Source organism: Lepus europaeus, chromosome 18, assembly GCF_033115175.1.
Source record: "Lepus europaeus isolate LE1 chromosome 18, mLepTim1.pri, whole genome shotgun sequence".
Classification (NCBI taxonomy): domain Eukaryota; kingdom Metazoa; phylum Chordata; class Mammalia; order Lagomorpha; family Leporidae; genus Lepus; species Lepus europaeus.
This window is the reverse complement of record NC_084844.1, coordinates 66,488,990-66,556,771: the sequence shown is the minus strand read 5'-3', so window position 1 is coordinate 66,556,771 and position 67,782 is coordinate 66,488,990. Positions and strand designations below refer to the sequence as shown.

The window sequence follows — 67,782 nt, the reverse complement described above, 5'->3', positions numbered from 1 at the left end:
CTCTGCTTTGGACTCTGAAGAGACTTTTAGTTCTTGTAGGTAGGTAGTAAATACAGAGATATAGAATATTACAGGATAATGTATAAGATCCAATAGCTTAGAGGATTCTAATCTTAGAATAGCAAGGAATTATGACTTGTGCTTTTAAAATGTGATAATATATAAATATTACTGTGATATGTGATTATCTGCAGAAATAATGAGTAACAGAAACTGTAATATCCCAAATGCTTGTAAATGAGCTTACATCAGATATCTGTTGCTCGCCTATCCTATAGTACACTGATTACAACAAATGTACATGTAGTATTAACGTTCGTTATAATCTGCCCTTTGTTTTTCCATGTATCTTTTACAGTGTTAAGACTTCTTTCAGAGTACCTTCGAAAGGTTAAAATGTAAATGTGATTGAATTAAGTGCTGTTTGTTAATGCCCTTTTAGGGCTCTTAGCAAACAGGGCAGTTACAGCTCAAACAGTAGTTATTTGAAAGGATTCAGTAGTAAAGAAATATGTATTTTATTTATTTTTTGTTACCATTCACTTCACAACTTGTATTTTTCTTTATGTTTATTATAACATTTATAATGCTTTTATTTACTTATTTATTTATTTATTTTTTGATAGGCAGCGTTACACAGTGAGAGATAGAGACAGAGAGAAAGGTCTTCTCTTTCCATTGGTTCACCCCGCAAGTGGCTGCTACTGCCAGCGCGTTGTGGCCCTGCGCTGCGCTGATCAGAAGCCAGGAGCCAGGTGCTTCCTCCTGGTCACCCGTGTGGGTGCAGGGCCCAAGCACTTGGGCCATCCTCCACTGCACTCCCGGGCCGCAGCAGAGACCTGAACTGGAAGAGGAGCAACCCGGACAGAATCCAGCACCCTGACCAGGACTAGAACCTGGTGTGCCAGCACCACAGGCAGAGGATAAGCCTAGTGAGCCACAGTGCTGGTCATGTGATGCATTTATGATAACATAATAAACAGCAAATGTTTATTAACAGAAAACCCAGGAAGAACAAAGTATAAAGTATTTTCAGTATTCTTTGAGAATTTCTATACTGAACCAAGTTGTGTAAGATCTTGACTTTTTTCTTTTAGGAAAAGAAAGTGCGGATTCAATATTAGTACATTTTACCATTGTAGAGGACCATGTATATTTTGGAAGAAATACTTTGAGTTAATTGTCCTTAGGAAGCATTAGTTCTGCTGCTTGTCTAACAGCTCTATAAGATATATGTGAGAATCACTGTGTACCTTGAAACTCATTTCAGTATTAAACTCTATCATTTTTCTATAGTAAACATGGAGAATTTGGGTAGTTCGTGTTCTTATTTGTATCCATATTCCATCTCCCTTCCCAGGACTGTGTCATTTGTTTCCTCAGATCCCAGGCTGGCTTTATGTGTAGAATGGTGCCTTGTATACAGGAAGCACTTCAGAAGGTGGTAAATGGGAACATTGTTACAATTTGTTTATGAATTCCAGAAATGAGATGATAACTGAAATACTTGACATCTTTATTTTCTAGCACTCAGAATCAGCGTAAATAGTCGTTCAAGTGTCACAAACACTATGAAAGGCTTTATGTGCCTGTGGAATTCTGGAAGGGCAGCATCACAGCGGTGAAGCACCTATACTGTTGTGGTATTTTCACTGTGCCCTGCCAGTCCTACTTTATAAATGCTGTAGTTCTCCAAATCCTACTTGTAGTCCTAAAGGATAATATAAAGCTAGAATTTGACATCTTAAATAATAGAGAGATTCCCCTCTCTGAACCTGTCACAGCTGATCACAGCAAGCAAAAGCATGAATGTAAAAGATAGTTAAATTAATTAATTAATGATTTAGCATGTGACTGAGGAATGTTAATATGATAATAGATGTAAAATAGATGTTGGAAATACTATTAGAAAGGGTAAATATAATAAACAATCACCAAGTCAAAATGGAGGGAGAGTATGGATTTCAGAGGCAGAAAAATGTCTTCATATGTGTGTAAATTTCCCTGGTGAATTCTAGCTTATAGTTTCATTTGTAGTTTAATTATAATAAATAACAGACACAATATAAAGAGAAATGTTGTATTGTGAAGATACAATGATATTTTTAGTTTATTTTTTCTATGAATATTTGAAGATTAAAATAAATTAGTATTACTGAATTATGATTATGTTTTGAAAAATTCCTAAGGTACCTTTGCACAATAAATACTATTGTTGTTCAGTACATATTTTTAATCAATGCTTGTCACTGTTGTAATGTTAGCATATTAATTTAGTGTTGTAATAAAAAGGCAAGATAAAAAGTTCAGGTAATACAGTATACTATGTAAAAGCAGGCTTTTAATAGTTGGCAGGCCAACACTGCTGTTAAATAGTATTATAGTATGTAAAGTGTGAAATTAATGTTTTCTACCCAGTAGGCAGTAGCTCTTATAATGTAATAACTTAACTGTGAATTTGGCACTTGGGTTAAAGTAGAATTCATAGAAGCACAGAGCTGGTGTATATTTTCTTATTAATGTTAATAGACAAAACCTAGAAAAATGTAGCAGTGTCATATTAAAATAGCCACAGAATTATTAGTAAAATTTGCTTTAGAAGATGAAAATTATTTTTCTGTTGCCATTATAGCTTTTTTAAACTAACTAGTAACTCTTATTCAAAAAAACATAAATTTTCCAATGTTCAGAAGTCCTTTTGTGTAACAACTCTTTATTTAAACTGCCTCAGAAATCCTAACCTTTTCTCACAATCAGACAGCTCAGGCCTTAAGCCTACCACTGACACACTAGAGCTTATGTCCAGGGTAAAGATTTGCTTTAGTTTCTCATCTGTCAAAAGAGTATTAAATTGTCTAATCTGCTTCCCTCCCACAACTTTTTTTAAATTCTGGGGTAAAATAAGTAAAATAAGCTCTCTTGAAAATCTAAGTGCAAAGCCATCATATTATGTATTTGTTTGTGCTAACCCCATGCAAGCAGAAAGCTTTATGCCTTGGTGTTCACCCTCTAACACATGCACCCTTTTGCAGCATATGTTGAAGTTTTACTAATGTTTTAATTCTGTCTTGTTTTGGTTATGGGAATCACTGTTTTTTCATTATTTTTATAATGTAGCATTAGATTGCTAGTTTTAAGGATGTGTAGTTTGTGACTGTTTGAAAATAATATCTAAACATAATGTGTTGCTTAAAATACTTTGAAGACTTTGGACAGTCTGCCTCTGTTTCCTCACTTTTGAAGTGGGGGTAATAAAATAGAGTTGACATGAGGGGGTTTATGGGATAATGTTCACTTGGTAAATGCTAAATAATGATAAACTGCTTTTATGTTACAGTTTGTTCCGTCATCATCATCATTGTCATCATCATTAACAACTTGATATTGTAGGAAATTTTTTATGTACTAGGCTAGAAACACTAACAAGAAAAGACAAGCAGTATGACTAATAGGGAAATAGCTTTGTTACCTGAAAGACAGCTAAGAATTAGCTTAGCCTGGGGCTTTTATTAAAAGTCTAAACCTCTGATATATTATTTCAAATTTTCCTTAGATAGCAAATTTATGTACTTGATGAAAGGGGAACATGTGTTACTATTAGTGTAAGTTTAGAGGTGATATCTGGAACTATAACAAATAAATCATGAAATTTAAAATCCATGGACCCTAATTATAGCTTCATAGGCCTAACACTCACAGATTTATTTTTATGGCCTACGAGGTTTTACTATGATTTGTATTTCTTTGTGGTTTTCTTCATTGATTTAGATAGGTAGAAAACAACTGGGTTTAACTCCTGAGACATTTGTATGGGTACATGGTGCTTGAATGCTTTTAGGCCACATCTTGCTTTGGAAGGGTTGGTTTAAATTTAATTATTTGGCTTCCAACTAATTTGCAATAATGTGTTAAAATGGTAAATGTATAAGTATTGAGAATATATTATTAGTTTTATGCAATACATCTTACAGGTTTTACAGACCAATGTTACATGTTTTTTGTCAAGTTACGTGTGAGACAACACTGCCAGATGTGAAGGAAGAGAGAGAGTGTCCTGTGTGTGCTGCAGTGGATGTTTAACTTAGGGAATGGAGCACACATGGCCACATGATGGAAGGACTATGGTTTCTCCATCCTCCCCTCCTCTTCCCAAGGGCAACTGACCTTCTCCTCTCCAAAAGAGGTGAGCCCTTGCCAGCACATATCACTGCAGACTAATACATTAATCTGTCTAGCTGCAGAACCAGCTGCTTGCATGTTTTTAGTTATCTTAGTAGATGGTATAACAGTGACCTATGAAATAAATTGAAAGTGAACATTTTAAAACTTTTTTATTACCCTATGTCTCTAAAAATCTTTTTGATTAGATTATAACTTTCTACAAAATTCCTAGGAAGTCTATTTGGTTTTTGATTCATGTAATGCTTTTTTTTTAAGGTTTTTAAAGTATAATGTCATACTTCCCAATATAGAAAATAACTTAATTTTTGTCTCATTTATTGATAGATTTTAGTTCTGTTTATATAGCCAAAAAGCCATAGTTAACTTGGTGTATTAGGCGATTTAGTTAGATTGAACTCAGACCACTTATTTGGCTATTTCTGGGAAACTCAAAATATTCCTTTATTTTCACACACGAAAATCTGGGCATTGCATAAATGACATAGGATAGGATACAAATTATTGTGTCTTGCTTTAAAAAATTTTAAATTATAGTTAAGTCTTTTCTAGGTTCTTATATATGGTAGTTGATCACCAAGTTTACTCTATTTTTCTAATTAATTTCACTTGGCAGCATTGAGGAGTATATTTTCCCAAGTTGTGCTGTTAGGAAAAAATGTATTATTCTCTGGGTTTTCACAGTTGAGTACTTTTGGATAATAATCTGCATATGTGATGTTGACTTCAAGAGATACACAAAATAATAAAAACTAATGATACTCAATTATAAGTCTTAACCAACAATCTATTATAATAATTTAGCTAGAGACCCTGATGCTGAATTTTAAAAAATTAAAAAGTTCCTGAATGCAAGAAAATTACAAAATACTTCTCTGTGTCTTTAGTTAATAAATCATACAGTCTCTCTCTCTCAAATAAATTTTAAAAAATTAAAGCTTATTTTAAGATATTTCATTTTTCTATAACTGTTGCAAATAGGATTGCTCTTAATTTCTTTCTTAATGAGCTCATTATTGATGATAAAAATACTGCTGATTTGTAGGTCTCAATTTTGTTTCCTGCAGCTTTACTGAATTCATTTATCAGTTCTCATAGTCTCTTGGTGGAGTCTATGTTACTCTGTATAAAGAGCTATGTCATCAGCAAGCAGGAATACTGTGACTTCTTCCTTTTCTACTTATGTGTCTTTTATTTTGTCCTATTGGATAATGGCACTGGCTAAAACTTTCCATACTATATTGAATATGAATGGTGAAGAGTGAATGTCCTTGTCTGATTCCATATCTTAGAGGAAATACTGTTAGCGTTTCTTCCTCAAGTTGCTGTTGACTGAGGGTTTTTCATGTAACTGTATTTTTTAAAGATTTATTTTGATTAAGTTACGGAGAGAGAGGAAGAATGAGCAAGTGAGCAAGATCTTCCATCTACTGGTTCACTCCCCAGGTGGCCCTAGGTGAGGCCAAAGCCAGGAGCTTCTTCCTAGTCTCCCACATGAAACTTGTCTTCAAAGTCCAAGTTACATTTTATTGAATTTTGTATATATTTTTTGAAATTTCTTATCATTTGTTTTGGCTCTGATCTTTTTTAAGGATTGGTTTATTTGAGAGGTTGGTGTTGTGGCATAGCTGCTAAAATGACTACCTGCAATGTCAGCATCCTGCATAGGCACCAGTTCAAGTCCCAGCTGCTCCACTTCCAATCCAGCTCCCTGCTAATGCACCTGGGAGAGGAGTGGAAGATGACCAAAGTGCTTGGACCCCAGAACCCATGTGGAAGACCCAAAAGAAGATCCTGGCTCCTGACTTTGGTCTGGCCTAGCCCTAGCCCTTTGTGGTTGTTTTGGGAGTGAACCAGTGGATGAAATAAATCACTTTCTGTCCCTTCCTCCCCTCTGTATAACTCTGCTGTTCAAATACATTAAATAAATTTAAAAAAATTCAAAAGTGATTGATTTATTTGAAAGGCAGATTGACAGAGAAGGAGGGAGGGAGAGAGAGAGACCAAAGCCAGGAGCCAAGAACTCCATCCTGGTTTTACACATGGGTGGCAGAGGCTCAAGCACTTGGGTCAACATCTGCTGTTTCCAAGGTGCATTAGCATAGAGCTGGATTAAAAGTGGAATACCTAGGTGCAGCACTGTAGCATAGCAGGCTAAGCCTCTGCATGTGGCACTGGCATCCCATATGGGTGCCAGTTCATATCCAGGCTGCGCCTTCTCCAATCCAGCTCTCTGCTATGGCCTGAGAAAGCAGTAGAAAATGATCTATGTGCTTGGGCCTCTGTACCTGCATGGAAAACCCAGAAGAAACTCCTGGCTCCTGGCCTAGCACTGACCATTGTGGCCATTTGGGGAGTGAACCAGTGGATGAAAGAACTTTCTCTCTTTTTTAAAAATTTTTTATTTATTTATTTATTTTGACAGGCAGAGTGGATAGTGAGAGAGAGAGAGAGAGACAGAGAGAAAGGTCTTCCTTTTTGCTGTTGGTTCACCCTCCAATGGCCGCTGCGGCCAGTGCATCTCGCTGATCCGAAGCCAGGAGCCAGGTGTTTCTCCTGGTCTTCCATGCGGGTGCAGGGGCCCAAGCACTTGGGCCATCCTCCACTGCCTTCCCGGGCCATAGCAGAGAGCTGGCCTGGAAGAGGGGCAACCGGGATAGAATCCGGCGCCCCAACCGGGACTAGAACCGGGTGTGCCGGCGCTGCAAGGCGGAGGATTAGCCACGGCGCCAGCCAGAACTTTCTCTTTATCTCTCCCTCTAGCTGTCTGTAAGTCTACCAATCAAATAAATACATAATATCATTAAAAAAAGTGGAATATTTGGCCAGTGCTGTGGCTCACTTGGTTAATCCTCTGCCTGTGGCACTGGCATCCCATATAGGCACTGGATTCTAATCCCAGTTGCTCCTCTTCCAGTCCATCTCTCTGCTGTGGCCTGGGAGGGCAGTGGAGGATGGCCCAAGTGCTTGGGCCCTTGCACCCGCATGGGAGACCAGGAAAAAGCACCTGGCTCCTGGCTTCCGATTGGCACAGCGCTAGCCATGGGGGCAATTTGGGGAGTGAATGAATGGAAGGAAGACCTTTCTCTCTGTCTCTCTCTCTCTCACTGTCTATAACTCTACCTGTCAAAAAAAATATAGACTGCCCTTTTCCCATTGAATAGTCTTTCAAAGAAAAAAAAGTAGAATAGCAGAGACTGGAACTTGCAGTCCAATATGTGGTGCAGGCTTCCCAAGCTGGAGCTTAGCCAACTGGATCACAATAGCAACCCCAGATCTTTATCAGTTCTTTCACTGTACCAACATTTGGTTTGGTTTATTCTTATTTTTCTAGGTCCTTGAGATACATTGTTAGTATGTGTGTTTGATAACTCCTTTTTTTTCTTGCTCTTCCTTTTTGCCTTTTTTTGATTGAAAGACAGATTGACAGAGAAGGAGGGACAGAGAGAAAAAGAGATGTTCCATCTGCTGGTTCATTCCCCCAAAGAATGCAACTCCCTGGGCGGGACCAGGCTGACGCCAAGAGCCTGGGACTCCATGTGAGTCTCCCACATGAGCTGCAGGGACCCAGATACTTGGGCTGTCTCCTGCTGCTTTCATAGGCACATTAGCAGGGAGCTGGATCATAAGCAGAACAGGCAGGACTCAAACAGGTGCTCAGATATGGAACATCCATGTCATGAGAGGCAGCTTAATCCTGTGTGGCACAACACCAGGCACTGATCATTTTTTTTTTAATGTAGGGACTTACTGTTTTATATTAATCCTTAAGAATATCCAGAATTTGCATATTTATCTTAATATTGGCCTACACAGTTCAAAGGCTATCTCCATTCTATATCCTTTTTAATGGGGGGGGGGTTCCTGGTTTATTCCAAAAGATGTCTTGAATTTCAGATAATTTTTTTTTGACAGTCAGAGTGGATAGTGAGAGAGAGAGACAGAGAGAAAGGTCTTCCTTTTTGCTGTTGGTTCACCCTCCAATGGCCGCTGTGGCTGGCACATCACGCTGATCTGAAGCCAGGAGCCAAGTGCTTCTCCTGGTCTCCCATGTGGGTGCAGGGCCCAAGCACTTGGACCATCCTCCACTGCACTCCTGGGCCATAGTAGAGAGCTGGCCTGGAAGAGGGGCAACCGGGACAGAATCTGGTGCCCTGACCGGGACTAGAACCCAGTGTGCTGGTGCCACAGGCAGAGGATTAGCCTATTGAACCACAGCGCTGGCTACAGATAATATTTTTTCTTCTGCTTGGTCTAGTCTGTCGTTGAGGCTTTCGGCTGTACTTTTTATTAAACACTGGATTCTCCATTTTCAAGATTTCCGTTTGGCTCTTTTTCAAATTCTCTGTATTTTGGCTGAATTTCTCATTAAAGCCATGCATTGTTTTCTGGCTGCTGTTCATCTCAGAGTCTGTATTCTCTTATATCTCTTTGAGCATCCTAGTAATCAGTACTTTGAAGAGCAGGTTTAAAAAGCATCAGGCTGTACTTCAGGACTATAGAAGTGTGTGAATGAACCCTTTAGTATCCAGTACAGCTGTCTGACCTTTGGCTTCCTCAGCTTCAGATATTCCACCATCTGCCTGTGACTGAGTCCTGCTTAAAGTCCTTTCATCCTGCCTGGCCTTTTCTGTTTTCTCTCTACTGAAATCTCTGTGAGATGAGTGGGATTGGTTGGCTGGCTGACTTTGGAACTGTGTGATTGGCTCTGAGAGCTCCGTCTGCCACACTGTCCTCTTAGTACTGGGTTCACACAGCTAGGATCCGTCCCTGGGCTCTCTAACTTGCTGAGCTTCCCATGATGATGATCTCGTCTGTTAACCACTAATTTCATCATCAGTAGAAGCCCAGCGTCTCTCCTTAATCAAGTGTTGGAGATCTTCAGTGCTTGACTGGGTGACGTAGTCTTACACTCGTGGCCAGCATTGTAGCTTTTTGGCTTTCTTAATTTAGATCCATTGAGACATTGATTTCTGTCCAAAAGACACCCAGAATTAGGATGGAAACTATCATATAAGATACAGTATACTTTTCTATAATGTATTATAGATACATATTTGGAACCATATCATATTGGTATCATATTTGGACCAATAATTCAAATATTTTCTAGACCTGTATTTGCACATAATTTAGTCATCATTTTTTTAAAACATTAAATTTAACAATGAGTGACCACTGCGGCTGCCGCAGCAGCTGAGGCGGAGGCCCGAGGCCGTGAAGGCCAAGGTCCCTGGCTGGGCCTCAACCGCTGCTGCGGATCCTGTCCAGGAGCTCCTGAAGCATGGCCACTGTGCAGCCCCACAATGGCACAGAGCCTGCAGATGGAAATCCCCAACTTTGGCAACGGCATCTTGGAGCACCTCAGCGAACAGCGGCTGTAGGGCCTACCCTGTGAGGTATCGGTGGTGGTCAAGGGCCTTGCTGGCCGCCAGCAGCTCCTACTCCCAGGACCTGTTCAACAGCTGCCGCAGCACCATGGTGGAGCTGCCGGCAGCGGTGGAGCTGCCGGCGACCATGCAGCTGCAGTCGTTCCAGCAGACCCTGAGCTCCTGCTACACTGGCTGGCTGAGCACGAACGTGGGGGACCAGTTCCTGCTCACGGACATGGTGGGCTTCCTGCAGATCCAGGAGATCCTGGAGAAAGGCGCCGAGTTCTTCCTGAGGGTAAGCTCCCGGAGCTGTGACTCCCAGGACCTGCACGTGGAGGGGAACCCTCATCTGAGCCACAGAGCCCCGTGGTGCAGACTTCCGGCTGGCCGGCCTGCAGCTCGCTGCTGTCCCTCATGTCACGGGTCAGGACGGAGCAGCAGGAGTCAGACTCGGTGCAGTGCACGCCCAGGGCCAAGCTGCTGTGGGATGGTGGCTCCAAGGAGGCCAGGGGCTGCAGCAGCGGCGGTAGCCACAAGATGGCCAAGTTCTCCATGCTGGACCTGGTGGCCAACCGGCAGCCCCCACAGCAGGCCCCGTGGTGGTGGCTGCGCAGCCCGTGGGGGTGGCCCTGGCCACGGGGGTGGGCGGGGCAGCTGGCCAGCGGGGCAGTGGTGGCCGCGGAGGGCATGGGGAGTGGGCCCAGCACATCAGAGCTCAGGAGCCCGGGCACCTGGAGCGCCTACACCAGTGACAGCCGGCTCCTACCATGAGGAGGAGGATGCGGGGGAGGAAGGCTTGGATGAGCAGTGCCGGGGGATCTGCAACAGGTACACCCTGCACAGCGTGATGAATGTGGGCCCGACAGCTGAGAAGGTTGAGGCCTCCTGGAACCTGCAGTCCGATCCGGGTGCGGCAAGATTTGCTTCACTCCCGGCCGAGCTCATCGACCAGATCGGCACCTGTTGTCACTCCAAGCTCCAGGATGAGGGCGACCCCTCCGAGAAGCTGGAGCTGGTGGCAGGCACCAAGGTGTGCATCAGAGGGCGCAGCTCAGGAACCTGGCACCAGGTCTGGCCGCAGCCGCTCCTCGCCTCCTCCTTTGACCGGAACGCACTGGCCTGGCCCCCAGCTGTGGCACCGGCAAGCCACTGGACAGCCGCGCCCTCCACGCCCTCGAGTACCACTGCCGGAACTTCAAGGAGAGCGAGAGGAACGCCATCGCGGCTGGCGTGTGCCCCAATGTGCGCCGGGTCGTGCGCCAGAGCTGGATGCCCAAGCTGAAGCTGCTCACCTGAGGGTGCCCCTGCACTGCCTGCATCAGTGACTGGGGCAAGATGGAGCTGGAGTTGATGGGCGGGGAGCTCAGCTTCCAGCCGGCCAGGCACGAGGACAAGAGGCCCCTAGGTGAGGGAGGCCCTGCAGTAACCACACCCCACACCCAGGAGGGCTGTCACACTCCCCCACCCCACCCAGGGGGGCCGTCTCACCCCTACACCCCACCCAGGGGGTGCATCACACTCCCCCCACCCCACCTAGGGGGGCCATCACACTCCCCCACCCCACCCAGGGGGGCTGTCACACCCCTCCACCCCACCCAGGGGGCCCATCACACTCCCCCACCCCACCTGGGGGGCCATCACACTCCCCCACCCCACCCAGGGGGGCCATCACACTCCCCCACCCCCATGTCCTGTCACACACACCTTGATCAGGAGCTACAGTCGGTCCCTCCCCGGCACCCACACGCCGCTCCTCGGCTTTCCTGGGCAGTGACTTGCTGCCCGTCCTCTGGCCCTGTCCTCTGAGTGGCGCCTGCAGTGGTCATCCCTGTCCCGTATCTGCCACAGGGACAATGCTGCCCCTGGGACCCCTCCCTCCCGAGGCTGGGCAGGTGGGCCTAGGAGCGAGCCCTCAGGTCCTGGCTGCACCGTCCAGCCCTGCATGCTCGCTCCAGTGGGGGTGGGGGAGTTGTGGGGCCCGAGGCACTGACCAATGGCTGGGGCCCTGGGCAGCAGCAGGTCCTCCAGAGGCCAGGGTGGCTAGGGCTCAGGTGGGGCAGGGGCCATCCCCCAATGGCACACAGAGCACACGTGCTACACCTGGACAGTGCACATGTGTGCACGCACATACAACACTCATGTGGATGATGCAAGCAGTACACACACATTTGCAATGCACATGCATGTACAGTGCACCCAGACAGTATGTCTACCCAGCACAAACATGTGAGTCTACACACAGCCATGCACAGTGCTCGCTGCACATGCTGGAAGAGCACGCACTCGCACACCACATGTCACGTGCACACAAAGCACATGTGTGTGCACACAGCATGCATACACAGCGTGTAACTGCACCCCAGTGAGCATGCACACGGGCACACGTCCTGCTGTGGTCTCTGAGGAGTGGGCATGGCCGCTTCCCCAGGCTGGGGTGCCAGTGTCCCCAAGATCTCATCCACTTGACCTGCAAACCCCATCAAGGGCTACCCCATCCCTGCCCTGAGGGCCCCGTGCCAACCCTGGCTTGTGGGGCAGGAGGGTAGCTCCTCCGTGGATGGCGTGGCCCTGCATGGGGCCGTCTCCACCCACAACTCGGTGTTGCAGACCTGCACTTCTCTCCTGGGTGTCCTGAGGCTTCCTGTGCTGACCACAGGGTCCTGGAGCTAAGGCCCCACTGCTGTGGAGCTCCCGAGGGCAGGCTGAGGGCTACCCGGTGCTGGTCGCATGGGGCCACCACGGCGCCAGGCGAGAGGGGGTCAGGACAGCCATGCCGGCTGGAAGAGCTGAAGCCACAGACTCAGCCGCGAGGAGTCGGTGCTGGGAGGGAGAGAGGCTGCCATGACAGCGATGACTGGGGGAGGGGACGTGGACTGAGCCAGTAGCCTGGGGGCCACTCGGTCCCCTGTAGTCACAGCTGCCCTGGGAAGCTGAGCCAGGGTCTTTCTGCTGGGCTGGAGGCTGAGCTGTGATAGGGGTCAGTCACCCAGCCCTCGCTGAGGACGAGGGCGGGAGTGTGCTCACCGCATTTCCTGTGTCCCCTGTGCCCCTGAGAGTCCCCCATGCCCCCTGTGTCCCCCCTAAGCCCCCTGAGCCCCCATGTCTCCCAGTGTCCCCCATGTCCCCCTGTGTCCCTGGGAGTCACCCTGAGTCCCCCTCTGTTATCTGTGTGTCTGTGTCCCCATGAGTCCCCCATGCCCCCTGTGTCCCCTCTGAGCCCCCGTGTCCCCCAGTGTCCCTTGCATCCCCCTGTGTCCCCGTGAGTCCCCCTGAGTCCCCCTGTGTTCCCTGTGTGTCTGTTCCCATGAGTCTCCATGTCCTTCTGTGTCCCCCTTGAGCCCCTGTATCCCCCAGTGTCCCTCATGTCCCCCTGTGTTCCTGTGAGTCTCCCTGTCCCCCGTGTCCCCCATTGTCCCCTGTGTGTCTGTGTCCCTGTGAGTTCCCCTGTCCCCCAGTGTCCCCCATGTCTCCTGTGTTCCCGTGAGTCCCCGTGAGTTCTCAGGGTCCCCCATGTCCCCTGTGTCCCCATGAATACCCCATGTCCCCATGAGTCCCCATGAGTTCCCTGTGTCCCCCATGACCCCTGCGTTCCTGTGAGTCCCCCGTGTCTCCCAGTGTCCTCTATGTCCCCTGTGTTCCTGTGAGTCTCCCATGAGTTCCCTGTGTCCCCCACTGTCCCCTGTGTGTCTGTGTTCCCGTGAATCCCCCCTGTCTCCCAGTGTCCCCCGAGCCACAGGGCACAGCACATTCAGAGGCGTCCAATGGCAGGCACAGGTTGCTCTCCAGGGTCCTGGAGGCCTGACTGTGGCTCGAGTGTCACTGGGCCGCCGTCCGGTCCAGGTGTGGGCAGGGCTGGTTCCCCGGAAGCTGCAGGGCTGAGTCCGCTCCCCGTCTTCTGCTCCTGGAAGCTCCTGCATCTGCTCTCTAGGCACCCTCACCGCCTGCTCCCCAGGGAGCAGTGACTCCCGCCCTCAGCTCTGTCCCTGTTTCTGCACCCTCCCTGCTCCTCCTGTGAGCACCTGTGACTGCCCTCAGGGCCCCTGAGTCACCCAGGGCCACCCCCACCCCAGGGTCCTGACTCCATCCTGTCCCCAAGTCTACAGCTTCCCGGTTTTAGGGCCCGGCTCCTTGGGGGCATTACGCAGCCCAGCACACCTGCCCGTTGTGGGGGTCCCATTGGGACCCGGGCAGCCTGGGGGTGCCCCTGAGGGCCTTGTCCCCACCCATGCTGCTGCCTGCCCTGCCTGGGGACTGCCTCTCTGGTCTCCCTCTCCAGGCTCTAGGAGCCCCCACCCTCCCTCAGGACCACTCTGCCCTGTTCTCCGCCCCCGCCCCCTGGGATGACATACATCTGGGCCCTGCCCACGATTTCCGACTTGGAGTTGGGGTTGGAGCCCTGGATTCTGCATCTCTCAGACTCCAGGGGCTGCCGACGCCCTTGGCCAGGTCCCCTCGTGGAAGCGGCTGTCCTGTCTGCACTTTCCTCTCTGCAGAGGCCTGGCTGTGTACCCGACCTCGTCCTCCTCCCTGGTTCCACTCCGGCCCCAGCCTCCCTGATGCTGCTGGACTGGACAGGGCCCAGTCCGGGAGGCACAGGCCTGGGCACACCCCCTGAACTGTGCTGGTCACGGGCACCATCAGGGGGCCACATGCGCCTCCTTTTCCTGGTCGGGAGCTGAGGGACATGGGCCAGGCCCGGGGCTGGACGCTGTCTGCACCCACTCTGCTTCCCCCCATCTGCGGTGCTGCCTGGCTCTGCCAGGGGCTGAAGGGTGCTCCCTACCCAATGGGGTGACCGCTGGGCGGCTGGGCAGGAACAGGGGCTGCAGCTCAGTCTCCCTGGAGGCTGCCTCAGCCCCAGCTGCAGGATGAGGGGGTGGTGCCCCGGGAGGGGCTGCATTCACTCCAGTTAATGCCCAGCGGGCCAGGTCCTCACGGCTGCCCCTCCGTCCAGGTCCTCCCTGAGGGGACAGCGGCCATGAAGCCATCTGCATGTTGATCACGCACGCGGCCATTATGTATCTCGGCGTCTTCCTCGTGAGAAGAATGAGGTAATCATGTTGGTATCTACTGAACAGACTTAAAAAGATTGCAAGACGGCAGTTTCATTGGGAGAGGAGAATTAGTTTAAAAATATGCTGTCAAAATATGTTGTTGCAAATGCTGAGTTGATGGTTCTTTTGTTTCTTGAATGTGTCATTAGGAAAAATTAGCAGTGACATCGCCCGTGAGATGGGACGGCTGTTCCTGGGGGGGGGTGGGGTGGTTCCGTGGTTTCCTTCCTTGAGGTCCCCTCCTTCGGGTATCAGCTCGCACGTTCCGAGACCCCTCGTGACTTCTGCTTGGTCGGCTGGTGGAAAGTCAGGATGTGCGTGTGCAGGGGAGACAGGGTCTGCGCCAGCACCCCCCCACACCATGTAGGGCTAGTCCAGCCTGGAGTAGACGGGGTCGGGGACAGATGTGATGGCCACATTGCACCCCGCTCATCTTGATCTCGTGGGAGCCCCAGTCCAGACCCCGGGAGCCCAGCAAGCTCGTGTCCCCCGAGGCCACTTAAGGGGCAGGTGGCCGGAACCAGCACAGACAACGGAGCAGTGTGTGTGCATCACGAGCCCCACCCTCGGAATCTTCTTCAGAAACCCTAGGGATCCATGTTGTTGTCGCCGGTGCCAGGCTCGGCAGCTGAGGCCCGCCCGTTCCGGAGCTGTCCGCGAGCAGAGAGCCCAGCAGGGACTCTCCCTCTTAACACTGCTCAAGCCCAGATCCACACTGAACTGGCAAGAAGCTGTGGGTCCAGAGCCCAGACAGCCCCGAGGCCAGAGGCTGCAGGGCCAGGAGGAGGGGGCTCCAGGCCAGGGTCAGAGCTGCAGGGCAGACCCGGCCAGGCCTGCAGAGGGAGGGACGAGCGGCCCCAGGAGCCTGAGCTCCTGGCTCCCACCTGGCCTGCAGGTGGGGACCCTGGAAAGTGTGGCTTGGGGAAGAAGGCGTGGGGTGAGTGGGGTCCTCCACTGTAGGCGTGCCCAGGGGTGGGGGTGCTGGGCTGCTCTGTCCTTGCTGGACACAAGCACGGCCGGGGCCTGCCCAGCTCTCCAAGACCAGGTGAGCAGTGGGCAGCGCTGTCCATGTCTGCCCCCGTGAGGTCCAGCTGGCCGGGCTCGGGGGAGCCAGGGAGGTTGTCCCAGCTGGGAGGGATCCCGGGGCCACCTAGGACTGCGTCTAAGTCCTAGGTTTTTCCATAGCAGGAGAGACACGAGGTCCTCCTGCACAGGCCAGAAGCAAACCTGCCAGAAGGTGGCTCAGGGTCCCCGGGCGCCTCATCCAGAAAGTTCCGCCTTGGCCCTTCGGGGACCAATGGGCGGTGGCTCCTGTAAGGAGGGCTGCCCCCTCTGCATCCTGCCGGGTCCTCACAGGAGCTCCGAGAGGCGCCCCCCCCCCTTACCCTACACCCGTGCAGGCTGCAGTGTGGCAGGAGCTGCTGGCCACCACGAGAAATCTCCTGGTCTCCCAGGCACTGCTATCAACCCACCTGCCCCGGGGAGCTTGAGCCGGGCAGGGAGGACCCAGAGACCCCCGGCAGGGCAGGCAGAGGGCACATGTCCATGGACTGGCATGGGCCTGATCTGCACACTGAGCTGCTGCTTCCTGTCCCCAGAGGTCAGCATCCAGCCCTGGGTCAGAGGCGGGCAGCTCTGTCTTGACCCCGCCCCTCCCCTCCCTCTCCAGATGCCAGGCTCCTGCTCAGCCCTGTGCACCTGTCATGTTTCAGGGACAGAGCCTGGGGCATCCTGGTCTCAGGTGCAAACAGAAGGATGCACTGGGCATTGCTGGCTGATGGCTGGGCCTCAGGGTCTCAGGTCGCTGACTGTGGATGCCACATCCTGTGTGTTGCTCCAGCCCAGCCACTGAGACCCAGGCCGGTCCATCTTGTGAGACTTCCACCTGGCATGTGGCTCCCAGGCCCCTGTGAAAAGAGAAAGAGGAGGAGGAAGGTGCAGGGCATGTGACCAGCCTGGCAGAGCCCCAGGGTGCTTCTGTGAGGGTGGTTCTGGGGGGCGGCAGCTGGCTTCCCCGGGAACCTGTTAGCTTCAGAGCTGATGAGGCTGAGGGGCGTCCGGACACCTGCCGGTCTCCCACCAGCTGTCTGAGGGTGGCAGAGCTGGGAGAGGATCCCGGGCTGTGAGTCCTGTGTGCTCCCCGCGGGGGGCAGTGCTCAGGAGGGGCTGAGTGGGCACTGGGGACCCAGGTGGGAGGGGCAGCCCCACGTGTGCCTTGGTCCCTCCCAAGGGTCCTGGCATGAGGAGGGTGTGGAGGTCAGACCTCAGCCCAGCCCTGGACCCAGTGTCCCTGTGCTGTCTCAGTGTGGCTGCAGATGGTCCCAGCTCAGCAGTGCCAGGGCCCCGAGCTCACCAGGGCCGTGACAGGGGCACAGCCTGCCCCCCACTGCAGGCCCCAGGACCTAGTTCTGGGATCAGAGCTGGAGGTTCACCCACGGGAGGTGCTCGGCATAGTGTGGGGGTCAATTAAGTCGAACCGGAATCCCAACTGGCCCTGGAGCCCAGGAAGTGGTCATGCCCTGGGTCACCGGGAGAGGTCTGTAGAAGGATCTGGAATAATCTAAAAGGTTTGTCAATGTGCATCTGCCCTCTGGGCGTCTCGTTTCGTGGCAGAGTGAGACAGCGTCACCCAGAGCCCCGGCTCCCCCCTGCCCCATGTCATTCCCCCTCTCCCCACCCCCCGCCGTCCTTGCTGGGCAGAGTGGCCGCCGGCCAGGGCTGGGCCGAGGAGCTTCAGTCAGAGCAGGACATGGGACTTGAGGGCAGCTGGGACAGCTCTGGGGGTGCGATCAGAGTGGGGAGAAGGGTCACATCCCAGGGCTCAGCAAGGGTCAACACCCCCGTGCCGGGGGCCCCTCCTCCACCTGCGTCCCCCCGCCAAGGTGGGCAAGAAAGCAGGTGAGGCAGAGCCAGAGCTGAGGACTGAGGGAGTGGGCAGGGCAGTGAGGAGAGGCCGTGTCCAGCCAGCAGCAGGTCCAGGGCAGCGAGGGGCGGGGCTGGAGGCTGGGGCAGATGGAGGGCCTGGTCGTGGTGGTCGGCACAGGCAGATCTGTGCTGCAGGTGGTGTGCAGGTGGATGCAGTGCCCGGCCACGGGGCACAGCCAGTGAGTGAGGGTTGGCAGGGGGTGAGATGGTGGCCATGGGGGGGTGCCCCTGGCCGTGTGGGGAGCAGAAAGGGGAGGCAGCTTCTGGGTGGGCACTCGGGGCCAGCAGCAGCCTCGAGGTGGATGTCTGTGCTTTGCTCTCATCCTGGTTCCGCTTGTCACCCACCTGGTGTCACCCTGGCTACTGCAGCATTCTGGGGACGCCGCCCCTCCTCCCCAGACTCTGGGGTCCCTGGCCCTTGGGGCTGTCAATGCTCAGAACCGCTGGGCGGTGGGCACCCCAACAGGCTCCAGGACCTGGAGGAGCCGTCCTCGGGGGACTGTTCTCATTCCGTGTGCGCTGGTGACTCAGGAGGCATTGGAATGACTCCACAGACTGGAGTGAAAATGTCCTGCTGCTCCGTGACTCACAGAAATGTATCGTATGTGCCATTCACAGGCACACACGTGCACCTCCACCTAGATAAGCCACGTGTGTGCATGCATGTGGAGCCGCCACGTGTACATCACACACGCCCCTGGGGACCAAGAGAATGGGTGTCCTTTGTGGGCAGACGTCTGTGACGTGGCCTCTGTGTGCACACACGTGTGGGTATGGGCTTATTACACATGCACACACCGCTCACGCCCAGGCACACACACGCACACACACATGCCTGCACATGCACACATTCATGCATGCACAGAGCATATGCACACATTGACACATGTGCACACATGCAGACCTGGACTTGAGCCTGCGTATAACACACTGCTGACGTGCCATACCCGAGCACACGCACACGCATGCCTGCACTCACAAGCAGACATGCACTTTCAGATGCATGCCCTGTGCCGCATGTGCACACAGACACGTGTGTCTGCTCCAGTGCCCTGCTGGGCGCAGGCGAGCGTCCGTGTGTGGGCGTGGGACTGCTTCTTCTTGCTCCCCCACAGCCCTGCACACACAGGCGAGTCTCAGCTAATGAGGGAGACTTGGAAAGCAGCCGACTACCTCGGGGCGAGTGGCAGCAGCCCCGGGTGCTCTGTGCAGAGACACAGAGGGGATTGTCCATGCAAGGGCTTTCCCTCCGTGGAACCAGCCAGCAATCACATTTCCTCTGTCGGCCCACAAGTCAGGCGTCCACAGAGACACACCCACAGTGGCTGCGCACTGCCGGCCCAAGCTCGCCCGGCTGGTAAGAGGGTCCCCTGGCTCCCGGCAGCCCCCACTTTGCAGACACGTGGTGGAGCGAGGAGGACTCCAGGCTGGGTATCAGAACGCAGCATCTCCAGACAGCCTGGGTGTTTTGACTCTTGGGTCTCTGTGTGCAGTGGCTTCCACCATGGCTCCACGCTGCCTGGACAGAGCGCCTTTGCGGCTGCCGAGGGGCACACATGCACGGGATGCCATGTAGGGAGGAGGTGCTGGCGCTCCTGGGGTGCCCCGGCCTGGGCCCCACTGAGCTTGGTCCCCTACCGGGGGCCATGGACCAGTCAAGGAGCCCCTCTGAGGCCACTCGGTGTGCAGGACGCTGCTGCCCACATCAAGATCCAGCCAGGCTCCGGTCTACAGCAGCTGGGGAAACCCTGTTGAATTGGGCCAGATGGCTCCGTGCTGGCAGAGCATGGTGGTGGTACAGAATGTTCTGGAATGTTCCAGGATGTCCCTTTCCTCTGCCTGTGAGTGCACAGGTGCAGATGGGAGGGGAGCACTCACTCCCCTCAGCCCCACCCATCACAGGTGAGCAGTCAAGGGGGGACCGGGGGTCCAGCTGTGGGAAGCTGTACTCTGTTCTCACCATATCCCCATGCCTGGGGCCTGTGTGTAGGGCGGAAGGAAAGGGTTCGGATCCTGTCCCAGCCACTTGCTGGCCCTCTGGGTGGCCTCAGCACACCTGACCTCCGTGGACCTCCGGCAGCTATGAGATGCTGGGCTCAGGGCCAGCACTGTGACGTGGTGGGTGAAGCCGCCGCCTGTGATGCCTGCATCCCATCTGAGCACTGGCTTAAGTCCAGCTGCTCCACTTCCAGCCCAGCTCCTTGCTCATGGCGTGGGAAACCAGCAGAAGATGGCCAAAGTGCTTAGGACTGTTCTGCCCACGTGGGAGACCTGGATGGAGCCCCTGCTCCTGGCTCCGGTCTGGCCCAGCCTGGGCCATTGTGGCCATCTGGGGAGTGAACCAGCAGGCGAGAGACCTCTGTTTCTCCTGCCATTTCATGCTGTAACTCTGCCTTTCAAATAAATAAATGAATCTCGGGGAAAAAAATAAGCAGCAGCTGGACCCCCAGGCCACTTGGCAGGACCAAGCAGTGGGGGTCTCCCTGCAGGCTCAGGACAAATGTCACAGCCTACTTCTGTCCAGGGAGATGCAAGCTGCACACACCAGGGACCACAGCCAGGGGGACCACAGCCAGGGGCCACAGCCAGGGGGACTACAGCCAGGGGCCACAGCTGGGGGCCATAACTAGGGGGACCACAGTCAGGGGCCACACAGCCAGGAGGACCTTATCGAGGGGCCACAGCCAGGGATGACCATAGCCAGGGGCCATAGCCAAGGGGACCACAGCTAGGGGGGGCCACAGCCAAGTGGACCACACCGGGGGGGCCACAGCCAGGGGGGCCACAGACGGGGGAACCACAGCCATTGATGACCACAGCCAGGGGGGCCACAGCCAGGGGGACCACAGCCAGGGACCACACCCATGGGCCACAGCCAGAGATGACCACAGCCAGGGGGACCACAGCCAGGGACACCACATAGCCAGGGCACTGCCAGGCCTTTTCGTGTCCCCTTGGCCCTCACCAGAGTGCCCACCCTGGGCTGCAGCTGGCTCAGGGCAGCCACCTCCTGCTTGCTCACCTCTGTGACCACAGCCCAGAGAGGTGCCTGTCAGAGGGACAGATGCGAGGGGCATCTGGAAGCAGCCCCAATGTCCCTGGGTGGAGGACGCTCCAGAAATTGGGGCAGGGGCCAGGGTTGATGGGGCAGGGGCAGGACTTGTAAAGGCTGAGGTGCAGTGCCTTCCATGCCCCACAGGGCCCCTTGTGGGTTCTGGGCTCCAGGTGACAGTGGACACAGCTGTGCCCCTTCTCCCCAGAGCCCGTCCCCAGGCAGCTGGGTCCTGCCCCGGAGCTCAGCGCGGCAGAGCAGGGAGTGCGCAGCTGGGGGTCCGCGCGCCAGCTGCCAGGCGGTGCTCCAGGCTGCAGGCTGAGGTCGCTGGCGGGAGACCTGGGCGCAGGTCCCAGGGAAAGCACTAGAATCCTGCCACATTTGTCTCCTGACTGCCATGTGTTTTCAGCATCTGTGTTGGAAATTGTGCAGGAGCCTGGTCTCATCGAGGGGCGGGACGTGGCCAATGCGGCTCCCTGCTGGGAGCCCTGCCTGTGTTCCCGAGCTGGCAGTACCCCGGGGCCTTCTGCTGACCTGCAGAGTAATTGCCATTTTCAGAGCTGGCTTTCTTCGTAAATAATGACATTTTTCCATCTCGCGGAGGACACTGGCTGTCGGGAGACGTGGGCGAGGCCAGCCCTGCCGGGGCCCTGGAGAGGTGACCAGAAAGACCCTGGTGGGCTCCCAAATTGGTTTGTTTGCCAGATAATCGGAGGCGAGAAGACACCATAATAGGACACGGGCGGCTCTGAGGCTCACACGGGGCATGGCAATGGGGGCTGTCACCGCTCACCGGCAGGAAAAGCAGATGGTCTGCCTCCTGGCGCCTGGGCCGAAGCAGCGAGAATTACCGCGTGGACGTTTCCTGACGTCAGAGGCAGGCTGAGCTGGGTGGAATAGTCGGGAGGACTTTCCCTGCGTACCCCTGGATAGGCGCACTCTGAGCAGGTGCGGCTTTGGCGGGAGCCAGGCGGGAGTCATGTTGGAGGCTTGAAGTGCAGGGCCCTGGGGGTGCCCGCTTGGGGGGAACGGACCCCTGGACGTAGAGCAGGTGCCTCCATACTGGACAGTGCCCGTCACAGAGGGGCAGGAGGGCTTCAGGCAGCACCTGGCAGCGCAGGATACGTCAGCACACCCTGGATGGCAGGAAGGAGCTGGACGGGCCCCTCCCCACCTCAGCCAGCTGCAAGTGTGGCCTGTTTGGAACCCACCATGGCCTGCACAGGGCGGGGGGCAGCAGGAGGTGGGCAGAGCCTAGTAGACCGTCGAGGCTCTCACTGGCTGCTGGGCGGCTTGGGTTGGGGTCAGACGTCGAAGTGGGAGGCTGGCAGAATAGTCCAGACAGGAGTTGGTGGTGCTCAGAACCCCCCCCACACACACACACACCCTTATACCCGCTTCTTGCCAGCCCTGCCACACTGGGGCCGCTGTCCCCTTCAGAACTGAGCTCCAGGGAGCTGTAGTGTCCGGAAGATGAGTCCGGTGTCCGGGGCACCCTGGGCTGTGCCATCGTCCTCCCAGGTTCTCCCCGCCACATCCCCCCGCGCTGGGGGGTGCACCTGGGTCTCAGTGTGCGTCACCCTTGTGGTTGAATGCAAGGGACACTGAAGCCTTGGGGACAGGCCAGTGCCCAGGGACCGAGGCTGCCCGGGGAAGCTGTCCCTGCATGCATACCAGGAGGGCCTGGGGCAGCACACACTGGCTGGCCCCCTGGGGGAGAGCCCCTCACAGGGCCTCCTGCAGCCAACAGAGCCCCAGCGCTGCCCCCTGGTCAACAGAGGTGCTGTAGCCTGTGGCCCTTGGGGCGTCCCCAGCTCCCAGCAGAACCAGTGACCTCCCCCCACCCCCTGGCCCAGGAAGACAGCTGAGTACAGATCTCTCCAGGAGTTTGCTGTCCATGGCTCCCAAGGACTCCTCCCTCCTCTCCTGGATCCGAGCTTGATTCCTGCCCATTCTGCTCTTTCCCCAGGGACCCGTGATTTGCCAACTCCTCCGTCCTTGTCCTTACACACCGCCCCGAGAGGTGCGGCCGCCATTCCAGGCGGCGGCTGGCAGAGCAGGTCTGTTTGCCAGTGTGCTCGGCAGCAGTTCTTGCCAGCAGTAACAGGAGTTGGCTGAGAAGCTGGCCAGGGTGGGAGGGGATGGTAAGAGCTTGACCAGGAACCCAGCTGAGATCCCCAGAGAGGGCGGTGGAGGCCGAGGGCGGTGCCGTCTCCACTCACCCTGAGTGACCGTAGGACGCTTCCTTGTGCTGGCAACCGAGCCCCTGTGTCCCCACCACTGCGACCGTGGTGTCCCCCGCGTTGCGTGCTCGTTCTGACATGGCTGGCAGGTGTCCGGGGCGGGGACAGCTCCAGGCTGCTGTCCCCGCTGCCTGCCTGTCCTGGGCTTGGCAGGGCGCCAGAGGAGGTGATGACCCAGGAGGCAGCGTTTTGCGGGAAGGTGCAGCCTCGGCGTGGGTGCTAATTGGAGCTGGGTTCACAGGAGCGGCAGCACTGGGAGTGGGGAGAACCCAGCGCTAATTACACTAGCACCACACCAGCGTCCCCCGAGGCAGGGAGCGAGCAGGCCCAGCTGTGCCGAGGTGGCTGACATCTTGCTGCTCACTTTGGTCACGTCTCCACGCATGCCAGGCGCTAACTCTGGGAGTCCCCACGAGCCCTTGCTGAGGAGAACACCTGTCCACCAGGCTGTGGGGACACCTGCTCCCTGACTTCCTGATTCTGGCCATGTGGGGCACCACTGGGCACCCGGACGGGGACAGGGCAGCAAACAAGGTGTGATCGGGGTCTCTCAGGGTGCTGGGGCGTGTCGAGGAGGAGGCTGGGTCAGGGCTGAGATTCTGAATCCAGCCCCAGGCCAGGCTGCGGAGGCTGAGGGTGCAGCAGAGCTGGGCAGATGGGTGCTGCTAGGGGCAGAACCCCTGGTGGTTCCGTGGACGGCAGGAAGAATCCTCCTGCCGGTGATGACCTGCGCTGTCCCCAAACACAGTCCTGAAGAACGGGGTCCCTGGTGAGTTTTCAAGCCCTCAAGGGAACAGTTTGACCACAGACTATTCCATTTGTTCTCTCTGCCTGCACCCTCCTCCCACAGCTCCCCTGCTTGCTGAATCCCATTGGCCCAACCAGGTGGTGGCCACCTTGCCTGGTGCCCAGCTGTCCGGGTCGGCCCTGCCCAGTGGGGGCCACGCTGGGCACCCCTGGTGACATAGTTGTTGTTCAACTGCTCCTTCACCCTAATGGGGGTCTCCCGAGGGCAGCGACCTGGGTGTCTTGGGTCCCCGTGGCCTAGTAGGTGCTTATGGGGTGTCCAGAACACTCGTACCATGCCCTTGGGATTTGGAGCAAGGCCGAGCATCATGCAGGGGAGAGAGCCGAGGCTACCCCGGTTCTGTGTGGTGGGTGCCCCTGACCAAGTGGTCCCCAGCAGCGGGAGGCACTGGCAGGCACCTGAGTGAGTGGAGGGGGTGTGGGCACCACGGAACCCGGAGCACAGGGCGAAGGAAGCCCCTGTGGTGACCCCTGCTCTGGAAGATCCAGCAGCCCTGCCCCTGCCAGAAGCACTGTCCGCAGGCTCACCTGGTCACTGCCGGGTGAATGAATGAATGAGTGATGTCGGAAATCTATGGGTTCCCGACAAGACCGAGATCCGTATAGTAAGCAGAATCAACCACGTTTCATGCGCTTTTCAGCTTTTCTTTATTGCTTCTCTCCTTCCTCTCCTCTCTCCTTTCTCGTTCTCCCCAGGCGTCCCTCTTATATAGTCCACAGCCCGATTACTAAAAGTGGGCATGAACACAGGATGTGCTTCCTCAAACTATTGTTTCAGTTTGAGTCCTGCATGAAAAACAGGATGTACTTCAGTCCGTTGTTTCGGTTTAAGTGAGCCAGGCTACGTGACCTCCAGCCGCAGGGAATGGTTGTCACGAGTGGCCGGCCTGTGGTTCCCCATGTGAGTGAATGAATGAATGAGGGCAGGAGCACTGTGTGCTGTGCACTGTTGGCTCGGCAGCCTTGGGGAGGATGGCTCCAGGGTCGGGGTCTCAGGCAGGCACTGTCTGGGGAGCGGAGACCCAGTGCCGAGCTGGGAGGAGAATCAGGGGCCAGGCTGGGCCTCCACGCGGTCCCTGAGGCAGCCGAGGAGCCGGGGGCCGGCTCTGCAGGTGGCTGGCAGGTGGAGGGGGCTCTCCAGCCAGCCTGGGAGACGGGCACCCTCCCTGGGGGGCAAGGCCCCCTCCCTGGCCTCCCTTCAGGTCTTCATGGCTGGTGCGATCCCAGCGACACTCACAGCTTGCTGTGTTCTGCCCTCCGGGGGACCCGTCTGTCCTGGTCTTGCACATGCGTGACCTGGGCCAGGGGCTTAAGTCAGACCCACCATTGGGAAGTCGTGGATGCATTCGGCAGATTTCGGTCCCACTGGGCACCACGTGGCCCTTGAGACCCTCGGCAACTTCTTGCACCCTGCCTGCCCTCTGGGCGTGTGAGGCAGGAGGAAGCATCTGTGGGGGAGGGGCTCCTGTGGTTTCCCAGCCTCCCCGACACCCCTCCAGGGGACCAGGGGCCTTGGGGTGGGGCCAGCTGTGGAGCAGACCCCAGCATGAGTGGGGAGTGTGTACTGGAAAGTTTCTATCCTGCCTCCTTCCACCTATCTGAGAGCCCTCCAAGGGCTACAGGTGTGCACCTGGGTGCCCCCAACCAGGGCCCAGACAGACGGACACCCATAGTCAAGCCCTCCTCTGAGGTTCCAAACGCCACTCTGCTGGCCACTGGAGGAGGTGCCCCTTGCGTGGGGCAGCCATGGCTGAAGGCAATAGGCCACCACCACCAACCGCCGCAGCTGGGTTCAGCAGGGGCTGCAAACAGCCAGTTGGCCAGACTCGAGATCCATCTTGTTTCAAGATTTTGTTTTTCCAGACTCTCTCCAAGTCTGTTTTAATCCACCAAAAGAGGAGCTAAGTTTGATAAATAAAAGAAGATTAAAAATGGTAGAGAAAAGTGTTTTCCCCAGCTCCCGAGAGAGCACTGCCAAAATCGAGCGTCAAAACCAAAATAGAAGCCATCAAATGTCTGATGTCTGTGTTTCTGAGCGAAACGGCAGGCGCGGCTTCAGCCCAGCCGGCCCCCGGCTAGAGGGGCTCCCGCGGGTTCACCCTGTTCAGGACCTGGGGCTTGGAGCTGCTGGGTCCTCCGTGGTGCAGCCCAGGCCCAGCCATCCCCACCTCTCGGCCAGAGTATCTGTGATATCACTGGACCTGGACCCCGGAGCGCTGGCCCTGGAGCCGAGGTGGGTGACACGCACTTGCGGGCGCGGCTCTACCAGCACCAGGCGCCCGTGAGACACCAAGCACGGCGATTGATAGCAGTGACAGAGAGAGCAGCTCACTCATGCCAGGGACCCTGCCCCCTCCCAGATGGCCCCTGGATCTTGAAGACAACCTAAGCCAGCGGAGGCCCAGGGCCAGCGACACCCACCGGGCCTGGGGGACCGCATTCCCCATGCAGCCCAGATCTGGGGTGTTGGGTGTCCGTACCCCTGGGTCCCTCTTGCCACATCTGATGCACGATCAAGTTTGAAACCCAGGAGAGCACACCCCACCCCGTGGCCATGGATGACCAGGGGACGGGTGAGGAGGCCAGCTCCCCTCGCCCCACGTCCCCCACTGTTGGTGACTGGGCCCGTCACAGCAAGCCGTCCTGCCCCGCGGGCCATCACTCCTTGTCTCCATTCATGCCTGGAGATCTTCCCTCCTGTGTGTCTTCTGCTGTTGCCCAGGTGGGAGCAAGTGGCTCTGGAGCCCCCAGCCCCATGGCTGCAGCTCCTTGAGCCCCTGGTGGGAGCCTGGCTGGGGCCGAGGGCCTCCCAGGCCCGGGCAGCCCTGGCTCGTGACTCAACTGTGGCCTGGGAGATGGCTGGGACTTGGTGTGGTGCCACCACTCTCCCGAGCGCCCCCAGCCACCCTCTCCAGGCACTGCCGCCCCCACCGCCCACAGTGGGGCTGCGTCTGCCTAGCTGTGTTCCTCAGGTCCGTGTGAGCCTGGATTCTCAGACAGGCTGTGGAGTTTTGAAATTAAGCGGCTCTCTCAGGTAGCCACGGCCACAGAACCTCTACCCTTACAAACCAGGGACTTGGTGGTTCCCATGGCACCCGTGACGTGGCTCTGGGTTCTGTGGAGTGTGAGACTGTGGGCTGGGCTCAATGGGGAGGAGTAGGGTGGACTCGCCAGGGACCTCCCAGCCCTGCCCCTTCCCCCCGTGTCCCCTCACCCCAGCACCCCGGTGCCGGGCAGCCAGTGGAGGCTTAGGAAGTGCTTGGCTCCTGGTGGGGCCGGGCCGAATGTTTTTGCTGAATTCATTATCTTTCTTAGAAGGAGCGTGCACAGTGCCACACACCCACTTGCCGAAAGGAGCCGTTTGGCCACAGAGACAGAAACCGAGGTGACCTGGAGGAGTTTGCATGTATAGCAGGTGAATCCTGCCAACGTGGAGTGAGGGTGTCGGGCGTGTCGTCAGCTGTCCCACAGGCAGCACACACCCCTCATCTGGGGCTGGAACGGCCTCAGCGTGTCGCAGTCATGTGGGCCACCCAGGACCGCCAGGGGCTTGTGGAGCCCGGGTTGGTCCTCACACAGCGAGCAATTGTGCCTGCACTGATTGGATTCCAGTGTTTGGCATCACCTTCCTGGGGAGAGCATTTGGAGAAGCAGGGCACAGGGACTCAACACACGGGGCCCAACCTGGGGATGTGGCCGCCCCGATGGACTGGGTGTCCCTGGGGGTCAGGGCCCTCCGTCTGCCCCCACTGCCGTGTGGCCCCTGTGCTGGTGCTGCTGTGAAGCCCACAGCAGCCGTGGATCCATGGGGCCACGCCACGCCCTGGGAGTGCGGAGTGTGCCGTGTGTGCCGAGCGTGCTGAGCGTGGAGGCCCCGTCTCCTCCACCTCGAAGGTCCCGTGAGCCCCCTGCTCTGCAGGACGCAAGGTGCAGGGTGCGTGAGCCCCCTGCTCTGCAGGACGCGAGGTGCAGGGTGAGGGCTCCATGATGTCTTGGCAGGGGCGGGGGCGGAAGCTGCTGATTTTGCCAGAACCCAGGCCCGCGCCGCTGCCCTTGCAGGAGCATCAGTCACAGCTCCAAGCTGACGACGTTTCTCCATGGGACCCAAACACGGCTGTGTGGTGACCTCTTTCCTGCTGGGCACATGTATTGGATACGTGTCTGTCCCTTGGCTTCCCCATTGCAGTGCCTTCTGTCACCCTGCGAGGCTGACAGGGCCGGTGGCCAGGTGGGGGCTGAGCAGGTGGCGTGCCTGGCCAGGACAAGGTGTGAGCATGGGGAGACAGGTGGACATGGGGGCAGCCGAGGCTTCTGGAGGAGGCAGGAAGAGATGACCTCGTGTGGTGCCTTTGCACTGTGGGGCATGGGGTGGGGGGTGGCTCTCTGGATGGCTCTGGGCTCTTGTGTGTGCCAGTGGTGGTGGCGGTGGCGTGGGTCTGAGCCACGGGAGGTTCCGCTGTCCCAGGCAGGCAGTGGAGTCCGCTCCCTGGGAGCAAGCTCAGGAGGCTAAGGCGGATACAGGGAACAGAGGCTTCAACCTCAGAGCTGGAGGACACCATGCCTATGAGAGTGACCCTGGCCCAGCCCGAAGGGGCATCTGGGACCAAAGCTCACGCCCCCACCCCGCCCCCAAACTTCAGCTCCTGAGCGCCCCCCCCCAGCTCCTTTGCATGGGAAGCTATAGCTCAGAGGCTTCGGCCAGAGCCACACGCAGGTGGGGGGTGGAGCTGGATGCTGTGGGTCCTGGGCCAGGCCCCTCCCCTGGGTCTCAGGCTCCAGGAAAGTGCCGGAGCCTGCAGGGTCCCATCCCCTGCGTGCCCAGCCCCAGGGGAAGCCACTCCCTGCCTGGCTGCCTCTGCAGTGCCTCAGCTGGCCAGAGTGAGCCTGGCATCAGTGTGGCAGGACCACACTAGTGACCACTGCATCCAGCTCACTGGGATTGTGACACAGACCTGGAGGAGGCCAGGGCACAGGCAGCCCCAGCAGATGGAAACCTGGTGAAGGGAGCCGAGCTGTGGGGGGGGGGCGCTCGGTCCAGCTCTGCCCTGGAGGCTACTTCCGGCCCTCAGCACCACAATGGGACCCCTGTCCCAAGACAGCAGCCCCTGGCCCAAGACAGCAGGGCCCAGGCCATGGCCAGAGCACAGCTGCTCACCACTACGGAGGCGCAGGTGGGGGTTGGGCCATCAGGAATTCCACCCCGGAACTCCTTGATATTTGGCTTAAAGTTCAGCTCTAAATACAGCACCCTGGGGCGAGCCACGTGTTGTCTTAGGTGTGGGGGGGCGGGGGTCCCAGGAACAGGGAGATTCCAGCAGCTAGTGGCCCTTCTACTGCCAGGACCTTGGCCCTGGGAGCCAGGCCCCGCCTCCCTGAGGCCCCCAGGCCCCTGTGCGCAGGTGGAGGCTGTTGTTGGTAGCATCTGGGTGGGTGTCTGTGTTGGGGGGGTGAGTCACTTTGCAAACTGGCACGGAGCTTCTTGTGAGAAGGCCGCTGGCTCTCCCGGGTGCCTCTCCTGGCTGCAGCTGGCCTTCAGGCCCCTCTACCCAGCCCCATGCCCTGCAGCCTGTCGGGAACCTGCATGGCCCCTGCCACGGGGTCTCGGGGTGCCCCCCCCCGGGGAGCAGGGTCCTTGCCTGCCTGCCCCAGGCTGGTGTCCTGGGTCTGCCCGCTCCCCCTCCAACTGGCTCTGGGAACAGAGTATGGCTTCCGGGGGTGTGGCCAAGGCTGGCCCTGGAGGAAGGCAGAGCAGGGCTTGCTTGGAGCCCTGGTTCAGGAACAGAATCCCCTGAGGTTGAGCCGGGGCTGCGTGTGAGGGTCAGCCATGGCCCCGCCTGGCCTGGCCTCGCTGGATCAACCATGGAACCCCTCTGGGGCTTGGCAGAGTGGGGGTTCTCCCATAGATTACCTCGGAGGACACGATTCATCGATCCTGTCAGAGGTCTATGCATCGCACTGACAGCTGCAAAAGCTTAAAAAAATATTTCCCATCTGAGGAGGGGCCTGGCCCGGCCCACACGGCGGCCCCACTGACCCTGGAGGCAGAGCTGACTGTGGGCAGCATGGCTCCTGCGAGCCCATCTGGGAAGCAGCCAGCCGCGAGCACCCTTCCTGCCCCATCCCCTCCTCCTTGTGCCCCAGCCCAGCCACACACTGGGGGTATGAGCTGAATCTGTGTGGTGACTGTGGGGACAAGTGGCCCCACCCACCAAATGGCCCCTGCCTGGTGGACACCACAGGGCATCGGCCCAGGCCACACCGCCGCCCACAGGGCTCCTGCTGTGTCTGCAGACTTGGGAGCGGTCACTGCCCTGCCTCGTGGGGCCGCCTGACCTCCCTGTCCACTCCTGGTGCTGACCCTCTGGCTGCAGGCTCCTCCCACTTTAACCCCGGGGGCTCCCCCTGCTCAGAACCACGAAGATTGAACCCCGAGAGGGCCCCAAGCAGGCAGCAGGGCCTGGCAGGCCCCACTCCAGAGCAGGGGTGGGTGGGATGGGGCGAGGGGGCAGAGGTCAGAGGGCAAAGCACAAGGCCCCTGGGCCGTGGGTGCTGAGACAAGGGTTCAGGTCAACTGGTGACCGGGCCCATGGGTGTCTCAGGGAGAGGCGGCTGGCAGGCTCTGTGTTTGCCCTGGAGGGCCAACCCGTCTTGTCCCTGCCTGTCCCTCCCCCCGCTGCTTGGCGTGGGTCACAGCCCGGCATGCAGGGCCAGCTCCGTCCAGCCAGGAGCAGCCAAGATCCCCGCGGGGGAACGTGGCCTCTGGCAGAGGGGAGCTTCTTGCTTTCGCGCCCTGCCCGGGGTCTCCCTCCCCAGCAAGTGCAGCTCAGGGCCCCGCCTCCTCTTCATCCGACCCTGGCTCCTAGAGCCCCAAGCAGTACAGGAGGACCAAGCTCGGGCTGGGGCAGGGTCTCCAGGGAGGCACCGCCGGGTGCCAGGGCTCCGCCAGCATGGGTGTGAGCTTGCCAGGCTCACACAGTCCCCAGGAAGGAACAGTCATACCCAGTGTGGGCACTGAAGCTTCCTGTCTGCTGCTCGCCCTGTGAGGGTTTTTCTGCATGAAACGACTCCGGACGTGCGTGGTGCACAGGGAAACTTTGTGATTTTTTTTTTTGACAGGCAGAGTGGAAAGTGAGAGAGAGAGAGACAGAGAGAAAGGTCTTCCTTTTTGCCGTTGGTTCATCCTTCAATGGTCGCTGTGGCCGGCGCATTGTGCTGATCGGAAGCCAGGAGCCAGGTGCTTCTCTTGGTCTCCCATGCGGGTGCAGGGCCCAAGGACTTGGGCCATCCTCCACTACCTTCCCATGCAGGGAAACTTTGAACCTGCGCCTTCCTGGGGTAAGACGCGTCCCCACCACATCACATTTTTAATCACAGGAGCTAATGGCTCTTCAGGGAGGCCTGGGGGACTCTGGAAAGGACAGTATCAGGGATTTCCAAGAATGAGACTGAAACTGTCATTTTAATGAGAATGCAAATGAGAATTGTTAAGGTTCGGTGAAGGTCACCGCCGCTTAATCATTAAATTATTACGGTCATTTATTGCCAGTAACAAATGAATATTAAAAGCTATTGTTTTAACAGATTAAACCTCCAAATTATTATTTCAGAATTTCCCAGGTGTCTGGAAGTCCATTTAAGAATCAGTAGAGGTGGCGTTCTCCCTGTACCTGTCACGCTCCCCTGAGGGGGTCGGGTGTTCGAGGATGAGGGTCGCGTTCCGGGGTCAGCGTCGGCTTTGTTTCTGCAGAGGACGCGGACACTCGTGGTCAGGCCCTCCACGCGTGCAGATCTGGGAGGCGTGGCTCCCACCAGCCCTCCGCCAGGTGGCCACTCTATGTCTTTGAGAGTCACTGGACAGCACTCCAGGGTGGCTTGTGGGGGAGGCAGGGACAGAAGCAGGTGCAGGAGTCAGAGGGACGGGGGATGGGGCACTGAGTCCTCAGGCCCCTCTCAGGGCCACAGCCAGGGCACAGGAAGCAGGGAGGCAGGGAAGAAGGAATGAATGGATGAATGAATGAGTTTGGGAATGTACACCCACTGGCCACTGTGGGCCACGTGCTCTTCCAGCTCTGTGGGGTCTGGCTTCCCTGGTGTCTGACCCGTGGGTGCCCCTTGCTGCTTCTGAGCTGACAGCAGCCCCTGTCCCCAGCTGAGCCTCCCTGGTGCACAGCAGAGACCCAGCCCTTCCTGCTGAGCTCGGGCTGGGGGTCCCAGGAGAGGCTACCACCCTCCAGCACCCGGTGCCTCTTCCCTCTGTCCTGCACCTTCCCAGACCTGGGGGCCTTTCTTAGAACGGACAAGAGACAGGCAAAGCAGAGTTGCACACTCTGAGTTGCTGGTGGCGGGCGTGGTGCAGCCCCCAGCCCCACCCTGGGCCAGCCCCAGATGTCAGGCAGGGAGAGGGGCTCTGCGGGGGCTGCCCCTGGTGGCAGTGGCTACTCAGAGATCTTGACAGGGGCAGCCTGGTGTGAAGGATGGAGCCCCACTGCCCACTCCCCTGCCCTTGCTGCTCCCTGCATGGAGTGGGGGTGGGGCTGGGGCTGGGGGCTCCTAGCCTGGGCTCAGGGTCCTGGCTGAGTCTCCAGACTCTGCAGCCCACTCCTCACAGAGTATGCCAGGCCCTGGGGCTTCAGTCTGCCAAGGGGGCTGGATGGGGCCCTGGGAGAAAGAGCCCTGCCCGGGGCCCCTGGGCGCCCCCTGTGGGTTTGCTTATCTCCACCTCACGATCTCGCACACGGGGCAAAGTAATTAAGCGTAATAGATGCTGAGGCTTCTGAAAGTACATTATTTAGAAGCTCAGCTCACACACACACACACACGTGCACACACACACGCTAAGCTGCACATAATTAATAGATTTATTTAAATCAGCCTCTGCCATCTGTATCCATCAGGGACGCACGCTGCCCTGGCGGACCACGTAGAACACCTCTGTTTGTGAATAGGAAGCCGGGAGTCCCCATGGGGAGCTGAGCCCAGCAGGTGTCATGGGGCCATGGCCACCGGAGAGGCCTGGGGGTTCCTGAAGACGAAGGGACCCTGAGTGTAAGCGGAGAGGCAGGGGCGGGGGCGCCCAGGCTGCTCTGCCGGCCGTGGGGACCTCTCCCTCCTCAGTGAGTGACTCCCTGGGTCTGCTGCCGCGCGTGGCTCAGAGGGGCCACGTGGAGCTGCTGGCTCTCGGCTCTGCCGGCCTCCCCGGGTCCTGCCTCGGGCTTAACCCACCTGGCTGGTGCAAGGGTAGGACCCAGACTGCCCCCAGGACTGAAGCCCCAGCTACCCACTACCGCAGGCTGGAGGCTGGGTGAGAGGCAACCCGGTCGTCCTCACCGGACCCTGTGGCCTGCCCTGGGGGGGCCAGGGTGACAGCTGTGCCGCAGAGCCCTGTCCTGGCACCCGGGGGGTGGCTTCATATGTGGGAGGTGAGCGTGCCAGGGGCCTGTGTTTGGGGGGGGTCTGCACTGAAGCCCGAGTCGGCCTGCAGGGGTGGGGTGAGGGTGACAGGCCCAGGCACCTGGACCTCTCATTGTACACAGGGCTCTGCCCCATTAGGATGCAGAGTGGGGGTGGGGAGGCCCACGCCTTGGCCATGTCCACCCATGGCCTGGCTTGCTTCTGACCCCCAGGAGCCCTGGACACATGGGTCCTTGGGGCAAATCTGACCACATCCCCAGGGCTCCCTGCACCAGCCCTGGCTCCTGGCTGCTCGTGGGGTCAGCAGGGGAACAGCTGCATGATCTGTTTGGGGAAGCTGGGCCTAGCACCGCCGCCCTGCCTGCATGCCTCGGTGCAGTCTCTACCCCGTGCTTGTTACGGGGCCACGTGTGTCTCCCCAGGGGTGACCCATGCCAACAGGCTGGAGAAGGCCTGGAACGGGGGTCACAGGCCCTGTTCACACCTGATTTGTCCCTGCCTCTGAGCCTCCCAGAGGAGCTGGGGCTTCTGTGAGCACAGGTGGATGTGGCCGGCCTGATGTGGCCTCCTTCGGTGGCCGCCAGCTCCCTCTCCAGGAGCCCAGGTCCCGGGTGTGGGGGGCGGGGTCTGACCCAGGCCCCCTCCTCGTCCCTCCTCTGCTGGGTTTCTGCCTGAGCCAGCTCCTTAGGGAGACCTCCGACGAGTGTCCACCCCGGGAAGGATGCACGCCCATTCGCGGAGGCACCTGTCACTCCAGTGGCTTCTCAGGGGGCGCTGCCTTGGGGGACTTGGGGAGAGGGGAGTGGGCAGGCTCAGAGGCCCAGGCCCCCTTGTCAGGGCCTGAGTTCTCCGTGCCCGCTCACTGCCCATGGTGGGCGCTGCCTGGCCTTGGGGGAGGCAGTTTCAGTTCCATCCAACCTCCGTCTCCTGCTCTGTCCTCAGAGAACAACCAGGGGCCAGTTACAGCTCAGGAGGGGGAGGGAGTCGGCCAGGGCACAGCATGGCTGCTCTGTAAGTCCTCAGGGGCAGAGCCCGCAGAGGGTGCAGGGGACAGCAGCAGGACCCCCCCGAGAGCCATGCCGTGGGCTGGCCATACTGTGACCCTGGACCCCAGCTTCTGGAACAGAGAGAAGCATCTCTTGCTGAGATCACCTGGGGCAGCCCCCTGGGCAGTGGGGCTGGGTTCCCACGGACGCTGGGCCACCTGTCACCCAGCGCCATGGCAGCCTCCTGTGGAAAGGGTCACCTCCAGACTCTTGGTGGCATCCCAGGCACTGCGGTGGAGTCGTGCTGACTGTGGGGGCTGGGGTGAGTGCCCGCGTCTCTGCCCCTCCCCCGGATTCTGCCCCTGCAGGTGCAGGTGCCGGGCAAGGTGGATCCTGGCCCCACTCCCGAGATAAGGGAGCTTCCTGCTCCTGCCAGCAGCCGGCCTCGCTGTGTGCCCAGCCTCTTGCACAGTCCCAGGTTCAGTCTGGGTGGACGCAGCCCCTGGATCCTCCCCACCCCTCCCGGGGTATTGAGTGCGGGGCCCTTGGCATGTCCTCCTGGCAGGAAACAGGCTGCGAGCCACCGTCTCAGGGTCTGGGGGTGGACAAGGCCGCGTCTGTCCTGCGTTTGTTCGATTGTAGAAAATGTGTCCCCTTGTCCAACAACAAGTGAACCCGGACAGGGAGGGGCACTGCCCAGATGCCTGGGACCGGAGTGGGCAGCTCACAGGGTCAGAGGGACACCAGTCCCGTGAGGTCTCCTCAGCCAGGAGTGGATGCCGAGGCCCCTCCTGAGCCACTGACCGGGGCAGCCCGTGCCTCTGTGGCCCCTGCCCACGCCTGCTGTGACACTGCAGGTCCTTGGGGCCTCCTGCCGCCCCCACCACTGTCACCAGCCATCTGTCTGTGCGGCTGGAGAGCCTCGTGTGTGGGGGGGCAGATGTGGCTGGGAGCCCCTGGCCCGGGTCTTCTTTCTGTGGACGCACCAAGCCGTTCCAGGCTATGCAGCTGCCTGTCAGGACACGGGGCCTCCACGTGCTGCCCGGCGGAGGCCTGTCCACTTCCTGGGTGGGTCAGTGATGGCCGGGGCCACTATCCAGATGGGCTCCTTGGCTTCCATGTGGCCCTGACAACATGTCTGTGTCTTCCTTCTTGGCTTCTGGTCATTGGAGGCCACGCTGGGGCGCGTGGGAGCCCAGAGGGACAGCACCAGCAGGTGCTAATGACACAAAGCACTTTCTGCTCTTTTTAAAAAAGATTTATTTTCTTTTTTATTTGAAAGAGTGGCATAGAGGGAGAGACTGGGAGAGAGAAAGAAAGAGAGAAGAAGAGACTGGGGGACAGAGAGGAAAGAGAGAGAGAAAGGTCTTCCATCTCTGGTTCCCTCCCTGAATGGCCACAATGGCTGGGGCTGAGCCAGGCAGAAGTCCAGAGTCAGGCGCTTTGTTCGGCCATCCTCTGCTGCTTTCCCAGGGAGCCTGGGACTTGAACCGGTACCCACATGGGATGCTGGTGTTGCAGGCAAGGGCTCAGCCCACTGTGCCACAGCGCCAGCCCCACAAGGCACTTTACGGACACAGAAGTGGGGCTGAGAGAACCACGTTCTGAGGCAGGCTTGGTCCTGCTCCTGGGGTCTCACAGGCACTGCATCCTATTAGTTCCTGGGCAGACCTGTCTCTGCTCTGTGTGGGGGTGGGGGCCCCACGTGACTGCAGCTCTGAACTTGGTGGGTGTGGACACAGCAGTGCCGAGGGCAGGGTGTGGATGGGGGAGGAGCCCACGCTGATGTGGGAGCCGTGAGCCTCGTGTCTCAGCAAAGCCGGCCAGCCATGATTCCCAGAGGGCCATGGGGCAGAGGGCAGGGCTCACCGCACACACTGTCCAGCGTCCCCATCAGCGGCTCTGGGAATTCCCTTCCTGTTTGACGGACAGACGCACAGAGCCCAGGAAGGGCCCACATCCCACAGCAAAGCCTTCCATCCTGGCTCGAGAGGGTTCTGTCGCCAGTGTGTCCATGGCCCCGTGGCAGGTGTGACATGGCTAAGGGGTGAGGGGTGCAGGGAGGCAGATGCAGGTGACTCCAGGCATGGGCCTTGCTGCCTCCATCCCGAGAAGGCCCTGTGGCCTCTCCACCTCCTCGTGCTGACGCGGGGCTGACGTGATTGGATCTGGCCATGATTGGGGTAGCCCAGGTCCCCGATGGAAAGTTCCAGGCTGCAGCAGGTGGTAATGAGCTTCTTGCACAAACGACGCTCCCCCGTGTTCTGCAAAAATCAATAAACTGTTTCTGATGCTCCACGTGGAGCCGAAGTGACTGACACGGCTCTGACCTCGTTCAGAAATCCGTGTGCTCCACAGCCAGCTTTGGGCAGCTCTGGCCAGGGCCGCACATGCGCTGGAACAGGGGACAGCCATGGGGTCGCCTCCATTGTGCTGTCCATGGCTGGAAGGTCCTCAGGGCAGTGACTCTGCTCCCAGCTCTGCACCGGCCCTCACAGCCGTTCCTTGAGTGCCGTCTCCCCCAGGCTGTGGTGCGGGCAGACAGGGCGGCTCCTATAGGACAGCTGGGGGCAGACAGAGCGGCTCCTACAGGACAGCTGGGGACAGGGCGGCTCCTACAGGACAGCTGGGGGCAGACAGGGCAGCTCCTACAGGACAGCTGGGGGCAGACAGGGCGGCTCCTACAGGACAACTGGGGGACAGGGCAGCTCCTACAGGACAGCTGGGGACAGGACAGCTGGGGGCAGACAGGGCGGCTCCTACAGGACAGCTGTGGGCAGACAGGGCGGCTCCTACAGGACAGCTGGGGACAGGACAGCCAGGGGCAGACAGGGCAGCTCCTACAGGACAGCTGGACACAGGGCGGCTCCTACAGGACAGCTGGGGACAGGGCAGCTCCTACAGGACAGCTGGGGACAGGACAGCTGGTGGCAGACAGGGCAGCTCCTACAGGACAACTGGACACAGGGCGGCTCCTACATGACAAGTGGGAGTGTCAGGGTCGGAGCCACCATGGCCGCTGCTCTCACTGCCAGTGCTGGGTTCAGTGCCACGACCACCACCAGGTAGTGGGGGCCACTGGTTAGTGCACCACGCTGCTCACTGCAGGTAGGATGATGACACCACTGCTGGTTAGCACATCCCCAGTGCTAGTTATACACCCTCACTACTAGTTAGTACATCCCCACTGCTAGTTAGTATGACACTACCACTAGTTACTACACCACTGCTGGTTAGCACATCCCCACTACTAGTTGGTGTGACACCACTGCTAGTTATACACCCCGCTACTAGTGTGACACCACCGTTAGTTATTATCCCACTGCTATTTAGCACACAGTTATGCCACACTGGTTAGCACATCCCTACTACTAGTTAGTGTGACACCACCACTAGTTATTATATCACTACTAGTTATACAGCCCCACTACTTATTAGTATGATACCACCACTAGTTATTATATCACTGCTAGTTATTACATGACTACTAGTTATACACCCCACTACTAGTTAGTGTGACACCACTGCTAGTTATTACATGACAACTATTATACACCCTATGACTTATTAGTATGACATCACTGGCAACTATATCACTACTAGTACATTCCCACTACTAGTTAGTATGACACCACCATTAGTTACTACATCAATGCTAGTTATACATCCCCACTACCAGGTAGTATGAAGCCACTGCTAGTTACATCACTACTAGTTAGCATGCCCCACTACTAGTTAGTACACCCCACTACTCGTTAGCCCATCCCCACTACTAGTTCATGCACCACCACTGCTACCTTTTCTGCTACTGTTCACGTGGTCATAGCCCCCAATTATTTCCACTGCTGGGAGGGGAACAGACAGTGCCCAGCAGCTCCATGGGCTGGTCTGTGGCCAGCGACCCAGGGATCACCTGTGTCTCAGCAGGAGCCCAGCTCCCAGCAGAATGGCTTCTCGGGCTGGGGGACACAAATTTGGCTTCCCTGGGGGTCCACAAGGTCCAGGTTGCAGCCCCCAAAGCCCTTGGCCCCTGACGAACAGAGATGGCTGGTCTCCCCAGGTGCGTCTGTGGCCAGCTGGGCCCAGCACTGCTCCCGAGGACAGTGCTGCAGAGCATGGGGGGAGAGGCTGACAAGCTTCGGGGAGCTGCCCCTACACTAGATGGCATCTGTGGCCTTTCTGCCCCCCTTGAGACCCAGGGCCGCCATCTGGGCAGGAGATGGTGCTGGCAGCCATGGGGTGAGCCGCAGGCTGGCAGCTCCCGCACTAGACACTGGCTAGATGGAGCCTCCTGCTGGCTTGCTGGCAGCCGAGTGGCAGCCTTGACCTTCAGCTGTCTCTGACATTCAGCGCACAGGGCCAGGGCCACCCCCACCTCACTGTCTCCACTTGGCCTCCTGCAGACGGTGGCCTATCTCATCCGTGGGGGGTTCCGTGCCCTGGTCCAGAGGGGCAGGCATGGGTGCTGGTGCCTAGAGGGCAAAGGGACGGACTCCCAGGCCACACGGGGTCTGTGCCCCTCGCCAACAGCCTGGCTTGTGCTGATGTGGTTAGGGGCCAGCAGGGGCCAGCACCGGCCATGCCATGAGTGTGTTCACCTGTGTCTGGGAAGGGCCCTGGCCAAGGAGGGGACCTGCGCCTCCCCCAGGTAAAGTGATCTTGCCACCAGAGCCAGCACAAGGATGCTGCCTCCCCTGTGCCAGCTGGCACCGGGCTCTCAGCCTGGGGGCTTCCCTGCCCCCTGCATTGATCCCACAGCCCGGTGGTCCAGCCATGTTGCTGTGATCCTGCTCACAGAGCAGCCAAGCCAGCCACTCAGATTGAGGTCCAAGAGGTCAGAGGTCAGGAGGAGAGATGGGCGTGGCCTGGGAACTCTGCCTGGCTGTGGGAAAAGCTGCTCTCTCTCGAGGGCCACAGCAGAGCTCAGACTGCCCGGCCCAAGGTTCTCTGTAGACAGTGCCTCTCAGTGTGTGCATGTGTGTGTGCATCTCACAGTGTGTGCATGTATCTCACAGTGTCTGTGTATCTCACTGTGTGTGTGTATCTCACTGTGTGTATGTGTGTGCATCTCACAGTGCATGTCTCACAGTACATGTGCATGTGTGTGTATCTCACCGTGTGTGTGTGCATCTTACAGCGCATGTCTCACTGCATGTGCGTGTGTGTATCTCACTGAGTGTATGTGCATCTCACAATGTGTGTCTCACTGTGTGTGTGTGCATCTCACATTGTATGTGCATCTGTGTGTATCTCACTGTGTGTGTGTATTTCACTGTGTGTGTGCATTTCTCACTGCGTGTGTGTGCATTACTCTGTGCCTGGGTGTCACACAGCAGGGGTGCCCTGTATGGGTTCCCCCACCAGCTGCCCTGGAGATGAGGCATGTCATATGTGCTCATTGTGCACAGGGAGCGAGGATGGTGGGCAGCTGGGGCCAGCCCCTGTGGAGCCAGCAGAGAAGCCGCAGAGGACAAGTGAGACCATTCCCTGGGGGAAGCTGGTGCTCACTGAGCTGGGCTCTGCAGGGCCAAGGGTCAGAGCCCTGCTGTCACTCACCCTGTGGCACCTGTATGCTCTGTCTCAGCCCACGGGGAGCCCAGGAAAGCTGCAGGTCACGGGCCTCAGGGCCATCCCCTGTGGACCTGAACAGACCCAGAGCAGTGACTCTGGGTAGCAGGTGAGGGTTTTATTCTCTACTGAACACTCCTTGCCTAGACCAGCGGCAAGGAGGGAGAGGAGATAGATCGATGTGTGAATGGTTGGATGGATGATTGGATGGATGATGGATGGATGATTGGATGGATGATGGATGGATGGATGGAAGAAAGGACAGATGGATGGATGGATGGTGGGTGGACGGACAGACAGGTGGATGTATGGACAGACAGATGGATGGGTCATGGGTTGATGGACAGCCAGGTAGATATATGGATGCACAGACGGGTGGATGGATGGATGGACAGGTGGATGGATGATGGATGGATGGATTTGTGGGTGGATAGACAGATGATGGATGAATGGATGGACAGATAGATGGATGGAAGAAAGGACAGATGGACAGATGGATGAGTGATGGATGAACAGACAGATGGATGGATGATGGGAGGACAGACAGACAGGTGGATGTATAGACCAACAGATAGATGGATGGATGGGTCATGGGTGGAAGGACGACTAGATGAGGGAACTCATGAGCAGACAGATAGACAGGTGGGAGTGTGGATAGATGGACAGGTGGGAGTGTGGATGGAAGGACGGGGGGGATAGATGGACATGTGGGTGAGTGGATAGACGGACACATGGGTGAGTGGATGGAAGGACAGGTGGGTGAGTGGATAGATGGACACGTGGGTGAGTGGATGGATGGACAGGTGGGTGAGTGGATGGATGGACAGGTGGGTGAGTGGATAGATGGACACGTGGGTGAGTGGATGGATGGACATGTGGGTGAGTGGATGGATGGACAGGTGGGTGAGTGGATGGATGGACAGGTGGGTGAGTGGATGCATGGACAGGTGGGTGAGTGGAAAAATGGACACGTGGGTGAGTGGACGGATGGACATGTGGGTGAGTGGATGCATGGACAGGTGGGTGAGTGGATGGATGGACAGGTGGGAGTGTGGATAGATGGACAGCTGGGTGAGTTAGGGAGTGAGTGGCTCTGTGGAGACGTTCACTGCTCGCGAGGGAAGTAAAACAGGGGCTGCCCAGGTGGACCCTGCTCCGGCTGGCCTCTCCTGTGCTGACACAGGTCACAGAGCCTCAGTCTGCTCCGTGGTCCATGAGCATCTTTTCCTCCTATGCTTGCTGGGAGAACTGCGTGCACGAGGCCCACACCGGGGCCCAGCCCACCATAGTGGGCTCCTGCCTGCCCCTGCAGTGTGCTCTCCAGGGGTGTGGGGAAGTGTGCTGTTGGCGGTGGGTCCAGTTCATCTGCGCCCCCTCCCCACTCCACAGTATCCTGTCACCTGCTGGCTGGGGCAGAGATATTCCCAGGCTGTGCTGTTACAAAGCGGCTGTCTCTGCGCACCTGTGCTGGGTGGCCTTGGGGGGTGTGCTCTGGACTTAAGCTGTAGCATCTTCAATTTAATTACATTTCTACAAGGATATTTGAATGGAAAATAATTGTTTTTCAAGAATAAAATGTTTCTGTTTATTTCCTGGAGGGGCAGGCTGAGCCCTAGCTTGGTGGTGGGGGGCGACCTGGTGTCCTGCCCACGTGGCTGCAGAGGCCCCAGGTGCACACGCAGGAGGAGAAAGCACCTGGTCCCCACCCAGGCCAAGAGGCTGCCCCCCAGCCCCACTTGGAAATGCATTGAAAGACAGCCCACTCTGAGTGACCAGGGAGAATCCAGGGCAGCTGATGTGTGAGCTGATGTGTGCAGAAACGATAAGAATTTCAAAATGGGGAGCAAGGAAATCGTGGCCACGGGTCAGATAAGAGCTGCCCCGGTGGCCGCTGGGATGGGGCAGGAGCTGGCAGAAGCTGGACAGAGCGAGCTGGCTGGGGGTGGGCAGGCGGCTGAGAGGAGGGTCCTCCTGTCCCATGCCACTGAACCCCTGCTCCAGGCAAGGCTCCAGCTGCCTTGTGACCCAGAGCCAAGGCCCTGGCCAGGGGCAAGGATGTGGGGCACAGGGTGCCCCTGGGATGTTGCAGGGGGAGGTGTGGCCAGGTACAGGATGAAGGACAGGTTTGGGAGACGAGCAAAGGGCTGGGTGGCCTTGAGTAGCCGGCGGGCCCCTGAGCAGGTTGACGAGGAGGGGAGAGGGGGTGTGGGTCCCCTGCCCAGGCAGCCGCGAGCACCAAGCAGCCACGGTTCCGGCTCTGCTGGACAGGGAAGGTGGGTGCCATGGAGGTCACAGCTGCTCTTGTCTGGGGTTCCTAGGCGGCTAAAGGGTAAATGAGAGTGCAGCGGGAGGCTGGCCAGCCGGAGGTCTGTGTGCACCCAGGAAGGGAGCCCCCGCCTGCTGACCAGCCAGCGGTCACTTGCCACCCCAGCCTCAGCCTCCACTGTCCTTTAACTGGCCGCCTTCCCCTCTGTCTCTGCTGTGCCCCCAGAGCAGGAGCCACGTGGAGTTCAGGCCCCGGGATGCTCGCCGCTGGAGCTGGGTGTCCGCCCACCTGGGAACTGGGTCTCGGTGCAGCATCAGAGCTTGAGCTGGGACAACAGTCCCCTTCTGTGAGGCCGAGCCCACCTCACCCGTGCCGGTGGAGGAAGACAGTGCTGGGGGTCAGCCTCAGCAGTGTGCGCCACCCGCATGCGGGGAGTCTCAGCACATGTGAGTGACGGGCCAGGCCTGTGGTGCGGGGAGATCCACATGTGGCTAGTGGTCGGGGTCCAGCTGCCAACCGTGGCTCAGCCACCCAGAAGCCTGTGTTGATTTCATGGTCCCAGCCAGTGGCTTATGGGCTGCTGGATTGCGGCCCCTCACCGGGCCTCCTTCAGCTGCCCGACATCCCCAGTCCCCAAGTGCCAGCGGACAGTGCAGAGGTGGGGAGCTCACTGCCTTAGTCCTGAGGCCAGGGCCAGCCTTGCATGAAGGACCCAGGGACCCATCTCTGACTTCTGCTGCCGGCCTGGATGTTTCTGGAAACTGCAAGGCTTCCTTGTTGGGTGCCTGGGGGCCTGGGGTGTGCGTGTGGGAACCATTGCTGGTGTCTGGGCAGGCGTGAGGCGAGCACCACGAAACGCAGCTGACATGAGTGACATTTGAATGTGGTGTTCAGATCTTACCGGCAAACTGCAGCCTGAGGGGCGGGCCTGTGTGTGTAACTGTGGTGGGGCTGGGGGTACAGGCTCCCCCAGGGACCCCTTTCTCCCCACTCCTTGGAATGACAGGTAGGCAAGGTGAGGGCTGGGATCCCTCAGGGAGTGAAGTGCAGCTGGCATGGGAGAGGGAATCCCACGCCCAAGCTCAGGTGTGGAAGATTCCAGCTTCCTCCTGGGCCCTCTGTTGCAGCCGCACTCCTGCCTCTGTGTCCTTTGGGGGCTGTTCTCCAAGTCGCACCTGGGGCATGGTTACAGACACCACCCAGGAAGAAAGGCCCTGCTCGGGAGCCATGCCCAGCACCAGGTGCAGGTGCACAGGGGCACAGACGCAGGAAGAGGAGCCCGGCGTGACGCTCTCCATCCCTGCTCCAGGAGTCCGGCTCTGTGCCTGCCTCGTGGGCTGCAGGAAACCCTGTGCAAAGCCCGGTGTGTGCACAGAAGGCTGCCAGCCCCTCCCTTCCCTGGGTTGACACCTTCTTGTCGACTCCCTGGGGCTGCACGGCGCACAGAGGGTCTGGGGTCCCAGCAGCACTCCAGCCGCCAAGCTGCTCTGATGGCCCCACACCAGCCCCACGGCTTCCCGTGATGCTGCTGTGGTGCTGGAAGGGGGCCGGGGACTTGCCTGGGCTGCGTGTGCAGTGAAGGCACACAGCCAGGCAGGTGTGCGCATGCCAGGACACAGGCAGACACACTGCACGTGTGTGCACTAAGTGCTCGCTCATGCATGTAGGTACCACACACAGAGACACACTCCACACATACACAGACCTGCACATGCACACGGCTACGCATACATGCACACAGTCCTCACACTCAGTTCCGTCCCTCTTGCACCCCCTGGTTGGAGTGTGCATGAGCTCACACACCCCGCACCCCATTTCCGGGAGGCGGGGGTGCAAGAGCACAGTGCTGCCTGGAGTGGAGCTGCTAGGGGAGTGGCCACGGGGGGGGGGGTCCCTGTTCTGCAGCCCAGTGTGCTCCTGCCACACGTGTGAGCCCCAGGGCCCAGGAGCTCCAGGACCCGCCCGCCCTGCTCGGGGATGTCTCTCCCTCCTGCCAGCCCTGCTGTTCCCCGCTCCTGGACTCAGCCCACACCCTGGCTCGGGTCTGGCCCCCACCCCTCGCCCCGGCTTCACACTGCTGGTGTGTTCTAGGCCCCGGTAGCTCTGCCTGTGGAGATTGGAGAGCCAGGTGCACACTTGCTCTTCAGGCTTCCCAGCCTGCGCTGTGAGCTCTGCCTGTGTCCCCACCCCTGCGGGGCCTCCCCTCCCCAGCCTCATCAGACTCCTCCCCCGGGGAGAGCTGCTTTGTCTAGGGACCCTGATTCATTCTGCCTCAGGGGCTGGACTGAGGCCTCCCTGGCTCCTCAGGGGCTGGACAGAGCCCCCTCCTCCAGCCTCTGTGTGCATGGCCTTTGTTCAGCAAACTTTGCACTGGGGGCATCTCTGCTGGGTCTGGGTATCTGTGCTGTGTGACATCGGGGGTGTGTCTGGTCGTGAACTTGACCTCTGACAGCACAGGAGTCCGCCTGCCATGGTCCAGCTGGGTGGCAGGTGTGCGTCATGGGCTCCCACGGCCTCTGCTCTGCACCCCTGGGGCCAGGTCCTCCTGTGATCCTGGGAGCTGTGCCAGATGCTACCATGATTGGTTCCAGCCGAGCCTCCAGCCGCTGCCTGCATCCCAGCTGAGGGTGACATGGGGTCCTGGGCTCCCACACAGGCCTGTTTCCCTCCCCAGCCCCAGGGGCCAGCAGGAGCTGCAGCCACCATGCTCTGGGCCCTCCCAGGACATCTCGAGGTCCCTCAAGGGCCACATCGGGTCTGCCCCCAGCTTCTGACCTGTGCTGGGGCCTCCCGGGCTGTGCCTTGCTCTGCACACACTCAGGAGCAGCTCCCCCCCCCTGCATTCTGGGGTCACTCTGCTGCCCCCCTGCAGGTGGCCCTGAGTCCCCGCCCACCTGAGACGCTGCACAGACATCCTCTGGCTGAGCCTTCCACCGCCACGGCCTGTGGAGGTTGGAGAGGCTGAGGGGGTTCATACCACTTAGAACACAACAGCAGGCATTGACATCTCTGTGGGACACCAGGTCTCCCAATCACGGTGCCGCCTGCCCCTCCCTCGCCCATCCCTGGGGATGGCACAGCTCCCAGCTCTCATTCCCCTCTGTGGCTCGTCACTCTAGGGCCATTTATTTATCCTCAGCAAATACGATGTCCAGCACGCGCTGGAGCTCTGCTGTGGCTGCCAAGCCTCTGCCCGGGCCCCTCACTTTCTACTCTGAGCAGTAAGGAGCAGGGCCCCCCACCTCCCTGCGTGTGTGTGCGCTCACCTTGAGTGTCGCTCTCTCCAGAAACACAAGGGCACTCGAGCCTGTGTGGGAAATGAAACAAAACGTGTGTGGTGCAGAAGAATCCGCCTGGAGCCGCCCGCTGTGCTGGGTCAGCTGTGCACACGAGCTGATTTGAAGCAGTGGACAGAACAAGCGTGTTTACAGCTCCGTCCCGTTGGCGGGGGTCGGGTTGCAGCTCTGTGTCCTATAGGGCTTCTACCTTCCAAGGAGCTGGGGCGGCCGAGGACCTGGCACGGCGCTTCCTCGGGCGTATTCCTGACAGCTTATTTGGCCGGTGAACATTTATTTTGCCCCGTGCTGCTTTCTGGGGCCAGCTGCTTCTCTGGAGGGGACAGCTGAGCTGGACAGGGCCACTGTGGTTGGCAGGTTGGCCAGGTGCAGGGTCTTCTCGATAAAAGCTTGAAGATGGCCCCCCCGCCGGCTGCGCTGCCAGATCGGTCCTCTCCCTCCGACTACACAGGCCTGAGCCGGCTGCTGCCCAGGCTGCCCTCCGTCTGCTGGGGTTCGAGCTCCTTGGAGCTCCCGGTCCACCTGTCAGATCTCGTGGGGACCGAGTGACGCGGTCAGCCTCACTCTGCACAGTGAGCACCTCTGGGTCGCCTGCCTTTCTCCTGTACGGTTTCTAGCCAATCGCAGGTGGCCAGCATGGGTCACCATCCCTGTGTCCACTCTCTTCCACCTTCCTGCATGCCACTTTCCCAAAGCCTGGTCTTCATCCCCCGCCCATCCTCTGGCCGCTGCACCCTCCATGCAGCTCAGTCACGCTAAACGTCCGAGATTTCATTGTTCACCTCTGGTTCGTCTCTGGGTTTCTTCTGTTCCCATCCTGGTCTCTCAAACACTCTGGGACTGGGTTTACTCAGAGTCACTATGGTTAGGATCACTTTACTCCACCCCAGATCACTTCTGTCCCGTAGGACACAGGTGTCTGAGCCCCCGCATGTCAGCCAGCGCCTGTGGCGTAAGAGGCACAGGTCCCGGCTGGTCCCCGTGAGTCTCACTGCCCAGCACAGCCTGAGGGGCTCCTTGCTTCACGGGGATACCGGAGCGTTCCTCTTGGAAGGGCCAGGTTGTGGGCACAGGCGGGCCTCCCTGGAAGCAGGCACGGGATCTGCTGGCCAGCTCCACCCCGGGGCCCGGCTGCTTTGTGCATCTCGCTCATGCCGTGTGCCTGGTCCTCAGCCCCACTCCACCCCGACTCTCGCAGAGGCAGGGGCAGGGGCAGGGGCAGGGGTCTGGTCTGCAGCCTGTCCTGCGCCCTGGGCCTCTTGGCAATCTGCTGAAGTCACCGGAGCCCCTCTCAGGATTAAATAACGATGCACAGAATTACTAAGAAAGCCAGTTGTATTAAAACACAGCCATCAAATGTTAAAAATCCTGTTTAATAGAGTAATGTGCGTGCTTCTTTATTAAAATATTACAAAGTGGAGCGGTGGGACGGCTATAACTGCAGTACGGGCGGGCACGGCCATGGACGGAGGCGACCCTGAGAGCCACACCGGTGGTTACCCTGCTGCCGGGCGTCGCCTACTGGCTGCGTCTGAGTGAGGCAGAGCCCGGCCCGTGGGGTGCAGCTTTAGGAAAACACACATTTTCCATTGTTGGGGGGCCCTCCAGGCAGTCTGGCCGGCATCTGCCTGCCTCTGGCCTGAGCTGAGCTTGCCTGGGTCCCAGGGCAGGACAATGTCGCCCAGCACCATGGGAGATAGTGCAGTCCAGGCCAGCGCAGTGGCTTAATTGGCTAATCCTCCGCCTTGCGGCGCCAGCACACTGGGTTCTAGTCCCGGTTGGGGCGCCGGATTCTGTCCCGGTTGCCCCTCTTCCAGGCCAGCTCTGCTGTGGCCAGGGAGTGCAGTGGAGGATGCCCCGGTCCTTGGGCCCTGCACCCCATGGGAGACCAGGAGAAGCACCTGGCTCCTGGCTCCTGATCAGCGCGGTGCACCGGCCGCAGCGCCAGCCGCGGCGGCCATTGGAGGGTGAAACAATGGCAAAGGCCTTTCTCTATGTCTCTCTCACTGTCCACTCTGCCTGTGAAGAGGAAGAGGAAGAGGAAGAGGAAGAGGAAGAGGAAGAGGAAGAGGAGGAAGAAGAAGAAGAAGAAGAAGAAGAAGAAGAAGAAGAAGAAGAAGAAGAAGAAGAAGAAGAAGAAGAAGAAGAAGAAATAGCGCAGTCCAGCCAGGATTCCCCGCACATCTGCCTGTGCCGCGGGTGCCGGCACCCCCCAGTGGCGTCCCAAGTGTGCAGCCTCTTGGCGGCTCAGGCTGCAGCCCCTTCCCCCTGTTCAGCACAGGCCCCAGGATCCCCTCACCCTTTGGATCTCTCGCTCCTGTCAGCACCATTTCGGGTCCCGCGTTGCCCTGCCTGTGGGACTGGCTGCCTCGGTCCTGCTCCGGGGCCCAGGGGCCCAGGATGCCGCCCCGAGCTGACTTCCAGGAGCCGCCACCGTCGGCTCTGTTGGGGTTGGGGGCCAGACACAGGGCTCTCCCCTTCTCACGTGCCATTCCTTTTCCGGGTACACCGCACGGTCACCTGCCGTTCCCGACAGGTGGTCTTCCGGGCCCTCGGCCCCCACAGCACAGAGACCGCGTCCCACCGCTGGAAGTGCATTAACAGGCCCTGTCGGTCATGATGAGATTTCTTTCCCTTTTCTCTGTATAGAAGCCTCTGGGTGGGTCATCCCTCCACGTCCCCCAGCAGGGGTGGGCGCTGGGCGCAGAGGTTAAGAGGATGGTTGGGACCCCACGTCCTAACACTGCAGTGCCTCCTCCACTTCTGCTGCCTCCTTCCTGCTTCCGTGGACGCTGGAGCCAGCGACGCCGACTCAGGCACTCAGGCCCCTGCCTCCCACGTGGAGACCCCGAGTGAGTTCTGAGCACCCGGCTTTGGCCCTGCGCAGCCCTGGCTGTTGCAGGCATTTAGGGATGGATCCAGCTGACAGAGGACCTCTGCCCCGCCCCCCTGCCTTTCAAATAAAAGGAAATGAATTAACTTTAAAAAGTTAATTCCCCTAGTAAATTCAGAGTACTTTTCGGTTTCCAGGGACGTGTGCCCGACCAGGCACTCTGCACACGTGGCAGCTGGGGTCCCTGTGGGGTCTGGGGGCCCCCTGTGTGATGTGTGCCCGGTAGGCCTGGGAGGCCTCTGCTGTGGGGAGCCCACTCCAGGTGAGCGCCCAGGCCATCGACCTTGGTGGAGGTCAGGGTTTGGGAGCTGGGAAGGGCAGGACCGGCGTGGGGCACTGGCTGGGGCTGGGAGAGTTGGGCACCATGCTTACTGCACATGGAGTCCAGGGGACCCTGTGGTAGCTCCTGCCAGGGCAGGGCCTGAGCCCCTGGGCTGGGTTCCTGGGGGCGGGGTCTGGGCTATCCTGTCTCTTCTGTTGGGGTGGGGGGGCCTGCTTCTCAGTCCCCTGCGTCTAAGGCAGGACAGGCACGTGGCCAGCTCAGGTTCTGGCTGGGCCTCCTCTGCCAACCTGGTGCTGTGTGCCTCAGTTTCCCCAAATGCACACAGCAGAGCCTGATCTCGCTGACCTCCATGAGCCCTTCAGCCTCTGGCCGCTGCCCCTCCCCGGCACATGACCACTGTGTGTGTAAGAGCCAGGCCCCCTCGCTGCCACCCACACAACCCCGCCCCCCTCAAAGCCAGGGGCAGGCCCAGGCAGAACCGGCAGCACTGGGTCACTGCTCCTTGCTGAGCGAGGTTGGAGGCGCATGCTCCGGGTTCGCTGGGTGTCTCTCCGGGACCAGTACCCCTGCTCCGGGCCGAACAGCCCTGCCCCTCCTCCACCAGGGCAGGGGAGGAAGCCAGGTGCGGGCCAGGGGGGTGCACGTCTCCAGGCGGATGCTCCGTTTCACCGAGCTCGGAGCTCCGAGCCCTGGTTGCGCGGGCCAGCGGTCAGGGCTCAGGGGCCTTGGTTGGGGGTTCCGGCTTACCCCTAGGCCGCGAGGTGCCGCGGGGGCTGGGCCCGCCCCGAGGCCGCGCGTCCCCGCTGCCGGCGCCGGCTGAGGTCGGCTCTGCAGTGCTGCCGCTGGGCGCCTAGGTGGAGCCCGACCCACAGCTTTCCGCTGGATCGGCCCCGCCTGACCCTTCCAAGCGCCAGGCGGGGTGCTGCAGGGCGGCGGGGTCCCCGGGGTCCCCAGCGCGGCCCAGTGCGCGCCGGCAGCTCTGCAAGCAGGGTGCCAGCCTCCCGAGTCCGAGGCAGCGCGGGCCCGGCCGCCGCCTCCTGGAGAGGGGCCGGCTCCGAGCCCGGCGGGCGGGCGCAGCGTCGCGGGCCCCATCTGTCGGCGCGGGGCCGCCTCCCGCACCGCCAGCGGCGGCGCAGCCCAGCGCGGGGCCCCGACCTCTCCCGGCCGCAGCGGAGCGGGCGCGGGACGCGCGGAGGTCGGCACCGGCCGCCAGGCACCCGCCCGCCGGTCCCGGGAGGCGCAAGTTGGAGCGCGGCGGGCTCGGCCGGGCCGCGCGGGCCCCGGCAGCGGCGATGGTGCAGCGACGGCGGCGCGGAGGCCCCCTGAGCCCCGGGCCGGAGCGAGCGCGGGCGGCGGCGGCGGCTGCGAGGGAGGAGGAAGAGGAAGGCGAAGCCGAGTAGCGGGCGGGGAGGGGGAAAGACGGGCGCTGGAGGGGCTGCGGCCGGCCAGACCCCCGCGCCCCGGCCGCTGCGCAATCCGCGGCCCGCCGTCCGGGCCCTGCCGGCGGCGCGTTCATGGAGCCGCGGCGGCCGCCCCCCCGCGCCCGGGCCCCCGGCGCCCCGCAGCCCGCGATGGTGGCCGAGTGGTCGGAGCGGCGGCCGCCGAGGCCCGCGCCTCTCCGCTAACCTCCCCACCCCCGTCCGCCCCCTCCCTGCGCCCGCCCCCTCCCCTCCCGCTGCCGGAAAAGACACACATCGCCTCCCGGAGTGGCGCCTCCAGTCGCGGCGGCGGATGGCGGGCGCGGGGCACCCGGCGGGGCGCTGATGCGGCGCCCGGACCTCCGTTGCGCGACTTCGGGGGCGGTGGCCGCGAGGGCTCTCGGCGATGCAGCTCCTGAAGGAGCTCTGCTGCTTCCTGGTGCTGGTGATCCACGCGCAGCTCCTCAAGGAAGGTAATGGCCCTCGGCCGCGGCCCACGTGCGCCCCGGCCCCCGCACCGCGCCGCCGCCGCCGCCTTCAGCCGGGGCTCGGCGGGTGCTGCCGCCGGGCCCCGTCATGCGACCCTGCCCGGACCCCGGAGCCCAGGCGCTCGCGGGCCGCCCGCGGGGCTCGCAGACGCGCGGGGTCGTGGCGCGCGCGGCGGCGGCGGCGGCCTCGGTCGCTCCCGCCCCGCCCTGGAGCCCCGGCTGAAGCCCAGGTGCCGCCGGCGACCCCCGCTCCGCACCGCGCGGTGGCGAGCGCCTCCCGCCTGCCCGCCGCCGGCTCCAGTAGGTGGCAGCCGCGCTCAACGCGCGCGAGCCGGGCTGGGGCGGCGCGGGGCTGGGGTCCCGCGGGCATCGCAAGTGCGGCCTGCGCGCCCGCGCCGCCCTCCGAGCGCGGTCGAAGACCCGCGTGGGCCTGGGCTGCCGGCGCAGGTGCGCGCGGCTCTGCGCGCCCGGACCCCTCACCAGGTTCCCGCCGGCTTCCTCTCGCGGTCTGGATCCTGGGATTCAGTCGTCGCCCCTTGGACCAGGTAGCACCGCGCCAGCCCCTGCCCGTGCCAGCCGGCCTGGGTCCTGGGAGCGCCCTTGCTGGCCCCTGGAACTTCCTGACCCCGAGGCCCACTGCTGGCCCTAGCCCTGTCTCAGCCAGAGGTGAGCAGGTAGCTGGTCGGTGGGCGATGTGCGGGGTATTCCAGACAGGACTGCGGGAGGGAGCAGGTACGTGGGGAGCCCGCCTAGGCGGGACCACTGCCCATCTCCTGCCCTTGAATTTGGGTCCAGCCTGGGTGGACAGGGCAGGGGGCGGGTTCAGGAGAGGGAAGAGGGGCACCTGCTCAGCCGGCTCCTGACCTCTTGCTGAAGTTGCAAGCAGTGCCGACCAGCGCCCAGGAGGACGTGGCCCCTGCGCCCTCACTCGGGAGCCCAGCCCCCAGGCACGACCCAGAGGGCTCCCTCCTCTGGGCCCTTTGCCTGGCTTGGACCATGCTCTGTCCCCTCCCTGCTGGCCCTGCTGGCCCTGGGCTTCAGCTTTGGGAAGGGCGCAGAGTGCGTTGTGATTTTCCAGGAAGTGCAGGTTTCTCTCTATTTCCAAGCGGAGATGAGTGATAGAGGGCACAGGGCCTCCTGGGGTGGGGGGAGGCTCCGGGGTTTAGCCTGAGTTTTGGGCTCAAGAGGAGAGAGGGTGGGTGGAGTGCTGGGCCAGGGGCCGGCTGTGTTCCTGAGTGGAGCTGACTTTGAGGCTGGGCTGCGGGCCTCAGGGTTTGCCTTGAGGAGATGTGTGCGTACGCATGTGTGCGTGTGTGTGTGTCTCAGATGGGGCCGGGGCCGGGGCCGGGGCCAGGGCCGGGACCTGGGTGCAGCACAGCGGTGAGGACCATGAGTGCCGCCCGTCCAACCCCACTTAGTTGCCCGCTGCTGCTCTGGTCCCCAGCACCCTGGCCGCGTCTGTCTGAGTCCAGGGGCAGAATGGCCTCGTCGCCCCACCAAGATGCCCTCTGGCTACTGAGGTCAGGAGCCACAGGGGCCCAGCAGTGGGAGGTGTGGGTGGCGCGGAGACCCCTGGCTGGGCCTGGTGCAACCAGGAAGTGGGAGGGAGGTGGAGAGGCAGGCAGTGGACAATTGGGACTTGTAGTCTGGGGGTGTGGGGAAGGAACTGTTTAAATGGCCACTTCCACTCGGCTCTGTTTTTCAGGGTGAAGAATGGGGCCGCAGGGAGCCGCTTTTCCACACTCCACCTTTTGTGTGGAGCTGCAGGCCACCCCAGGGCTCGGCCGTCCCCCTCTGGCTGGCCTGGCCGCAGTGATGAATGGGGCTGTGGGCCCTGAGGACAGCTGGGGCCTTAATAGAGCCCTGGCCATCCCCGGCTCTGGAAGAACTCGGCCTGGCCCAGGGCAGCCAGGGGCTGCCGCGTGGGACTGGGCCCCAGGAGCGGGGGACACCCTGTCTCTGGTGGGGTGGCCATGAGGGCTGGGCGGGGGGTCCTCGCAGCTGATGCCAGGAGGGAGTGGGGGAGGCACAGGGGCTGTGGGGGAGGGGAGCCGCTGGTTATGTCCTTAGTTAACGTTTGCTCTCAGAGCACGGAGTTGAGGCTGTGGCTGGATCAGGAAAACACTTTCCCTTCCTCTTCCAGGGCCTTTATGGCCCGGATTCACATGGGGCAGGGCACAGGGGCTTCCCTGGGGGTCCTCAACCATGCGGGGACGGAGGAGACCCCTGTGTCTGGTGCGGCCATGTGGGCAGAGATGGAGGGGTCTGTGCTCTGCCAGGGCGTCCTGGGGCCACGTGGGAGAAGCAGTGCCTCCACCCTCACCTCACATGCACACTCGGGGTTTCAGGGCCCCCGTGAGCCCTTGGGTGGTGGCCGTGTGAGTCTGGGGCTCAGCACGCCAGCACGGAGCCCCATTTGCAGGTCGGTTTGGACAGCCTGCAGGGCAGTCACCGAGCACCTGTCCCCGGCCCCCAATTCCAGAGCTGGGTTCCAAGCCGCTGCAGCTGCTCCAAGGGCTCAGCGGGGTGGATGGGGTTTGCTTCATTCGCTGCCTCTCTGGGAGGTGCACTGTGGCCATGCACGGCCCCGTGGCCAGCCCGAGGGGCAGGGCTCACCGTCCACACGCTAGCCAGCACCATGCACCCACACATCCTCACGTCTTTGTCAGTCAGCTCCTTTTTCAAGAGTGTGCGAGGAACTTAGGAGACGTAGCCGGGACCTGGCCCTGGGTCCACCGGAAGTAGCCGCTGGGTGAGGTGGACAGACAGCAGCCCCGTCTGAGGGGCCCTGTGTGGGTGGGCTCAGGACGTCCCAGGTCCGGAGGCGGGGCCTGACCGCATCGCAGCCTCTCAGTTCAGGAAAGGCAGGAGGGAGGTGCTGTGGCTGGGGGTTAAGTGGCAGGAGGGTCTCAGCAGCCTGCGCTCCAAACGCTGCCTCCGTGGACGTGACCTTGAGGCTGCAGGGCTGAGCTTGGGGCCTGAGCGCCGGTTCCTCCTGCGTCCGTGGACTGCGTGCAGAGACCTCCCCAGCTGGGGTCCCGGTGCCTCCCTGTGCCGGCACAGGACCTGTCCCAGTGCAGTCCCCCGCACCTGGGTGCCAGCAGGGAGCTGGGAGTGCCTGCAGGGAGGCCTGGCCATTGTTAGAAGGAACCCACCCCCCGCATCCTCATTTACCACCGCCTGTTAGGTGACACAGGACGAATGACACTGAGGTGGAATTCTCCCAGCTGCTGTCGGACAACCATAGGAGTTCAGACACAGAGGGACTGGCAGAGGGGGCGGGGGGCTGGCCACCGGGGGCTCCCCCATGCCCGCCACCCACACAGGAGGGCTGGGGCTTGGGCCACCCAGTGCTTCACACGTTGGCCATGTTGGCTCTGCGTGGTGCAGGGGCACCAGGTGGGGAGGGCGGACTGGGGCTGGTGCTGGGCTGGCTGGGCCAGTGCTGGGCGGGGGCCTGTGCAGGGCTGGACCAGGTGCGCTTCCTCAGAGCAGCTTGCCTGTATGATTAGGCCCTCGTGGGTATTTGTGCGGTTGTGTGTAATCTCCTTATCCACTTAGCACAAATACAGGAACACGCATTGGGACACTGATTGGAAATGCAGCCGCGTGATTAGGGAGCAGAGGATCCCCCAGCAGCGTGCATGGGGGTCGGGGGCACTGTACACACAGCGAGACCTGGACGCAGGGACCCACGGGCACTGCACACACAGCGAGACCCGAACGCAGGGACCCACGTGTACTTCCTGTGTCGGGGCGCGGCCACACACCAACAACGTCACGTGCTCCCTTGTGCACCTGCCTGTGCCATGTGCCTGTGGCTGCTCCGTGCAGGCGCTCAGGGGGTGGGGGGCCGGGTCCATCTGTGCTGACCTCCCAGGCCCCTGCCTTCCCCACGAGCCGGCCTCTGGGAGGTCCCCTTCTGCACCTGCCCTTGGCACCTGCAGGTCACATGCCGTTAACCAGCCCTGCCTGTGTGGTGACAGGGACTGTCAGCGCCTGAGCTCTGCACAGCACACATGTGACACACACATCACACACCACACACATGCCACACACGTACTACCTACATACCACACACACCATACATGTGACATGCACAGCACAGACACACCACTCACAACACACATGTGCCACTCATGCCATACACCACACATGTGGCATACATACCACACAGTGCTACACACTACACACATTATATGCACATGTATCTGAGATACACATATGTACACATATGTGGGATGCACACTAGCAACATGCATGTGCCACTCGTGCCACACACATGTGCCATGCACACCACACACATGACATACACAATGCATGTGTGCCACCCATACAACACGTGCACATGCCATGAACACTACACACACCATGTGTGTGACACACTCATATGCCACCCATATCACACACACCATGCACAATACACACATACCACACATGCCACCCACACAATATACATGCCATGCACAATACATCACACATGTGGTACACACCACACACATGCCATTCAAAGCACTCATCACATAGGTGTTACCACACATGCACCACCCACACATGTGCCATTCATGCCACATGGCACACATGTAACACCATACATGTGCCACAGACATGTCACACATGGCATGCACACCACACATGCCACACATGTGCCACTCATGCCACAGTACCACACATGACAAACACCACCAACACCAAACCATACTCATGCCATGCATACCACACACCACACATGTGCCATGAATACCCCAAACAGCACAAACCATGCTACACACATCATGCACATAGCATATACACCACACATGACAACACACCACAGAGAGGACACATCACACACAGTGCTTGCTGTCCCCACACAGCACTGAGCTCACACACACCACATTGACACCATGTGCACCACCCACATGCCACACAGAACATCACACACATGTCACATGTACACATCACACACTACACACAAATCAGGAGGCACACAGACACACATACACCCTATACACGTAATGGAGATACAGACAGAGCACACAGTACACAGGCACCACACACACATACTCCATACAGAGCATCGCACACATGTCACATGTACACACTACACAGAAACCAGGAGACACACTGCACACACACACATGTCCTGTACACATAATGGAAATGCAGACAGAGCACACGGCACACAGGCACCACACACACCTGCAGCTCGGGCTGTCCAGGAGGAAACAAACCCAAAGTGGCCATGCTTGTGCAGAGCAGGGCAGGCGTGTGTCTTCACACGTGGAGCAGCTGTGCCCCAGGGGTCAGAGACTCGAAACAGGAAGAGCCCTGGCGGCCAAACCCCGGGGCGGCTGTGGGGAGACCTGGTATGTGGAGCCGTGGCCCCGAGCCAGGCTCTGGTGGTGATGATGCCTGGTGCTGTGTGTGCACAGGCCCAGGGGACTCAGCACTCACCTGTCCCAGGAGCCTGACAGGGCGTCCCTGAGACCAAGCCCCAGCCCACCCTCAGGGTCACCCTCAACCTCCAGCCACACACAGGGACAACACAGCCCCCACCCTCACCTGCCAGCCACACACGGGGACAACACAGCCCCCACCCTCACCTGCCAGCCACACACGGGGACAACACAGCCCCCACCCTCACCTGCCAGCCACACATGGGGACAGCACGGCCCCCACCCTCACACGCCAACCTCACATGGGGATAGCACAGCTCCCACCCTCACACACCAGCCTCACATGGGGACAGCATGGCCCCCACCCTCACACACCAGCCTCACACAGGGACAACACAGCCCCCACCCTCACATGCCAGCCTCACACAGTGACACCAGGGCCCCCACCCTCACACGCCAACCTCACGTGGGGACAGCACAGCCCCCACCCTCACACACCAGCCTTACATGGGGACAGCACGGCCCCCACCCTCACACACCAGCCTCACACAGGGACAACACAGCCCCCACCCTCACATGCCAGCCTCACACAGTGACACCAGGGCCCCCACCCTCACACGCCAACCTCACGTGGGGACAGCACAGCCCCCACCCTCACACACCAGCCTTACATGGGGACAGCACGGCCCCCACCCTCACACGCCAACCTCACATGGGGACAGCACAGCCCCCACCCTCACACACCAGCCTTACATGGGGACAGCACGGCCCCCACCCTCACACACCAGCCTCACACAGGGACAACACAGCCCCCACCCTCACATGCCAGCCTCACACAGTGACACCAGGGCCCCCACCCTCACACGCCAACCTCACGTGGGGACAGCACAGCCCCCACCCTCACACACCAGCCTTACATGGGGACAGCACGGCCCCCACCCTCACACGCCAACCTCACATGGGGACAGCACAGCCCCCACCCTCACACACCAGCCTTACATGGGGACAGCACGGCCCCCACCCTCACACACCAGCCTCACACAGGGACAACACAGCCCCCACCCTCACATGCCAGCCTCACACAGTGACACCAGGGCCCCCACCCTCACACGCCAACCTCACATGAGGACAGCACAGCCCCCACCCTCACACACCAGCCTTACATGGGGACAGCACGGCCCCCACCCTCACACGCCAACCTCACATGGGGATAGCACAGCCCCCACCCTCACACACCAGCCTCACATGGGGACAGCACAGCCCCCACCCTCACACACCAGCCTCACACAGGGACAACACAGCCCTCACCCTCACATGCCAGCCTCACACAGTGACACCAGGGCCCCCACCCTCACACGCCAACCTCACATGAGGACAGCACAGCCCCCACCCTCACACACCAGCCTTACATGGGGACAGCACAGCCCCCACCCTCACACACCAGCCTCACACAGGGACAACACAGCCCCCACCCTCACATGCCAGCCTCACACAGTGACACCAGGGCCCCCACCCTCACACGCCAACCTCACATGGGGACAGCACAGCCCCCACCCTCACACACCAGCCTTACATGGGGACAGCACGGCCCCCACCCTCACACGCCAGACTCACAGGAGAGCAGCACAACCTTCATGTCCCCCCCATGCTGGCCTGGTGTGCACTGAGTGTTCCCATGGGAGCGTCAGTCTTGTCTCCGCGTCCTGGAGCTCTGGGCCCTGGCTGCTGACTGCTTGGTGTTGGTTGGTGCGTGCTGGGTGCTGAGTGCTGGTTCCTGGGTGTTGGGTGCTGGTTACCGAGGAGTCTCCGTGAAAGAGCCACGCCCTCCCCCCAACTCAGAGGTTCTGATTGGCTGCCCTCACCCTATGCCTCTCCTGTGCTGGATAGCTCCCCCGCCCCAGCCACTCCACACAAGACCCCTTTGGGACCTGGGCCTGTTCTTGGGGGAGGCTGGCCCGAGACTCAGTGGGGCTGGGGGCCGGGGACCACCCTCTGCTCTCATGCACAGGCTCCTCCTGCTGTCACCCCGGGGTTCACCCAGGCTCCTCCAGGTCCCTGGTTGCTGGGTTGACCGTGACAGGGGTCACCCGGGCCACTGGGGGGAGGAAGGTTTGCCCCCGGTGGCCTGTGCTGGGCAGGGACCTTAGGTGCGTGGCCCAGCTTCTGTCCCCCATGCCCCGTGACCTTGTGCAGAGCCTGAGACCCAGCAGGGGTGCTGGGCTGGCTTTGTGGAGTTGGGGACCGGATCCTCCCAGGATCTCAGGGGCAGGGGCCTGGGGGTTTCCCCACGGAGGGCCCAGCTGCTGGCTTCAACCCCACTGGGCAGTGACTTCTGAGGCTGGGTGACCTTGGCGACCTCCAGACAACGTCGCCAGAAGCAGGAGGGGAGCTGCCTGTCCTGCGAGGGTGGGGGACACTGCCCCAGCCCTTTCGCAGCTCGCGACGCACGGGTCCTTGCAGGAAGCTGCCTGATCTGGCCGGGCTTGAGTGCTACTTGGGGCACTCAGGTGGCTCCACCCCATGGCCGCTGAGCCCCGGCCACTCAGCTGAAGGACTTCGTGTCCCCGATGACTGGGTGGAAGCCTTGGTTCCTCCGGCCCAGTGCATGCTGGGTCGCTTCTCCCTCTCCTGTGTGACCCTACTGGGGGTGTGGGGGCCGCTGTGCTGGGTGGAGACCCCCAGAGGTGGGGAGCGTTGCTGTGGCCTGCTGGTCCCTGGCTCTGGTGGGCCTGAGCATGGCCGGCCGCGCACTCTGGGGGTGCAGGAGCAGCTGTTTGGGGGTGTCCGGCCGGCTGGGGGCACTAAAGATGGCGGCCGCTGAGCCAGGGGACGCCTGGTCTCTGGGATGGAGCCTTGGAGGCCCTGAAAGTGGCCTCTGGCGCATGGGTGTCCTGCGGGCGGGGTGGAGGGGAACCCTGCTCCCTGGCCCGGGGGGGTTGGGGTCTTTGTGGGTGCCAGGGTGGCCCTACCTCCTCCCTCACCGTTGCACTGCCAGGCCGGCCAGTTCCGAACAGGGCCTCTGCCGTCACCTCTTTCCTCTGCCTTTGTTCCTTGAACAGGAAGTTGGGGCCTCCAAGGTCTCATACGGGGACAGCACGGCCCCCACCCACACAAGCCAGCCACACAGGTCCAGCAGTGACGCAGGGGTGCGGGGTCTCCATTGTCTCAGAGGATGCCAGGACTGGTGCTGCGGCTCCAGCAGCGACACAGGGGTGCGGGGCCTCCAGGGGCTCCTGGCTGCTCCTTAGGGAAGGTGGTCTCGGCCAGGGGTGGCCAGGCCTGGCGGGCTGTGGAGGTGGTGGCACAGTGCCATCCCCTCGTCGGCCCCTGCCCTGTGTGGAAGGCATGGTTGTGTCATGATTCTTCTGCAGTACTCTCAAGGGCAGGGTCCGGTGTCCTGGCCTGCATCCCCGAGCTGGGCACTGAGGCCGGAGAAGGACCCGGGAGCCCGGCCCAGGCGCCTGCCTCTCAGCCTGGCTCTGGCACAGCTACGGCTGTGCGGGTGGGATGCCATGCCAGGGACTGGGAGCCGCCCATTGGCCGTGGAGGCCCGGCCTGCTGGGAAGGCTGGCTCTCTTGGCCTGTGGGGGAGGGGACACTGGGTGTTCTCACAGCCTCCCTGCCCCCCACGCTTTCCCTCCCACCTGGGCAGGGCAGAGAGAGGAGGTTCTAGAAGGTCCTGGATTCCGCACGCAAGGTGGCCCTTGTGCCTGCTGCCCAGCACAAGCCCAGGAGCCGGGGGGAAGCCCTGGGCCACATGGAGCCAGCCCGGGCCGCACGTGAGTCCCGGGTATATTTAGAAGAGGCCGTACAGGCTTTGAAGCCCATGCTCTCCACACCACCAGTGCCGGGGAGAGGTGGATTTTATTAGCCAATTACCGCACAGCCGAGCACCTCTGATTTGTTTCACTGATGGCTGGGCCTGAGCCCTTGCTGTAAACACCTGTGCTCTGCAGAGCCGTGAAGTCTGTCCCAGACCCTCCTGTCCCCAGGGGACGCGTCTACCCCGTGGCTGCTCTGGGGCCAAGCTGCTTGGATGTGGGTCTGCAAGTATTGAGTGCCTGCTATATGCCTGACATGGGCTGTAGCCGGGGGATGGGGGGGGGTCTCGAGGGAATGACTGACAGACCAAGGGGCTGAGCTTGTGCTTCCTCTTGGTGCCGTCCCTCTATTGCCATGGCGCTGACTGCAGTGTGGGGCATGCTGGGAATTCTCTCTCATGGTGAAATGCTGTGTGGTGTGGCAAAGCCACGGCAGCCACGGGACCGCTGAAGTTCCAGAGACACCGGGTAGGGTGAGGCAGGCCTACTCAGTGCTTGGTTCACAGAGGGGTGGAGCGCCCAGAGCGGGCAGCGGGCAGCGGGCTGAGACCTTGGTAACCTGCAGGAGGGGGTGTGGGAGGCCTGGGGCTTGGCCTGGCAGTGGCCACTTGCTGGTGGCTTCTGCCCACGGCACTGATGGCATGCTCTGGACCAGAAGTTCCAGGTCAGGGTGCCCCCAGGGTGGTCTCTCTCCCCGGCTCCAGGGCAGCGTCCTTGCCCAGCTCCCGCCAGCGTCCCAGGTGCTCCGGCCATGGCTGTGGCTCCCGTGTGTGCTCGCCCCATGCTGGCTTCTCCCCTGCCTCTCTGGCCACTGCACCGTGGCCCCCTCGAGTCCAGGATGCGCTGGCCTGTAGATCCTTCATGTTTGGGCGTGTGCCAGAATATCTGTTCCACGTGACGCCGTGTTGTGGGGTTCAGTCTCTGGGGGCTGCTCTCCAGCGAGCATTTGGGGGACACCTGCCACCGGCCCCATCCATCTCAGGGTCCTGATGGCCCCCAGCCAGCACCCGGCCGGCTCCCGGGTCTGGGGGGCCCTGCGCCTCTGAGCCCCGGGGCCCCCTGAGTTTGGAGACTGCCAGTGGGGTGACTCCTGCCCACCCAGGCCTGCCCTCTGGGGGCCCACCCCTCTGCAGAGGAGCAGCTGGTGTGCGTCTACTTGAAAATTAATTTTCTCTCACTTTCTTCTTTTTTTTTCTCCTCCAAATGGAAATTGTGAAGAGCAGTTGACATTGGGGACCGGCCTCCTCCCCAGCATTTTTGATTCCAGTTGGAACAGACTGCAAGCAGTCCAGTGCCCTGGAATGTTCTGGAATGTTCTGGAATGTGGCTAAAATGTGCCCCTGGTGTTCGCTCGTTTTGGTTGTGATCTTTCCCCGATCTTTTAATTCACGTTCTCTTTCCACCATGTTGGGGGCACAGGTGGAGCTCTGGGGGTGGGGGAGTGTCAGCCTCTTGCCCCCTGGGGGAACCTTCCAGAACAGAGCCTGGTGGTACTGCCAGAGTAGGAGGGGGCGCCCAGGGCCATGGCACCTGCTCCTGCCCGTTCCTCCCAATGGCCACTGCCTCCCACCCCAGGGAGTCCCCCCAGCTGTGACCGAGGATGCTGGACGCAGGGCAGCCAGGCAGGACAGGAGGAGGCCGCATCAGGCCTGCAAGGTCAGGGGGCCTGGGCCACCCCCGAGCTGGGCAGTGACCCTGGGAACGGGCTGCTGTGTGGGATGAGGCATGGGTCCTGCTGCTGCTGGACCTGTGGTGGGAGCAGCGTCCCGTTACAGGCGGGGGTGGCCTGGGCCCGGTTCCCACCCCCTGCTCTCCTTTCTCTGCAGTGTAGGTGACGTGGGGACCCCAGAAGTGGTGATGCAGGGCAGCCAGTTCACCCCGAGAGCTCCAAAGTGTGGCCAGCGGTGGCTCCCGCAGAACTCTTTGCTGGGCCAGGCTCTCTTCCACCTCCCCCTCCCATCCTCTGAGCTGGATGGAAGGACCAAGAAGGGGTGCTGGATGGGGCTGTGGGTGTCTCCAGGTCAGAGCAGCCTCTTTGGGCCAGGGCTCCGTGTGGGCGCAGTGCCCAACCCCACCAGCAGGAGGCGCCAGTGGGCAGCACATTCCTGGACTCCCACCTGTCTCAGGTGTCTTCAGAGGTGGCCCTGGGCATCTCAGCAGAGGAGAGAGGCCTGGGCATGGGGTCTGACCATTCGGGGCTGGGCCTGGGAACCTCACACGGACTCGCTGAACAAGGAGGGGGGAGGGTACCCAGGAGGGGGGCGTGGCCTGCCGCCACAGGGAGTGAGGCATGGAACCCAGTTAGGAGGGACCAGGAGCCCAGGGTCCTGTGCATTAACGATGTCGCCTGGAGCCGCCCTTTGTCCCCCTGCCCCTGCCCCCAGCAACCCCCTTCTCTCCAGGGGCTGGAGACGGCTCCCAGCACAGCAGAGGCCCTGCCAGGCTGGTGGCTTCCAGTTTGTGGAACAGCCCTGTCCCTGGCTGTGCAGAGAATGCTGGACCTGAGGTCCTGGTCATGAGGGTCACTCGGTGCTGGGCGGGAGGACCCTGAGGTGCGGGCAGGCCTGTGGGGCGTGGGGCTGACAGGTGCAGGGAGAGTGACTTTCAAGCCGAGGCTTCCATGGGCTTGCAGCAGGGGCTGCTTCCATGCTGGCCATCTGGGCTGGGGGTTTGGGGCTGCCACAGCGGAGGGGACGGATTGGGGGTGCTGGGCTAGGGGCTGGGCCTCACGGGCTGGATCTGGCTGGACCTGGGGGCTGGGCCCCATGGGCTGGGTCTGGCTGGACCTGGGGGCTGGGCTCCACGGGCTGGGTCTGGCTGGACCTGGGGGCTGGGCCCCACGGGCTGGGTCTGGCTGGACCTGGGGGCTGGGCCCCATGGGCTGGGTCTGGCTGGACCTGGGCTCAGGTCAGAAGCCCGGTGGCCCTGCTGCCTGCGGGTGTTCAGGCACTGCCTTCTCCTTGTAGCTCCTGTCGGGGGCGTCCCACAGCGTCCAGAGCAGGGAGTTCCCGGAGTTGGGGGCAGGCGTGGGATCTGGGAGAGACCCGCCTCCAGGTCTGGACTGAGTGTAGCTGTCCCACCACCGCCCTGGATCCCACACACCCTTCAGGGCAGTGGGACACTAGGGGCCTTGACTGGGACATTGCCTTTTCTCTTCTTACTGCACTTGGCTGTGGCTTCCAGAAGCTCTGAGCGGAGCTCCAGGGCAGCCCCATGTCCACTCGCAAGAGACCCCCTGCCCCGTGTTGGCCCCAGCTGTAGCCACCAGAGGCCACTGCGATGTCTCGTAGCCACCATCTTCTGCCTGTTCTGTCTGAGCAGGGGCCTGCACAGCTGCCAGGCCCTCCCAGCTGTGCCTCCCTTGTGAGTGAAACAGCTGGCTCTGGGGTGGCACCCGAACCCCTGAGCTGCCTGGGTGTGGGGTGCAGGCGAGGGTCCCAGGCTCAGAGCTGCCCGGGTGTGGGGTGCAGGCGAGGGTCCCAGGTTCAGAGCTGCCCGGTGTGGGGTGCAGGCGAGGGTTCCAGGCTCAGAGCTGCCCGGTGTGTGGTGCAGGCAAGGGTCCCAGGCTCATAGCTGCGCGGTGTGTGGTGCAGGCGAGGGTCCCAGGCTCAGAGCTGCTCGGTTTGGGGTGCAGGCTAGGGTCTCAGATTCAGAGCTGCCCTCTTCCCAGCAGATCCTATGAGCTGCTGATATGTGGGGGCCAACAGAACCGTCAGGGCACACACAGGCATGGAGGCTCCTTGTGTGTCACCAGCATTGAGTGCACACACAGGTAAGCATGCACACAGGTGAGCACAGGTGAGCATGGACACAGTGACAGTGCACACACAGGTGAGCACACACACAGGTGAGCATACACACACAGGTGATCATGTACACACAGATGAGAGTGCACACACAGGTGAGCATGCACACACAGGTGAGAGTGCACACACAGGTGAGCACACACAGGTGAGATTGTACACACAGGTGAGCGTGCACACACAGGTGAGCACACACGCAGGTGAGCACACACACAGGTGAGCATGCACACACAGGTGAGCACACACACAGGTGAGCACACACAGGTGAGCGTGAATACACAGGTGAGCGTGCACACATGTGAGCACACACACAGGTGAGAATGCACACACAGGTGAGCACACACACACAGGTGAGCACACACAGGTGAGCGTGAATACACAGGTGAGCGTGCACACATGTGAGCACACACACAGGTGAGAATGCACACACAGGTGAGCACACACACAGGTGAGCACACACAGGTGAGCGTGCACACATGTGAGCACACACACAGGTGAGCATGCACACACAGGTGAGCACACAGGGGAGTGAGCACACACAGGGAGCACACATGAGGTAGGTGCTGGCACGTTTGCACGTGCGCACTGGATAAACCCAGGGCTCTGGCTCTGCCAGCAGCTGCCTGCCTGTGGATTGTGGTGCAGGGACTCGCACCTTCCTGCCAGCAGTCCCAGGGCGGCTGTGATGTGACTGACCCCATGGGATCCTGTCTCCAACAGCTGCCTGCCTGTCCACACCCTGCCTCTGGGTGCCTGGTCTGCAGCCCCATCTGTGGTGCCCGAGCACTCCCTACAGAGGCTGGGCTGTGGAGGATGGCAGGCAGCTGGCAGTGGGGGGCCGGGGACCTCTCAGGGTGGGTCTGTGTCATCACTGGGGTGCGCCTGCCAGTCAGCATTGAGCCTCAGGAGTGTCCCAGGCTGCGCCCCTTGGGCCCTCTGCACCTGCCTGTGAGCTCTGCTCGGCCAGGCGGGCAGCCCTGTGCCCCGAGGGACGTGTAGGTGCCCAGGAGCCTATCCACATGGGGCAAGCAAAGGCCACACACTGGGCGGTTCTGGTAGGGCTTCCGTGAGCCCTGCTGCTGCCGCACCTCGAGTCTCACCTTGGGACTGGGGCCCAGAGGTGACTCGGGCGTGAACCTGGCTCAGTGTCTGCGACCCCACCTGCCCTGCTGCAGCCTGCGAGTGGCAGAGGACTTCTCTCCCCACCTCCTCCCTGCAGCACTCTCGGCTCAGACATCTGGGTGCACCCCCTCCCAAGATTGCACCCCTGCCCCGTTCCTCCGGGCCCTGGCCCTGGCCCCAGCTGGAGTTTCCAGGAGGGGGTGCTGCTGACCGAGCAGGGGCCATCCTGGTCCCCTGCACAAGACTGGAAGCAGATGCCTGTGTCACATAGGCCACGAGGTCCTCACTGTCCCCTCTCTGAACCCAGCCCAGCCGCAGGTGTTTGGCAGGTGAGACCTAGTCAGCTGGGCGGGCGGCCTGCCTAGCAGCCGGGGGTGCCTCTGGGGGTCGCCACAGAGATCCCTGGGAGCTGCTTCATCAGCGTCTACTGGGGGCCTTGTCAGCATTGCTGCTCTGTAATCCCTTAAGCACTGAGCTTGCAAGCACGACTGAGCATCAAGCTGCAGGCGGGAAAACGTCCCGTGCTCAGATCTCGTAGCCTGATTAAGTGGCAGGAAAAATTATTTGGTGTGATAATGCCGCCCACGGCCTGGCGTGTGACGGGACGCTGGTATCCGGCACACCGCACTCTCTGAGCTGCGTCCCCGGGGAATGGGTGGCATTCTGGCTTCAGCCTGAACTTCCCTGTCAGGGAAGCATGTTCCAGAGCGTTTGAAATGTATCTTGAGGCCGGTGCCACGGCTCACTAGGCTAATCCTCCACCTAGCGGTGCCGGCACACCAGGTTCTAGTCCCAGTCGGGGTGCCGGATTCTGTCCTGGTTGCCCCTCTTCCAGGCCAGCTCTCTGCTATGGCCCAGGAGTGCAGTGGAGGATGGCCCAAGTGCTTGGGCCCTGCACCCTATGGTAGACCAGGATAAGCACCTGGCTCCTGCCTTCAGATCAGCATGGTGCGCTGGCCGCCGTGCACCAGCCATGGCGGCCATTGGAGGGTGAACCAACGGTAAAGGAAGACCTTTCTCTCTGTCTGTCTCTCTCACTGTCCACTCTGCCTGTCAAAAGAAAAAAAAAACAAGAAATGTATCTTGAAAACAGCGTTTTTGAGTGTAACAGGTGTAACAAGGGATGAGCGGGAACAATTTCAAAGCCCGGCTAATCCTGCAGCGGTGATGGCGAACGGCTTTTTCCCATTTAATTAATGAAATAAATAAATAGCAGCTGGCGGTCGTCGGCCAGCAGTGATCAGATGAAGCAGCTTTGAGGCAGCCATGGCTGGGGAGTGGACAAGAGGAGGGGCCTCCCGGGTCCTTCTGTGATGACGCTGCCCGGGCATCCAGCTCTGGACACAGCTCTGGGGCCTGGACGTGCGTCCAGCATCTCAGGGCCACTCGGTGGCGCCATCCCTGCCCTGAGCTCCTGCTGGCCCTGTTGTCATCTCCGTGTGTCGCTGTCTCGGCTCTGGGTGGCAGGTTTGCAGGCCAGGTCCTTGCTGAGTGCGGCCGAGAACCTGGCCGCCTCTCGGGAGGTGGAGCCTGGCCCGGGCCTGGGTCCTGTGCTCTATGAGGGCCCTCATGGTACTGCAGGCAGCTGGCAGGGGGGGGGGGGATGCTGGGGTCCCGGGGCTGCCCCTGGCCTGTGTGGAGGCACCCCTGGGGGACCTCCGTGGCTGCCCCACTGCTCCGAGTCTCAGGCTGCGCCCCACTCCATCCCCTGCAAGGCCCATGGGAGCTGTGATCCACTTTACTTTGTAATGTTTCAATATGAGCCCGCAACTGGTGTTGAAGTCACTTCACTTTCCTTGTAAATCCCCAGGAATATGTCATCTAGATTGGTAGATTGGAGGGGCCAGAGTGTGTGTGTGTGTGTGAGTAGTGCACATGTGTGCAGGCAGCAGTGTGTGTATGAGGAGTGCACACTCGTGCAGGCAGCCTGTGTGTGTCCGCAGTGCACACTTGTGCAGGCAGCCTGTGTGTGTGGGTGAGGAGTGCACACTCATGCAGGCAGCCTGTGTGTGTGTGTGTCCACAGTGCACACATGAGGGAGCAGTGACCCTGATCTCCACCCTGGGTGCCAGCAGCAGCCCCTGATTGTGGAGGTGACCCCGACCACCTGCAGACAATGCCTGTGTCCCATGTTCCCCTATGGGAGAGCAGAGCCAGCCGCCTGTCACCCTCGGCCAGGCCCTCTGCCTGCACCCTGCCGGGCCCGAAGCTGGCCTGTGACAGCCGCTCAGTCTCCTGAGCTTCTGAGGTGTCTGTGCGAGGGCTGGGGGGGGGGGGGGTTGTGTTCCTGCCAGAGCTCGGGTGAAATCAAAATGGCAGCAGAGAAGGGGGCGGAGCAAGGCCCCTCCTGAGTCCCGGGCCCAGCCCTCAGTGCTGTGACAGCCGCCTGCTCCCCGTGCCATGGCGGGGGGGGGGGGCAGGAGACTACTGGGGGAGGGGCACATGAGCCTGGAGCCTTGGGGAGTATGGTGCCTTGCTCCAGAGCAGCTGTTCACATGGGGTGCCATGTAAGCCCCCTGTGGGGTGCTGGTGGACAGCGAGGGGGCTGGCATGGGGGACACTGGGCCCACAGGGAGGCTGGGGGCTCCCAGCAGGTGCAGTCAGAATGGGGGTCAGATGCCAGCTCTGGAAGGTGTCCTGGGTCCAAGACGGCCATCGCAGCCACTCCTGTACCTGCCGAGTTAGCTGTTCACGCCAGTTTCCAGTCTTGAAGTGCACGCAGGGGTCTGCGTGTGTGTGTGTGTGTGTGTATGTGTGAGGATGCCAATGCCCCGGGGGTGGGACTTCCTGTCTCTGCATCCCCCTTGAACACATGGGCATTTTTCGGGTGAGGTGTTCTAGCGATCGTGCAACTTGTGAAAGGCCCAGAGTTCGTGGCAGACCCTAATTCTGATGCTGAATTTGAGTGCAAGACTTGCAGCCCTGCCTCCTGTCTCCAGGGCACCCACTGGAAATGATTCAAGTTTGTTTAGATGATGGGGGGGTTCCTCTGGTCACAGCTGTCCCCACCCACACACCGGGTGAGCGGTGCAGGCTCAGGCTGTGTCCCTGAGGCCAGGCCCAGGGCCCCACAGCCCTCTGCCATGTGCCAGGAGGGACCCCTTTGTCTGTGGTGGGAACCTTGGGCTCTGCAGACCCCAGGGCAGGAGGGGGCAGCAGCTGGGCGATGACTCAGCCTAGGGAGCCTGGTGAGTCAGCAGAGGTCGACCTTGGGGGATTGGGGCACCTGTAGCGCAGGGCTGCAAGTACACCTGCCGGGGGGCTTCTCTGCTCCACCTGCCGCCTGGAGATGCTGGGACCCTTTGCCTGAGAGCCCACCTGGGAGTCCATGCTGACCACCAAGACAGAGCTCAGGGAAGGGGGGGCAGTGGCCTTTAGAAACCGAGCAGAAGGGTTGATCAGCAGGTCCCACGAGGC

General features: G+C 59.9%; 1 pseudogene; it reads left to right on the top strand.

Moving 5' to 3' along the window:
* The first annotated feature begins 9,485 nt into the window (after nucleotides 1–9,485).
* On the top strand, nucleotides 9,486–50,172 carry LOC133746931 (nucleus accumbens-associated protein 1-like; annotated as a pseudogene).
* The last annotated feature ends 17,610 nt before the right edge of the window (nucleotides 50,173–67,782 follow it).